The sequence below is a fragment of the Gastrolobium bilobum genome, unplaced genomic scaffold (assembly GCF_033153095.1).
Source record: "Gastrolobium bilobum isolate Gb01-03AN ecotype WA unplaced genomic scaffold, APGP_CSIRO_Gbil_v1 utg333, whole genome shotgun sequence".
In the NCBI taxonomy this organism is placed as follows: Eukaryota; Viridiplantae; Streptophyta; class Magnoliopsida; order Fabales; family Fabaceae; genus Gastrolobium; species Gastrolobium bilobum.
In genome coordinates this window covers 168,737-240,825 of record NW_026898265.1, presented here as the reverse complement: position 1 = coordinate 240,825, position 72,089 = coordinate 168,737, and the positions used below count along the sequence as shown (strand labels likewise).

Here is a 72,089-nt window from a genome sequence, read left to right as displayed (position 1 = left end):
AATAATAGGATCCATTCTCATTTCCTCATATATTACCATGTGCATCATAAGATGTCATTTACATAAAAGAAAAAGCAAACTCAACAGCTGTGATTTTACATAAAGCTTTATAAGATCTCATTTCAACTTGGTAGCAACATTAACTACACATCAAGTCCCTACTCAAAAGAAAATTTTAATAAACTAATGCTGATTTCATATTGAGAGCTAATAGGCAATTATGTTGCTGAACTTGGCTCCCAAAATTTCATATGGGTCTCATCTGTTCCTTTATGGTTGGTGAGTGACTCTTCAACATCCCATTGTTCATTTTCATAGTTAAATGATCTTGGAGAATTTTGTAAGCTATCATTGTGACCAGCAGGGTGTCTATGTAGCAGATGAACTGGAGATATGCCATATGTTGGAGTTGCTGTCCTACTAGAGAATGGTGTGGTGTTGTCCCATTATTCATAATGCTTGGCTTTGCTCACAAAAACTTCCACCTGCATATAAATGAAAAGAATTTATGAGAAATAATATAACTTGAAGGCTTAAAATCAGTGGTAATGTAACTAATTAGTTTTTGTATTATAGTAAAGATTGCAATTGTCTTATATATACCAAGGAAGGAATCTGCTAGAAAACATCCAAGCAAACACAAGAGATATGTTGTGCCTACGAAATCAGTCACAATATTGACTAAAGTTGAGCTTGGTAGGTCCATTATTCCCATTATATATGTCACTAGGTTAACTGCAATCCCCATGGTGCATAGCCTCTCTGCCATTTCAATCCCTGTAACAATTTTGAGAATTACCTTCTACTCTTACACACACACACACATATATATATATTGAACAAATACTCTTATATTTCTATCCTAACACTTTTTATCTGTCAGTGGTTTGTCTATAAATAACAATTTAGTGGTACAACAACACTTTAAATTTTTTCTTTCTAAATCACCATTTGGATGAACCATCCCATTTTTTTTACCCTGATATATGAGAATCAACAACTTGTAACAAAAATAAATAATAAATGAAATGCAAAGATCTTTATCCATGAAAGCATTACCATATGTTACTTCTCACATGAATGGATTGTGTCATTTTAGGTCGGTGACGTATATATTAATCGGTTGGATCTTTCTCCTAATGTATAATATATTGTTTTAAGTCTTCTAAGACCACGCTGAATAAACAAAAGGAGATATGCAGAGGTGGAGGATAAGGGTACCACATATGTTCCATATCAATTCTTGGATCGAAAATTTATGTATCATATTCAGTAAGAATAAATTTAAAAGAAAAATAGAAAATAAGAGTATGATTAAAAAGTCTTACAGTAAAAAATAAAATAAAAATCCCACACATGTCATTTTACTTGTTCATTACTTTATACCTAACAACTCATATAACTAATAAATTAGAATCATTACATATTAGTGGGATTAACAATTAAAATTGGGTGTAACATATATAAATGGAGGAGGAGAAGGATCTTTTGACTCCATTGCAATTAAAATTGGGATTAACAATTTAGTGCTGCCATTTTACCAAAAACTAACTACAAACTGATCACAAATGAAATACTAACCATTTCTTGAAGTTCTCGGAAGAAAAAGAACTCTAAACTTCAACTCATAACATAGGTTTGTGGTGAGAGCTTCCCAATTTATATAGACAAAGATGACTTAACAAATACCTATAATTCCTAAAAAGTGACCTACCACTACATGTAGTTGAGACAGATTGCTACTTTTTTCTTTTATAAAGGTAGGGATTAAAATTGATCGAATTTTTAGTGGAAGGTTTAGGACAGATTCAAACTTGGTTGATTTTTTGGTTATATCATAAATTACAAGCATACAAAAAATTACAGACATAAAACAATACTAATATATAATCATGCAACTAGTCGTCTGGTGCCAATATCCAAGAAGCATTTGGACCCTGAACCTCAAATCCCAAAAAAATAAAATGTATTACTCATCATCCACTTTATGATTCTAAAAATCAATCTGATTTTTATGTATCCAAGACTACAATTGGCACAAAACCTGAAGGAAGCCATCAGCCAATTAGCCTCGGTCAATTTTAGAATGCAATGCATGGGTATAGAAGTAAACTTTAGAAGTTTAGTGTGGAAGAAAACGAGCTATAATTATAGCCTCAAATCATACTTGCACCATACTAGTCCTGTCTAAATAAGTCTAATATCTCTAAGCAACCTCACCCCCACCCCCAAAACAAAAAAAGAAAATGAAAAAAAAAGAAAAGAAATGAAAAAATAAGAGACACCAATGACAATCTAAGGAGGGCACAGATATGATCCATTACTGAAATACCTGCCATCTATGCCAAGTATTACGATTGTATTCTTTTGATGGCCAAAGGCAATAACATATTGCAAACCTTCATTCAATCGAAATTGAGCCAAAGGCTGTGTATATTTCTGCTCGGTCTGCACCTCTCCGTACCTGAAATCATCATCACACTAATTCCCATTCAAACCTCCAAAATAGTTGAACTCAGCATAAGCCTCTTCAAAACAATACAATAAAACCCCTAACATTTCGAAACAATTAGCATCAGATGAATATCAACCAATTTTTTTAGCATTATATCAGAACTAACAAGCCTATTCTTATAAGATATTTAACACCATTGCAATCTTGCTTATTCTTTTATGGTACAAATGTAGGACATATTGATTTGAGTTTCAAAGGCTGTGAACCACTCTTTGAAATGCTTTCGGTATACCACATTTGAAAAAGATATTTACCCTTTTTATTTTTATTTTCAATGTACATAGAAATGAGAAGGGACAACTTGTAGATTGACTAGCATATACAGTGGAAGAAGACATGAGAAGAAAGAGGTGAAGAAGGAGCAACTTACTTATGAGTATGAAGAAGCCTAAGAAGAAAGAAGGTAGAGACAGACCCCAAGTTTGGATGAGCTTTTTCCCAAATCAGATTACATCTTATGATAAGAAAATTAATCAGTCCCAAATTAATATGAAACAATGGAATGATTGAACAATTAAGAGGACATGAATGTGAGATGAAGAGAGCGCACCAAATGATTTCACAAACAAGAATGAATTCGTGAAAAGGAGAGAGAGAACTCAGCGAAAGAATGAACGAATTCAGCGAAATAATGAGCCAATGGCATGGGCGACGCCGGACTTGTCAGGGCCGTGATTGCAGGGAGGGGAGTCGAGGTGGTGGTGGTGGGCGTGAGCAGCAGCACGACGCTGAAGCTCTTCGATGGCGTTGCAGAGGCACTCCCCTCGACGTCGGAGTTGTCTGTGGCTTGAGGAGAGGAGGATAAGTGAAGTGAAGGGTAAAATAGTCATTTTGTAATTAAAAAGTGATTTTATGTTTTAACATCCAAATGACATTTATACTTAAAAGTACTTCTCAAATATTACATCCAAACGTAAAATAATATTGGTTTTTAAAAAGAATTCTTTTAAAAAATATAATTCATAAAAAAAATTTATTTTCAAAAACCCATCCAAACAGACTTTAGTGATAGCCCCTTCTGCTTTGGGTTACACAGATTCGAATTTATCTCCCAATTGAATACTAACAACTCATTCAAAGAATTGATAACTACCAGACGACTTATTGGCAATCCAAAAAGAGAAAACCTTTTTTTGTTCAAATAAGTTATCATCGTTCAAAAGATTTCAATATGGGACACACACCATAGAGCAAGAAAATCTCGTGAAAAAAATAGAGCACTGAATTTCACGTGTTTTTTCACCAGAATAATGGTGGATGGGTTGTCTAGAAATTATTTTCCAGAATAGAATAGCCGCCCAAAAACAAAATTATGATTTTGGGTACATTTGGTGACGTGAGAATTTTTTTTTTAAATTTTTTTGGCCCAATCAACAAAAGCCTTTTTGACGTAGCGCCTTGAATAAGGCGATGACATGTAGACTTGGCAAGAGTAAGAAAATGTTACAGCTGTATTACAGCACGTAGTGACAGTGTTAGTTCATATGGCGTCTTTTTAAAATAAGTGCACTATCCACGTGATACCTTATATATTTCTTCGCGTTGTGGAGCAATATAAGTGGATCTTCACAGAAAATCGTTACTTCACTTGGCGTCTCCTTAAAATACGTGCACATGTGGAGATCATCTTCTATATATCTATTTTTTTTTTTTTTTTGTATAAAATCTTTTGTACATCTACAATAGATATATATGTCATTCAACAAGTGATATTTGAATAATTATTTTTCTTTTTCTTTCATACAAGCATGACAGTCATTTCTCATTTTTTATTGAATAAATATACTGAATGAATGGGACAAGAGTAGTACCATAAATATTTCTCCACACGTGATATCTTACAAGATTATTATTTTGCATTCCTTATCTATTTCTTTGCGTTGTGGAGCTGTATAATTGGATACTGGATTTGTGCTCGTTGTTGGGTAGGTATATTATTTGTACGAGAAAAATGTTTATCCTTTTAAATTACACAACGTATATTCTTTTACTCTCATAAAGGGTGAGACTCACATCTTTATTTTTTTTGTCAACTCTCTCTTTTTTTATCTATCTTTTTCTCTCTCTTAAAATGACACAACTTTATATCCTTTAAAATGACACATATTTTTTCCTATTTATATTTGGTTTTGTGCTCTTTGTTGGGTTTGGATATGACATCCGACCTAGAACCATAGGTATATTATTTAGATTTTTAAAGTGCTTTATATATATATATATATATATATATATATATATATATATATATGGGTTTAACTTTTCTTATGTTGTAGGATTGTAGGAGAGAAAAAAAGTAGAGAGAAGTTAAATGTGGGTCCCATATTTTATATTAAAAAAGAAAAGAAAAATTAATTGGCACGAAAAACGAATTTGAGTAGGAAAATGGGAGTATCTCATGTGGCATGAGAGTATTATTTCCCTATATATATATATATATATATATATATATATATATATATATATATATAGAAAAATAAATTTTATACTGTAGGAGAATTCCAATCTCATGTCATAAATACATCAAGTGTAGAATCCACCTATTTTAAAAAAATAAAAAAAAATGAGTGGCACATCTTTTTATAGTGTATGTGAAATGATTTGTTTTCTCATGCGACATGAAGAAAATAAATCCCTATATATATGTGTGTGTATATATATGGGCAGATCCTTTGACATCAATATCAAATTTTAAAATTTAACACCAAATCTTATTCGTTAATTTTTGCCAATCAATAGTTATCATTTATTGAGAATCAAACTTATTAATTAATTATTAATTTCTAATAATTGAGAAGAGTTGATTGACAAAAATCAACGGTTCGGATTTTGTGTCAAATTTTAAAGTTTGACACCGGTGTCAAAGCATCCTCCCCCCATACACACATATATAGAGGTAGGATCCTTTAATATCCGTGTGAAATTTAAAATTTGACACCTCATCTGAGAGCCGTTAGAGCAAAGAAGATCAACGACTCTAATTGGTAAGCATGTGACACCATTGATCTAATGGCTCTCAAATGAGGTGTCAAACTTTAAATTTGACACCGATATCAAAGGATCCTACCTCATATATATATATATATATATATATATATATATATATATATATATATATATATGGGCAAGATATTCTTACACTAGTGTAAGAGTTAGAAGTCTTACACACAATCTTGACCATTGATACACTTGTATCCAATGACTCACATTACTAAAAAATTAGAGCCCTTAGATTTAAGTGGGAACAACAGAGAAGATTTCCAGTATAACACCAGTGTAAAATGAACCTGATCCAGCCCTTAGATGTAAGTGGGATCAACGAAGAAGATTGCCAGTATAACACCGATGTAAAATGAACCAGATATATATATATATATATATATATATATATATATATATATATATATATATATATGAGGCAGGATCATTTGACACCGGTGTTAAAGGAAAAGTTTGACACCTCATCTGAGAGCCGTTAGATTAAAAAAAATCAATGGTGTCACATGCTTAAAAATCAGAATCTTTGATTTTTTTTAATCTAACGACTCTTAGATGAGGTGTCAAACTTTTTTTTTGACACCGGTGTCAAAGGATCATGTCTCTCTCTCTATATATATATATATATATATATATATATATATATATATATGAGGTAGGATCCTTTGACACCGGTGTCAAATTTGAAATTTGACACCTCATCTGATAGCCGTTAGATCAAAAAAGATCAATGACTCTGATTTGTAAGCATGTGACACCATTGATCTTTTTTGATCTAACGACTATCAGATAAGGTGTCAAATTTTAAATTTGACACCGGTGTCAAAGGATCCTACTATATATATATATATATATATATATATATATATATATATATATATATATATATATATATATAGGGCAAGTCCTTTTTACACTAGTGTAAGACTAACAAGTCTTACACCACATCTTAATCGTTGATGGACGAAAATCATCGGTTGTCATTTGTAGTGTATTAGTAATTAATTAATTCGTATGAATTCTTAAATTATAACTGTTAGATACATGGAAATCAACGGTTGAAATGTGATGTAAGACTTGTTATATATTATATATATATAAAATAATCCTATATATATATATATATATATATATATATATATATATATATATGTATATGTATATATAAATGTATATATATATACATATATATATATATACATATATATATACATATACATATACATATATATATATATATACATATACATATATATATATATATATACATATACGTATACATATATATATATATGAACTTATCGTTTCTTAGTTATTTGAGATAATTTTATCTCCGGTTACTAAATCATAACCGTACAAAGATGGATCAATGGTAATATAGGAAAAAAGAGAAAAAGAAAATCATAACTATTTAAAGTTAAATCAATTAATATAAAGAAATAAATAAACTGAATGACATAATTTATGGGTGGACATAAATAAATATATCTCAAGCAACTTAAGAAATATATATATATATATATATATATATATATATATATATATATATGGGTTGTATTTTCTTATACAACATAAGAAGAGTTTTTTTTCTTTCATATACAACCAAGTGGGCCTGTTAGTTTAAAAAAAAAATAAAACAAATATTGACAGGAAAATCGAGCTCTCATTTGTTCCTACAACATGAGACTTATTTATCTATATATATATATATATATGTATGGGAAGTATTTCTCTTCTGCTGCAGGAAAGAGAAGTTACCTGCAGCAGTCATATGCTTTTTAGGATACGGTTCTGTATCCTGAGATTTTACATTAAATAATACTTGCCATATATATGTGAAAGTATTAAATGTGGGGAATCATAACTGTTCAAAATTATGAACATTTTAGTCTAACTTTATCTTTGTTAGAGAGAAATACAAAATAATTAATTTTAGTCTAATGTCTTAAGATTCTGGGTTGAAGTGGAGTTTATCATGTTATTAAAGTTCAGTGAACATGAGGTCCCGAGTTCAATCCTCACCGCCCTATCTTTCAAGTGAAAATAAGAAAAGCACAATGTAGACAAAAAAAAAATGGGATGACTACTAAATTATAATCATACAAAGATTAATCAATGGTGATAAAGGAAGAGAGAAAAAATGAAAATTATAATCTTTTAAAGATGAATTAATTAATATAAAAAAATAAAATAAATAAAACGACATAAGTTTAAGCTGACTGAAGACAGTAACTTGAGATATATAAATATAGAGGTAGGATCCTTTGACACTGGTGTCAAATTTTAATTTTGACACCTCATCTGAGAGCCGTTAGATCAAAAAAGATCAATGATGTCACATGCTTGCAAATCAGAGTCGTTGATCTTTTTTTATCTAACGGCTCTCAGATAAGGTGTCAAAATTAAAATTTGACACTAATGTATATATATATGAGATAGGCATCATTACATTTTTTTTAAAAAATAATATGCGTGGAAAGCATGGCTACATTTTAAAATTACAGCACAGTACGTCTTTTGCAGACAATAATTTAAATAAATTATTAAGATGATGGGACCTGTCTTTTCTTTTGTTTCGACGCACACACTGGTCCCCAAAGAGAAAGGCTTTCCTCCTTTCTGAATATTATGGGAAATTTCTTCTATTAATTAATTGTTTTCGAAGTGCCGATTTTCCTGTCTGCGCTAAGGCGCCTCCACAGGTTAACATCCGATCCACAGGTGCACAGCAGAAAAGTACCGGGCATTTAAAAAAAAGGAATATTCTTACTATCAAAATTTTTTACTACCAACTCATTACCTATCTAATCACTATTGGATCAACATTTTTTTTATTTTTCAAATTTCTTTTAGCATTCTCTCTCTTTGATTCAATGGTGATTAAATAGGTAATAAGTTAGTAGTAAAAAATTTTGGTAGTAAGAATATCCTCCCTCTTTAAAAAATAAACCAACCACATTTATCGTGCATAAGAAAGAGGCATATCCGGGGCATCCTTTTATTTTATTTTATTTTATTTATATCTTATTATGTTTTTCTTACAAAAACAATGAATATTATTTACTCAAGATATCTTCCATTGTTTTTAAGAATTTTATTTTTAATAATTTATATAGGAAAAAATATTTTACATTTGAAATGATACAACTTTGTATTATTTTAAATGAAATGATATTATTTTAGGGAAAAATATTTCTCTGGAGATAAAATTATATTCAGCAAACTCAAAACGACGTCGTTTTGAGATTATAAGATTTAAATATTATAATGATAATGACTAATATAACCTTGCAATATATTAAATTTAAATAACTTGATTTCCGTCCCAAAACGACGTCGTTTTGAGCTTACTAAAAATAACTTATCTCCATTGATTAAAGAAATTCTTTACCCATTATTTTAATACATATTTGATAAATTTTTACTATTCTTCTGCTTCATAACATAGGAAAAGAAAGAAAGGGGAGGAAAGTGAATATAAAATATTATCAATTATGTACTAAAATGATACAAAATTATATTATTCAAAATGATAAATATTTTTTTTATTTATATATTCTCAAGAGAATATGATGTCAATATATTTTTTATTTAATTTGATTTGATTTGATTTTTCATTTTAGAAATTAATATTTGATAAGGACTTGATTTGACTTCAGTAATTTAATTTAATTTGATTTGTTTTCATATTTTAATTTTTCTAATAATTTATAATTGATTAGGATTTATCTAAGATTTTATTTATTTTAAATTATAAATACCACTTAGGTGCTTTATCAGATATTTTATTTTTTCTTTTTCTTTTTCGGTCTATCTTATCACTCTTTAACATTATTAGATCAGAATCTTAACTCTCTTTATAATTTTTCTCTCCTATTAATATTCTGATATAATGATGTTGAAAAATGATAGACAAAAATAAAACCCGTATGTTATTCATATTCAGACATTCTTCTGCATAATAATAAAGTATTGAAATCCTAGTAAAGGAATAATTTTGCTTTAGATAAATACTCTAGATTAACTGTTCTAGTTATAGAAATATTTTATCATAAAGGAGTACTCTAAGCTTATTATTCTACATTAATTTGATAAACTTATTTTATTTCTCAACCATAACATAAAAGATATAATACTCTTTTAAAGTAATGTTATAATACCACCAGGGTTAGCCTAGTGGTGTGGAGTGAGTGTATAGTGTAGGGTGTTATGCTATGATGCACCGATATTGACACGGGACACGAGACACGACACGACATGTCGACTCATTAATTTTAAAAAAGTCATATTTTGAAATAGTGAGACACGTTTTGATATTAAATAATATTTTTAATATATATAATATAATTTATATTTAATACATATAACAACCCATAATAAGTCATATAAAGAATCAAATATTCAAATTTCATAACATAAATGTAAACAAAAATAATTTTCCGTACCTTATTAATTTTTTATGTCATATTTCATAATAGAAAAAATTGATTTACCAATTATTTTTTATGTTTAGTTGATAAAATAAAATTTAGACAAAAAAAAAATGTCTGAAGCATGTTGGAACATTGACCGCATGTCGAAAAAAGTTGACTGTATGTTGAAAAAGTATGTCCGAATGTGTCAAAGCGTTGATTGTGTATCCCAAAATATTAATCGCATATCAAACGTGTGTCAGAACGTGTCAGGAGCATGTTGGTGTCCGCTACTGACACATATTTTTTTGAAACATTCATGTGTCAAACGTGCCAAACCTCGAAAAAGAAAAAAGAAAAGTAATGTTATAATAATTAAGGGTTTTATTTACTTCTGCAGTAATTGGAGAAGAAAAAACTTATTGCTGACTCTTGGAAAAACGTGTCAAACCTTTTGTTTTTTTTGTTTTGTTTTATAAATGGGGACCGGTAGGAATTTGTCTCGACAACCAGAAATCTCTCTTCTGCTATTGAGTGAGAAGATGATATCCCAATAATTAAACATTTGAAATTTTGAAATAAAAATATCGTTATTCTCAATCCGAAAGACAACATAAGGTCTGTACCCAAAAAAAAAGACAACATAAGGGTGTCAACATCAACCCAAAATTCACTTCATGGAAATTCAATCAAAAGGTTCACAACCCCATTTCCATGGCTAACGATTACAAATAAAGTGTTACACGGTGGCAGCAGCCGGCGCTAACAGTGGTTTACAATTAGGTGGTGTTTGGTTCCCTTCTTTTCAACAAATTCCTTGGAAAATCAAGTATCGTTCTTAGAAACACAATGTTTGTTTGAATAGATTTTCACCAAATTCCCATCTATGCAATTTGTATGGCTTTATCAACTTTTGTTGAGAAAGATAGATATCCGTACTGTTTAGAAACCAAATTTGAGGATGGTTTTTTTGGAAAACCGGGTAATGCACTATTGATTTCATAAAAGTTACCTAATTTTCCCAGTAAAGTTTTTCTCCACCAAACAACTTTTTTTTTACATTTTCATACCTATCTCACTTTATCTCACTTTCCAATCATTTCCCTATCTATTACATTTCCCTAAAATTCAAAAAATTTCTCCTCAACCAAACGCCCCCTTAAGCATCGTTCTATAGTTACATGAAAAGAGTACTTTGCTTTATAAATAAACTAGTGTATTACCGTGCGTTGCACAGAAAAAAAAATCAGTTTGTTTGTATAGTAAAAATTAACGCAACGCATAAAAGTATATTGCTGCATTTTACCTTATCATGTGGTCATTCAAAAATAGGATAGGTTATTCTAGCTACTATTTTTTCTGTCTATCTTTGCCTACCATTCTAAAATACTGTTAGATCAGAATCTTAACTAATCTTTATCTTTCTCTCTCCCCTTAAGATTCTGATCTAACGGTATTTTAAAGTGGTAGGCAAAGGTAGGCAGAAAAAATAGTAGGTAGAATAACATATCCCTTCAAAAATTACAAAGTTTGACTCGGCTTCTTTCAGTATTTTCCAGAGATAAACTTTCATTTAGAAAGATCAAATTTACAAAATAATAATACATAATTTTTTTTTTTTTGCAAAGATTTGTGTCGTTGGTATTTGGAATTTTTCAAATTCGTATTTACAAAAATTAAAATCAGAATTAGGAATTTAATTATAAAAGAAGAAGGCGAAATTTTAATTTAATTATAAAAAAATGTTGGCGGGCCGGTCCTTCGGACCGAGTCCAGTTTTCAACCTCCAATTGTTAGCATTATATACCAGCATGTAATACGTCTTTATATTTATCCACATAAAAAAATTCTAATAGTTGCTTCTAAGTTTTTATATTTTATCTCAGAGATGGACATTCATTTATTACAATCAAATTTATAAAATAATAATAAATAATTATTTTTTGCAAGAATTTGTGTCCTTAGTATTTTGAATTTTACAAATTTGTATTTACAAAAATTGAATTCAAATTTAGGAATTTAATTATAAAAGAAGTATGAAATTTTAATTTAATTATAAAAATAAGTTGGTGGGTCGGCCCTATGGGCCAAGCGCAGTTTGTCTCCTCTAACTATCAGCATGTAAAAGGTTTTTATATTTATCCATACAAAAAATGTTCTTATAGTTGCATTTAGATTTTTATATGTTATCTCAAAGATGGACTTTCATTTATTACAAAAGATTCACAAAATAATAATAAATAATTATTTTTTGTAACGATTTGTGTCTTTAGCATTTGAAATTTTACAAATTTATATTTATAAAAATTAAAATCAGATTTAAAAATTTAATTATAAAAGAAGAAGATGAAATTTTAATTTAATTATAAAAATATGTTGGTGGCCCGGCCCTCCGGGCTGAGGCTCAGTTTGCCACATCTAACTATCATCATATAATAGGTTTTTATATTTATCCACAAAAAAAGATTCTTATAGGAGCATTTAGGTTTTTATATTTTATCTCAAATATGAACTTTCATTTATTACAATCACAATTAAAAAATAATAATAAATACTTATTTTTTGTAAGGATTTGTGTCGGTAGTATTTGGAATTTTACAAATTTGTATTTACAAAAATGAAAATTAAATTTATGAATTTAATTATAAAAAAGAAAGATGAAATTTTAATTTAATTATAAAAAAATATTAGTGGGCTGGCCCTCCAGGCCAAGCCCAGTTTGTCACATCTAAGTATCAGCATGTAATAGGTTTTTGTATTTATCCACAAAAAAAGATTCTTATAGGCGCATTTAGGTTTTTATATTTTATCTCAAATATGAACTTTCATTTATTACAATCATAATTAAAAAATAATAATAAATACTTATTTTTTGTAAGAATTTGTGTCGGTAGTATTTGAGATTTTACAAATTTGTATTTACAAAAATTAAAATCAAATTTATGAATTTAATTATAAAAAAGAAGGATGAAATTTTAATTTAATTATAAAAAAATGTTAGTAGGCCGTCCCTCCAGGCCGAACCCAGTTTGCCACCTTTAACTATCAGCATGTAATATATTTTTATATTTATCCATAAAAAAGGCTCTTATAGTTGCATCTAGATTTTTATATTTTATCTCATAGATGACCTTTCATTTATTATAATTAGATTTATAAAATAATAAGAAATAATTATTTTTTTGAAAGAATTTGTGTCGTTAGTATTTAAAATTTTACAAATTTGTATTTACAAAAATTGAAATCAGATTTAGGAATTTAATTATAAAAGAAGAATAATGGAATTTTAATTTAATTATAAAAACTTGTTGGTAGGTGGGGCGGGCAGGCCTTCGAGCCAAGCCCAGTTTGCAACCTTTAACTATCAACATTTTATGTAAATAATAAATTTTTTGCAAGGATTTGTGTCCTTAGTATTTTGAATTTTACAAATTTATATTTACATTGATTGAAATCAGATTTAGGAATTTAACTATAAAAGAATAACAATGAAATTTTAATTTAATTATAAAAATAATTTGGTGGGCTGGCCCTCCGGGCCTGGCTCAGTAGTTCATCTCTAACTATCAGCATTTTATATCAGCATGTAACATATTTTTATATTTATTAACACAAAATTGTTTTTATAGTTGCATTTAGATTACTATATCTATATTTTCTTATAGTTGCCTTTAAAAAAATCTACTTGTACGAAATTCTTTTCTCTTTTTGTATTATGTTTTTGAATTGTTTTAAGAAAAAAAATTCTGGAATATTCACTTTGTTTTAAAGGAGGTTGGTTTCAAGGCTAATTATGATAAATTTAATTAGAAGATAAAAATTTTCATATACCTGTATTATATTTTGGAATTGAAGAGCCATCAATTTCTCTTATAGTTCATATTCTCAATATGAACATGTAAAACAAAGTTTTTCAATGCCTAATTACATTGAATTAGGCTAGGCACTCGTACAATAGTCACAAACAAAATTATTCTCTATCCGAAAGACAACATAAGGGTGTCAACATCAACCCAAAATTCACTTCATGGAAATTCAATCAAAAGGTTCACAGCCCCATTTCCATGGCTAACGATTACAAATAAAGTGTTACACGGTGGCAGCAGCCGGCGGCGACAGTGGTTTACAATTAAGGATCGCTCTATAGTTACATGAAAAGAGTACTTTGCTTTATAAATAAATGCAGGCGAGCGACGACGACAAACAATAAATTTATATAAGAAAAGATCATTTTATATTAGTATTTTTCACTTTCAATTTTAACAAGTAATTATATTTAGGGGCAGGTTATATTTACAAACTACATTATGTAGGACTGGTCCTACATTAATCACACAGTGTACGACTGGTCCTACATTAGTGTAATTGCAAAAAAAGTTTATAAACAGGTGTTGTCCCTTATATTTATATTAAATTATTCTATTCTATAAAATGTATGAATTGTTAAATGGAACGGGATCAATAATTAAAATTGAATCTAAGACTTGTTTTTAACTTCTGGATCACACCATTAATATAATTTAGAGTGCGCATCCCTCCTATAAAATATGAACATCACAACCACTCACTCACCATGTGAAGTAGACCCAGAAAGAGAATAATAGTGAAAACTCTACTTAACCGGAGAAAGCTTTTCCTGCTTTGATCTGAGAGGAAAAAAAAGTCAAATTCATCTGGAAAGATTAAAATGGAAAGGAGTGTTGGGAAATGGTTGAAGCTAAATATGATAATGGTGATCATATTGTGGTTCACCAAATTGAGCATGGGTTTGGCTCATAATGACATGAATGGATTTGGAGAGCAGCCACTGTCCAAGATTGCCATTCACAAGACCATTCTTGCGCTCCATAGTTCTGCCTCCATTACAGCAGCACCCTTTCTGTTGGGCAATAAGGTATCATACAACTTCTTCCCCATGTGTGGCTTTTTCAAAAGTTAGGAAGGAATATAGTCTTAAATTTTTTTATTTTTTATTTTTAAAGTTGCATCCAAATACATATATAAAGTGAATTTTTATTTAAAAAATAATAATTTCTTAAAACAATTTCATCAAAATAGACTCTTACAGTCTTACTCTTTGATTTTACTATCTAGTCTTAATTTATTATGCAGAAAGCATGTAATGAAAAAAAAAAAGATACCAAGGACTATAATACCTATTATTTTATTGTAATTTCCTTAGTTTTTAGTGTATATATGTCTCAATGTCTCTACTGTAGTTTACTTTCTCAGTAGTTGATCGCAATCGATCGCACTAATCAGATGCCTGCAAATTAGTGTTTATTATAGCACGAAAATATATATGATTGATCAAAAAATCGTTTGCAGTAGCAGGTAACTGTTTATGAATTAAATTTTAATCTACTGTCATTTCAAATTATGTATTATCATATTAGAAAGATTTTTGAAAATTAACACTATCACCTGTTTTTTTTTTTTATTTTTATTTTTTTTATCATATGTCAATAGAATAAGGATAAAACTAAAAAATAAAATGAAGATTCCAAGTAACTGACATACATCTTAAAAAAAACTCCTTCTAGGAAATTTTGTAAAATTATGTTTAACTAAATTTCTTCCTTTAAGAAAAAGAGAAACTAAAAATAAAATATGCAAAATAGGCACTAAATCTAAAAAATCACTTGAGATGAAAATATTAGTCTTATAAATAAATGTTCTAACAAAATAAAATTAATTTTATTGTATTTGGAATGATATATTTTAAGAGTTGATTTGGTTCAAAGTCTTTATTTGAAACTTCAAAAAATAAAAAATATTTGATTTGGAATTATATCTTTTTATTTTATTTGTATAAAAATAGAAAACCACAAAAATTTGTATGAATTTTATTTGATTTTAGTTTTAATTAATAAAATTAACATTTTTTAACTAACACTAAATTAATTTAGTTTATCATGATTTTGCAAATCAATCAAAATCTTATTTTTTTGTAATGAGTTCCAAACAAAAATTCTATTTCTAAATCAAATCAAACCAAATATTTCTGAAGTTTACTAATCTGACACATCGTACAGAGCAGCTTGGTCTATTTTGAAATTCTAAGTCATGTTGGTTTGTCACAATTAAACAACCACACATACCATGCTGTATGCTTTAGCCTTAAAAGTATTTAATTTATAGAATTCACAGTTGTGCTTTTACATATATGGTTGCAGGGCGAGGATACCGAATGGGTGACTGTAGAACTAGAGTCCCCAGAACCATCCAAAGATGACTGGGTGGGAGTTTTCTCTCCAGCAAATTTCAAGTAATGTGCATCTCTCTTTCTCAAGACGAATATAGACATTTAATACAAATCATATAAAATGAGAATGCATTCTCTTATGTTTCATTGAAACGACGTCATTTTGGGATTGGAAAATAAAAAAATTAGAATGATAAAGACTATTATAATCCTGAAATAAATTAAAATTACAAAAAATGTCATGATTTTCGCCCCAAAATGATGTCGCTTTGGTGAACATTAGATAAAGTTATCTAAAGTAATTTTATAAAAAATAAACCCTTCATTTTAATATGATTATGCCACGATAAAAAAAAAAATTAATCATTCATTGATAAATTAACGGTAAATAAGACATAATAGCATCCATTTACATAAAATATTGAACTCAGTAGACTCACTAGATCAGCCCATAATAAGGGGACACTCATCCCACCAACTTAAATTTTCACAGCTAATATAAATCTTGTTCATGGTGGTATGGAACACATTATATGGCCATGGCATTAAACTATGAACATCTCACTATTGTTGAAACAAACTAAATGGAATAATATTTTGTACATCACAGTTCATCAACATGTCCATCCAACGGCGGCGTTGGCTATGTAGAGGTTCCATATATATGCTCATCCCCAATAAAGGTGAATGCAACTCTATGGAGTTAACTTGTGAATGGATGAACAACATCACGAGCGAATTTCTCATAGTAATGATTTGAATGTTTGTAACAGTACAAGTATGCGAACCACTCCAGTGCAAACTATACAAAGACTGGAAAAGCTACTTTGAAGTTCCAGTTGATCAATCAACGTGCAGATTTCTCCTTTGCACTATTTTCTGGCGGATTATCAAATGTAAGTCATACCTTCTGAGTTTATGTTTGATATCTCCAACTTTTCTAACTAATCAACTATACCATGCCAATGTTCTATGTTTTTAGTATGAAATGGTATTTAATCTTATGGTAACAAGTATTCATCTGATTGAGCATTGCAGCCTAAACTTGTGGCAGTTTCCAATTTCATTTCATTTGCAAATCCTAAAGCACCTGTGTATCCGCGCCTTGCTCTAGGAAAGTCTTGGGATGAAGTAAGTTTATCTACTTTTGGATTTACTGACATGATACAGTTGGAATTCATGCTAAGGTTTTAACTTCTACTACCCATCCCCAAATTGTTGTGATGAAAATTGCTGCATGAATTGTCTAACTTAAACATGCAGAACTATGTGAAGAGAATTTTTATGTATTACAGATGACAGTTACATGGACAAGTGGATATGACATAAATGAAGCTGTACCGTTTGTTGAATGGGGTCTTAAGGGAGAAAGGCAGACACGATCTCCTGCAGGAACATTGACATTTAGTCGTAACAGCATGTGTGGTATGAGCTTTGGACTAAACCACACTGGCTTCTCTATTACATAGTCAACTATGAATTGGAAACTCAACTATGTCATGATAAAGTGCTTGACTAAACCAGAATAGAAACTCAACTATGAATTGCTACTCTGCAGGTGAACCCGCACGAACTGTTGGCTGGCGTGACCCTGGTTTTATACACACAAGTTTCCTTAAGGAACTGTGGCCAAATTTGAGGTATGTTTTTAGGGCCAGGCTCATTTTACACGGTCTAAGTTACAGTCTCAATATTGTCTGTTGATCCTACTTATATCTAAGAGCTCTAATTTTTTAGTAATGTGAGCCATTGGATACAAATGGATCAATGGTCAAGATTGAATGTAAGATTTCTAACTCTTACACCGGTATACTTACACCGGTGTAAGAATATCCTGACCATATTTTTATATATCTTTTTGTGTTTATGACATTAAGCTGAGTTGGTACAGTTTGTTCTAAAGTCTTACATGTTTTTTCCCCCGTATAAAACAAAAAATCAGGTACACTTACAGGTTGGGGCATATTCTGTCTAATGGTTCTTACGTGTGGAGTAAGAAGTATTCATTCAAGGCATCCCCATATCCTGGACAGAACTCATTGCAACGTGTTATCATATTTGGTGACATGGGGAAGGTACTATTCATTATTGAAATTTTTATAATGGTGGAAAGAATGATCAAACTCCCAATTAGAATGGAATAACTATGGACCATTACTTTTGAATTAAAACTATATTTTTAAGCATGAGTAATATAATGGAGAAAATATTTATTTTTATTCGCATGTCTTTTATAGGCTGAGCGTGATGGTTCAAACGAATATGCTGATTATCAACCTGGTTCACTTAACACCACCGACCAGCTCATCAAGGATTTAGATAATTTTGACATTGTTTTCCACATAGGAGATCTTCCTTATGCAAATGGATATATCTCACAGTGGGACCAATTCACAGCTCAAGTGCAACAAATTTCGTCAACTGTGCCATATATGATTGCAAGGTTAGTTTGTTTGCAATCATTTTTGCCATTGACATTTAGATCAAATCTGACATATTCTTGTTAGACTGAAGAATATCCCGTTTATTCATACTGCAGTGGAAATCATGAACGTGATTGGCCAAACACCGGATCCTTTTATGATACCCCGGATTCAGGTGGAGAATGTGGAGTTCTTGCAGAGACCATGTACTATTTTCCTGCTGAGAACAGAGCCAAATTCTGGTAAGTTACATCAATCTAAATGCAAACTATGATACGTTTGGATTTAGTAAATAAAATTATCTTCTCTAAATTAAATTTATCATGCTAATTTGTCCAAGATGGTGAATATTACCTTGACCAATTGTTAACTATTCATTCTTGTTATAATTTCATCATACATATGCAAAAAGTATCTTTTCATCCTTACAGTTCATGCTGCAGTTTCTAGTTTCGCCAGTAACAATTCGGATGCACTGTCTTTTCGTTTCAAACGAATAATGAAAATTGAAAACATGCAGGTATGCAACAGATTATGGAATGTTTCGTTTCTGCATAGCAGACAGTGAGCATGACTGGAGAGAAGGATCAGAACAATACAAATTCATTGAGCATTGCCTTGCAACAGTCGATAGAAAGCAACAACCATGGCTAATCTTTTCAGCACATCGTCCACTTGGGTACTCATCTAATAGTTGGTATGGCTTGGAGGGATCATTTGAAGAGCCCATGGGAAGGGAAAGTTTGCAGAGGCTTTGGCAGAAATACAAAGTAGACATTGCATTTTATGGTCACGTCCATAACTACGAAAGAATATGCCCCATTTATCAGGTATATATATTTATACACGATGGCTAGATAAGTAGATATACCTTGGTCTCATTTAAATTCATCCCAAGTTGCATTATAGAAGTTTTTTCATTGTAAATGGACCCACACCCGTTTCTAATTATCTAAATGCATGTGATACAGAATCAATGTGTGAATAAAGAGACAACTCATTACTCTGGCACAGTGAATGGAACAATTCATGTTGTTGTTGGTGGAGCGGGAAGTCACTTGTCAGATTTTGCCACTGTACCCCCAGTTTGGAGTCTTTATAGGGACCGCGACTTTGGGTTTGGAAAACTCACAGCATTCAATCACTCATATCTTCTGTTTGAGTACAAGAAAAGTAGTGATGGAAAGGTCTACGACTCCTTTACCATTTCAAGGGACTACAGAGATGTTTTGGCCTGTGTGCACGATGGTTGTGAGAAAACCACTTTAGCAACCTGAATTGTGTCCATTTGCAGACCCACCTCACCTGTTATGGTCTTGTAATAAAATAAAATATTGTCAAAATAAATATTGAAATAAGATTTAGGTCTTAAAATATTGTCAAAATAAAATATTGTTCTAGTATGAGATATAACATCATCATCTTGTTGGGAAATATCGATTCCCTCAAGCTTGGCTCAGAGGCCTTTCTTCGCGAAAGTTAGTCAGCAAGATCTTGATCTCGGATCTCGACCTGAACTTCACCAGATCGGGCAGCGCAGCGGAAAAAGAAAAAACGAAAAATCACGCAACGAACACAACTAGATTTTAATGTGTGAAAACCTTCTTCAATGAAGAAGTAAAAATCCACGGGACCTAGTCCAGATCAAAAATCCACTATGAAAATAATGGTTACAAAGAATCAAATGCACCAATGTGGTGGTTAACTCAACCTCTCCAACAATGGTGATGATCAAACTACCTTAGAGATGTTTCACTCAAACTCTCTCTAGAGATCTCTCAAATGCAAAGCATAAAGCTTTGCTCAAACAATCAAATAATTATCTCTCTAATTCTCTCTTGACCTAGCATCCGCCCACAACTAATGAATTTATAAAGGAGGTGGAATTTAGCGTTAGGGTTTTAGGAAACCCCTCAATGGGCTTGGGCTTAGCATTGAAGGAGGACGCCCAACAAATCTCCCCATCCGACTTCAATGTGTCGGCTTCAGCATCAACCCGGCTCCTTCACAGCAGTCTTCAAATTTCCTTACTGGAACCGGCTTCGTCATCATGTCGGACCAATTATGGTCAGTGTGCACTTTGACGAGTTCGAGCTCTCCATCTTCCACCACATCTCGAATCCAGTGATACCTCACATCAATGTGCTTAGTGCGAGAGTGATAGGTCGAATTCTTTGCAAGACGAATTGCGCTTTGATTGTCACAACCCAGCTCGTACTTGTCTTAATCATGGCCGAGTTCCATAAGGAACTTCTTCATCCACAACATCTCTTTGCTTGCCTCAGTAACGACAATGTACTCAGCCTCAGTTGTCGATAATGCAACACATTTCTGAAGTCTTGATTGCCAAGAGACAGCTCCTCTGGCAAATCTCATCATGTATCCCGTCATCGACTTTCTCGAGTCAGAATCTCCCCCTAAATCAGAATCTGAATAGCCTTGCAACTCGGCTTTGCCTTCTCCAAATCGGAGACATAAGTCGGTTGTACCTCGGAGGTACTTGAAGATCCACTTCACTGCTTCCCAGTGCTCTTTGTCGGGGTTTGACAGATACCAGCTTACCATTCCAACAGCATACGCCAAGTCGGGTCTAGTGCAAACCATTGCATACATCAAGCTTCCGACGGCGGATTGGTACGGGACCTTCATCATCTCATCTTTGTCTTCATCAGATCTCAGACATTTCTTCTGGTCAGCTTTATGTGTCCGGTTAGAGGGGTGCTCACTGTTTTGGCTTTGTCCATGCTGAATCTCTTCAGAATCTTCTCAATATACTTCTCTTTACTTAGCCACAGTAGCTTCTTTTGTCTATCTCGGATAATCTTGATTCCGAGGATCTGCTTTGCAGGGCCGAGGTCCTTCATTGCGAAGGACGAGCTCAACGCTTTCTTCAAGGTGGCTATCCTCGATTTGTCTTTCCCTACAATAAGCATGTCGTCAACATATAACAACAATATCAAAAAATATCCGGCCTCATACCTCTTCACAAATACGCAGTGGTCAGCTTCTGTCTTCTCAAACTTATGATCAGTCATGAATGATTCAAATTTCTTGTACCACTGCCGAGGTGCTTGCTTCAAGCCATAGAGGCTCTTCTTCAACTGACATACCAAGTCTTCTTGGTCTGGAGCTCGGAATCCTTTAGGTTGCTCCATATAAATTTCTTCTTCTAAGTCACAGTGAAGAAATGTCGTCTTCACGTCCATTTGTTCTACCTCGAGGTCCATTGAAGCCGCCATGGCTAACACAGTTCGGACTGAGGTCATTTTCACCACAGGAGAAAAGATCTCCTCAAAGTCTACTCTTTTCTTTTGATTGCAGCCTTTCACTACAATCCGGGCTTTGTATCTCGGCTTCTGCCCGTTCTCTTCGTTCTTAATCTTGTAGACCCATTTATTTTTCAAAGCTCGTCTTCTTTCAGGCAACTCGGTCAGCTCATAAGTCCGATTCTCGTGCAGAGACTTCATCTCGTCTTGCATTGTATTTTCCCATTCTACTTTCTTTGAGCTCGTCACAGCCTCATCATAACTCTGAGGCTCACCGTCTTCAACAATAATGATGTATTCATCAGATGGGTATTGTAACGCCCGACCGCTTCAAGAATCAATGGCTATCCCCACATATTAACACGAGACTTTTCAGTGTATTTTTTCCTCACTCGCACACTTCATGGGAAAACTTCCCAGGAGGTCACCCATCCCAGAATTGCTCCAAGTCAAGTACGCTTAATTATGGAGTTCTTCCGTCATGGGCTACCGAAAAGTAGATGCATCTTGTTAGTATAGGTAGTACCAATTAATTTTTATAAGCTATCCCAAACTGTGTAGTCTCATACCTGCACAGTCTTTGGAATCCCTCTATTTCGGGTGTCGATTCGATTCATTCATGCATTTAACCCCCCCACTGGAAGCCTGTCAAGAGCCGCTCCTTGTCCATGTTCTTTCGCACCGGCGATCACTCCCCGCCCTTGTCAGCGCTTGGGATGTTAATGCCCATCAGCTTTCGCCTGGTTCATCCTCAAACCACAATGTACTGGAAGAGAGGCCCTGCTCTGATACCACTTGTAACGCCCGGCCGCTTCAAGAATCAATGACTATCCCCACATACTAACACGAGACTTTTTAGTGTATTTTTTCCTCACTCGCACACTTCATGGGAAAACTTCCCAGGAGGTCACCCATCCCATAATTGCTCCAAGTCAAACACGCTTAACTATGGAGTTCTTCCGTTATGGGCTACCGAAAAGTAGATGCATCTTGTTAGTATAGGTAGTACCGATTAATTTTTATAAGCTATCCCAAACTGTGCAGTCTCATACCTGCACAGTCTTTAGAATCCCTCTATTTCGGGTGTCGATTCAATTCATTCATGCATTTAACCCCCCGCTGGAAGCCTGTCAAGAGCCGCTACTTGTCCATGCCCTTTCGCACCGGCGATCACTCCCCTCCCTTGTCAGCGCTTGGGATGTTATAGGTATCTTGTAGAGGGTCTTCTTTCTCGAGTTGGATATCTCGGTTGTTCTTCAGGATGAGACCCCGGTTCATCATTCTCATCCCGGATCTCATCATCAACTCGGACCTCATTGTCTTGGTCATCTTCAGCTTGTTGCTGGTCATCATTTTCTTCATTTTCTCCCCATGCTTCAACACGGACAGGAGGAATGGGTTTTTCACGTCTGACAGTAACCCAGACTTTGGGTTTCGAGATGTCATGAATGTTCTCATCTTTATGAAAGATCACATCTCGGCTTCTCACTATCTTCTTATTAATTGGATTCCAAAGTCAGAACTCGAACTCACATCTCAGCGAACCAAGATAGATGCATTATTTAGTCTTCGCATCGAGTTTAGCCCTTTCATCTTTAGGGATATGCAAGAAAGCTCGGCATCCAAACACCTTCAGTTGATTGTAGGCCACTTTTCGACCTGTCCAGACTTCTTCTGGAATTTCTCCTTCAAGTGGCCGTGATGGTGAGAGGTTGAAGGAGTACCTGGTCTTTAGACTTCAACAAATATACCCACACTTTGCGGGAATGATCATCAATAAATGAAACTAAGTACTGAGCTCCTCCAAGGGATCTTTCCGACATGGAGCAGACATCAGTATGGACAAGGTCAAGAATATACCTGCGTCTTCTAGGTTGATCCGGTCTCACAAAAGAAACCTGGTGCTGCTATCCAGCTAGGCAGTGCGTGAAACTCTCCAACGCTTGGCCTTTCAACCCGGTCAGTAATCCTTTCTTGTTTAGGATCTGAAGCCCTTTCACGCTCATGTGGCCGAGGCGCTTGTGCCATAGCTCCAAGCTAGGTTCATCTCGAACAGAATTGGCTTCTCTGCCATTGATCTTTCCTTGCATCACGTACAAGGAGCCTTCTTTCTTACCTCGGGCCACGACCAAGTTTCCCTTGACCAGTTTCCATCTAACACTACCGAAGTAGTTCACTAACCTGGCATCGTCAAGCTTGCCTACCGAGATTAGGTTCAAACGCATGTCAGGAACATGCCTTACATATTTCAACACAAGTCGGCATCCGACATCCGTGGTCAGAGTTACATCAGCGACACCAACAATCTTGCTGGTCACTTGATTTCCCATCTTCACAACTCCAAAATCACCACCTCGGTAAGAGGAGAAGAAACCTTTGTGTAGAGTAACGTGGAAGGAGGCACCAGAGTCAACAATCCAAGTGCAGTCATCATATGCAACATTCAAATAATTATCCTCACCTAGGAGGAATATCTCGGCATCCGAGTTGGCAGCCACAGCAGTGGTGCTCTTGTCTTCCCTCTTCTTGGGAACAATCTGATCTGGCTTCACAGAGCCGTTCTTCTCGTCATTCTCAAGGGTCCAGCAGTCCGACTTCTTATGACCTGTTTTTCCACAGTAAAACACTTCAACTCATATCTCGGCTTTGACCGACCTCTGGACTTTCCTCTTCTATCATGATCTCGACCCCGGCTCTTGCTTCTACCCCAGGAGTCAGATTTCCGTTTGTTCTCTGCAATGTTGGCCTCAGACGTGCTCGAAATACCTCGTTCTTTTCTCCTGGCTTCTTCGCCCAGGAGGCTGTCTGTCACGACATCCATCTTCAATTTTCCATCTGGAGTCGAATTATTCAAGGTCACCACCAGAGTATCCTAGCTTTCTGGCACCGAGCTCAACAGCAGCAATGCCTGCATCTCGTCATCAATTTTCATATCAGCCTTTGACAGCTGATTCACAATACCTTTATAGGTGTTGAGGTGTTCAATCATGCTCATGTCGTCCTTGTATTCTAACTTCACAAGTCGGCGAATAGGGTGTGCTTTGTTCCTAGGAGTCTTCTTCTGAATCATGGACTCCAGCTTCGTCCACAACTCATACACGTTTGTGAACTCGGACACGTGCTCAAAGAGTCTCTTGTCAATATATTTTCTGATCGTAGCTATCACCTAAGACTCTGAATCTCCCACTCCTTATCGGTTTTGCCTGCCGATCTCGCATCAAGGATAATGAGCTCATGTAGATCTTTGCAATAGAGATGATCTTCCATTATCGGTCTCCAATAGGTGAAATTGTCTGCGGTCAGCTTGAACATATCTCTATCATGAGTTATGCCACTGGTCTCCATCTCGCCTCCCTCAGAACCCGTCGAACTCGGGCTCTGATACCACTGTTGGGAAATATCGATTCCCTCAAGCTCGGCTCAGAGGCCTTTCTTTGCGGAAGTCAGTCAGCAAGATCCTGATCTCGGATCTCGGCAATACCTCGGCCTGAACTTCACCAGGTCGGGCAGCGCAACGGAAAAACAAAAATCGAAAAATCACAAAACAGGAGAGAGAGAGAGAGAGAGAGAGAGAGAGAGAGAGAGAGAGAGAGAGAGAGAAGGAGAACACAACCAGATTTTAACGTGGGAAAACCTTCTTTAATGAAGAAGTAAAAACCCACGGGACCTAGTTCAGATCAAAAATTCACTATGAAAATAATGGTTCTAATGAATCAAATACACCAATGTGGTGGTTAACTCAACTTCTCCAAAAATGGTGATAATCAAACTACCTTAGAGATGTTTCACTCAAACTCTCTCTAGAGATCTATCAAATGCAAAGCATAAAAGCTTTGCTCAAACAATCAAATAATTATCTCTCAAATTTTCTCTCTAATTCTCTCTTGACCTAGCCTCCATCCACAACTAATGAATATATAGAGGAGGTGGAATTTAGGGTTAGGGTTTTAGGAAACCCCTCAATGGCTTTGGGCTTAGCATTGAAGGAGGAAGCCCAACACATATATACTCCATTTTGTTGCATGCTCAGCAACTGGAGAACCCGTAGCTGCAGGTGTGAAGTCCAACAGCAATAAGAAGACACCAGCATGGTCAAGAGACTTCGCACAGATGTGACGTGTAGAAGGAGCTAGAAGTTAGTGCATAATGTAGTTAGTTACAAGTGGTGTAGTTATTTACGAGTAGCTTTCTGTGTAATGCAATATAATTTTATTGCATGTAAAAATAAGGGTGTAATAGTAAGTATCGATATGAATGAATAAGGTTTTTTTTTCTCTTTCTTGTTACGTGACCCATTTTTTCTCTGAGGTGAGGGTGCAACACTGGTGCTTTCATTGAACTCAAGAACAATAAGGGTGCAAGACCTAGTAGAAGAATTAACAGCAACGCGTGGTGAACTCCATAGCAATGAAGGTGCTTTCAGCACATTGATTAGATGACTGATGCAATCAAGGTTCTCCATCAGGGAGTAGCCATAATCCGAACCGGAATCCTCAATATGTGGATCTTTACCAAAAGCAGAATGCTGCACTTCGATCGTTTGAGTAAAATGGAAATTCCAACGTTTAATGGTCAAAACCCACACTTACGAATTTTCAAGTCTGAGATGTTTTTCTAGATCCAACATATACCGGAGAAACTCAAAGTGGAACTCGTTGGTTTGTGCACGGAAAGAGCACCCGCCTCATGGTTCTAGTGGATTCATCACAGTGGCATGGTGCAGAGGTGGGAGGATTTTGCTCAAGCTGTTCGTCAAAGATTCGGTGGTGCTACCTACACTGATCTTCGAAGGTCTTTGTCGAAGTTGTGTCAAACGAGGAGTTTGGAAGATTATGTTCGTGATTTTGAATTTCTGATGAATCAGGTTCCTAGAGTCTCAGATGATATGTTGGTGAGTTTTTTTTGTCGGGACTAAGTGTTGAATTAGGCTTTTTGACCTTAGTAGTCTTATTTTCATAAAGTTTCACCGGAATAATTTTATGGTCAAACTTATTACCTAAATAATGTATAACGACAGGAACCGTAGGGATCACTTCAAGACGTGATATTTTAGCAATCGCATCCTCTGCATATATTTCTGACTATTGGAACGTGATACCCAGACACCCGCGTCCCAATACGTGCACCATCCGATTGAAGGCAACGCGGTACTCTGTATGCCTCGTCCCATCCAATTGAAGGCAATGTGCTTGGCCATGCCTTAGTGACTTTATCGTTACATCCATTTATTAATTAAAGCATCTAGTAAACGTGTTCTTTATTTCTACCTCCTAAGATGAGTTACTGTGGGAAGTCGCTTACGGTTTGCCTTATGGAAGGAACCTTCCACAACCTTTTTTTTCCATTTATTATATATGTTTTGTCTTCAATGTAACATTTTCATGTACATTACAACGAGGCTAAAAAACTCTTTTAATAATTATTTTTTAAAAATTGAAACTTTGATTCTCTTATAAAATTACAGTTTGTTTAATTCTTACTAATATATTGACATTTCTCTTTATTATTACGTAATAATGAAAGTTGACTCAACTAAAAGAATTAAATTGCATTATCCATCATTTGATTATTAGTATTTTTTGTAAACTTTTGTTTATTATTATTATTATCCAATTTGTTAAATACTACGCCCGTCATGTTTATTATTATTATTTTTTAAATGATCCAATCTCTTTTTGTTTTTTGTTTTTTTTTAAAAAAAAAATTTGCTTAAGATAAGAAAAATACGAAACAAATTAATTTTGCTTCAAAGTTTTGTTAAATATTGCGCCCGTCATGTTTATTATTATTATTTTTTAAATGATCCAATCTCTTTTTGTTTTTTTTTTTAAAAAAAAAAACTTTGCTAAAGATAAGAAAAATATGAAAAAATTAATTTTGCTTCAAATTTTTCAAAAATTAATTTAATAAAATTTTACAAAAAATACTAATAATTAAATGATGGATAATGCAATTTAATTCTTTTAGTTGAGCCAACTTTCATTATTACGTAATAATAAAGAGAAATGTCAATATATTAGTAAGAATTAAACAAACTGTAATTTTATAAGAGAATCAAAGTTTAAAGTTTTAAAATATAATTATTAAAAGAGTTTTTTAGCCTCATTGAAATGTACGTGAAAATGTTACATTGAAGATAAAACATATATAATAAATGAAAAAAAAAAAGGTTGTGGAAGGTTCCTTCCATAAGGCAAACCCTAAGCGACTTCCTACAATAACTCAATCTTACGAGGTAGAAATAAAGAACACGTTTACTAGATGCTTTAATTAATAAATGGATGTAACAATAAAGTCACTAAGGCATTGCCAAGCAAATTGCCTTCAATTGGATGGGACGCGGCGAGTACCGCGTTGCCTTCAATCGGATGGGACGCACATTGGGACGCGGCTGACAGGGTACCACGTTCCAGTGGTCAGGAGAAAAAGCAAAGGACGCAGTTACTAAAGTGTCACGTCTTAAAGTGATCCATACAGTACCGCGTCGTTATGCATTATTTAGGTAATACGTTTGACTAGGAAATTATTCCGGTGAAACCTTATGAAAATGAGACTACTAAGGTCAAAAAGCCATTGAATTGAGAAGAGTGACCCAACTTTACAACCCAACCACATTACATCAAGCAATCCAATTGGCCTTTACCTACGATGCTCACCATCATGATTTACGTACCTCTTTCACCTCATATAATCGCAAAACCATAACCCATTCACATTACAACATTTCATCATCAAATCCTACACCTTAACTAGAGTTTATGTAATATCCCCATCTCGAGCCGGTTCAGTTAACACACATATGATATTAAACATGAACAACAGAAGACTTAAACTTACAAAACTACGAGCTAACTTTTCCTTTTTCTCTTATCGTTTTCACTTGATATATAGTATAGCATACTTCTTCTAGTTTACTTTTCATTTGACGTAGACAAAAATCGGACAGAGTAACGGCTGAAAACCGGACAAATGGGGATTTACGAATCCCAATCTCAAGGGGTCCTGATAAACAGTTTATACAATCTATGATTACAGAAATACCAAATATCCATCACAGATCACATACCCATCCATGGGCGTGTGCGTAACTTGGTTCCATGCCACTAAATCTAACAACATGCATAACCAACACATACATATATTTGAATACTACATTATCATATAAACATGCCTGAATACACAATTGTGCATGTATCAAAGCGAAAAACATGTATAAGACATATACAGACCATATACAAGTAACGGATTAGACATCATGATACTAAAATAATAAAATACTAAAGCAACATAAAGGTCCACCAAAATGTCAGTAGCATACAGCTACTCAAAATTCGGTCCGTCACAGCACCTCTAACCACGGGTCGTGTCCCTGCCCCGTGATGGCTCACCGGGAATTTGAACACCTGAAATGATGTCCCTAAACAGGGTGAGATAACAAATCTCAATAAGCTCCAGGTTTATAGATAATTCTCCATCCCTGGGCTCACTCCTGCATGAAAGTCAGATACAGAGTATACAAGACATTATATAACAGATATCTCAACTGAGCAAAACATATACACATATCTTATCAGAGGCGTACGCAGTCATTCCAAAGGGAAGACCCCAAGCGAAATTCAACGCACGTGCTCCCAAGGAGGACCCCGAGTGAAACCAAACATATATCATAGATATACACAGTCATTCCCAAGGGAGGACCCCAAGCGAACGTCTGTGTACATAGAATCAATGGCCAAATATCATTACAGAAATCACATCAGATAAAACATATCATATTATCATATAGCTCTATATGAATACATCTATACAAATCATCAAATACAATCATACAATCCAACCATAGTCCACTAACCATGGTGGATCACACAAGTAAGAAAAGGTTCCTTAAACATAGAGCTTACCTATTAGAGCTTTATCAATTTACTTACTTGTAGCACAAGTTACTTATCTAGCTCCAAAGGAATTCAACACAAAACTCAATAAATGATACAATGTCAAGTAATTACACAAGACATACATTTATTGTTTACTTTCATTTCTTTACACTGATGTCAATCATATGCTAGTTCACAAGTCAAGACCACAATCTCCTAAGCTCTCTTATTATACCATTTAAGGATAATTACTTGCACCACAAGCAATCACATTGTTTCATACTTACATAGGGTCTTCGAATGACCCAACCAAGCTTTTAAAATACCACTTACAATTTTTAACAATTCCCAGCCTCACAAACTCCCACAAGGCCGAATCCAAGACCAAGGGAAAAGTTAGGGATTTACATCAATTTACTCTACACAATCAATGGCTCCTAGAACCTATACTTGGCCCCTAAGTTACTTATATATTCCTATAACAATTTAAGCCTAGCTTTTGCCCATTTTCCTTAACAAGGCCGAATTCAAATGGGAAGGTTTTCATTGAGTTCTTTTCTTTGAACTTTCAACTAAACCACGCATTTCACACTCCCACATACATATAACCTTCACAAATTATGCAATTTAATTTTTGCACTACAAACCCCAAAAAGCCCATTATGGCTGAAATCTAGGTAGTGGTCTAGGAGAAATTTTTTTTCAACATTACAACTCATCATCATGCTTATCTCACATTATAACTTCATAAACAACACTAATTCATCATCATTTTCAAATTTTAAACTTAATAATTTCCCACCAAAAAGTGCTCATAATAATCAAAACTTAAATCATGAAATTCAAACCATTGGAATGATGATTTCTTACCTCAAATTACTTATACAAGGCCTGGAAAACAAAACTTAAGCTTGGCTCCACCAAAAAACACCATTCACCCACCCAAAAATGGAGAAGAAGAGAACTCTGCATACAAGCCCTTTCAGCCTAAACAAAGTGGCGGGATGGATTCACAATGATCTCTACTTAAACTTTCATGTATGACACTTAGTGTTTTGGTGGCTAGATGAGTGAGAAAGAGAGGAGAAAGAAAGCTTGGACCAAGCTTCCATGGAGGAAATGGCGCGTCTAGGAGAGAGAGAGAGAGAGAGAGAGAGGGAAGAAGATCTGAAGTGAATAGTGACCTGTGGAAGAAACTTAAGTTTTAATGACATGTGGTCTTTTATCGGTTGTTTCCTCTCACTAAATTTCACTTAATTTGACTCGGCACTAACTTAAAGCTACAAACATACTTTTATTTTTCTGAACTCATTTACATTAATTTTTATTCTCAAAGGAATATTATCTTCAATTCACAGTATGGTTTCTCCACCATTTTTGATGAAATGCATTGTGAATTACTAACTGTGCACTGTTTACACACGAAACTGTAAAACTTATAAACTTAACATTGTTGGTCTAAACATGACTTGTTTGGCATATATTGGACTTTTTTATTCTTATTTCATCAATTATTTAGTTCTGGACTCTACCGGTTGCTTAAACAGCGATAAAAAATACCCGACAAAAACACTATTCATGAGATTTACACGAAAAGTGCCAGACTATACAATTTTTTCGTTCTGAACTAATATTTAGCATCGGAATTTCCAAATTAGGTCTCTAACCTCATTTTACTTATTTCAAACCTCTACCGGTTATTACACAACAATGCAGAACACCCGACAGAAGGAACTGTTCATGACCTAGTCATGATTACAGTCAAATACTCGAAATCACATTCTGAATCTAATTATGACATTTAAATCCTTAAATTAATTCTCTAATTAAGATTTACCATATAGGATTGTTATAGTCTCCAGCAATAGAAACCTCTTTATTTGCATTACCACCCCTAATTCCAGCCTCACCTGATGAATCGAAAAAGGAAAAAGAGTTACGCTTGTGTTATTCATGTGATGAAAAGTGGCATGTTGGCCATAAATGTAAATTGAAGATGTTGTTGTTGTTTGCTAAGGCTGATGACCAACAAGGAGACATGGAGGAGGAGATAGTATGACAGTTAGACAAGCGTAATCACAAGGGGTCATCGATGGTAGCATACTTCCAACCACCGTAATCACAAGGGGTATGTCAGGCTCGTGACGTTAAACAAGCGCTAATTGGGAGGCAACCCAATAGTTGTTTTTCTGTTTTTAATTCCTTTATTTTATTTGCTTAGGTTAGTTTAATTTTTAAAAAGTCAAGTAAGTGGTGAATTAGTGACCATATGAAAAAAAATAAATTAAATCTGGGAATTGGCGCTGTCAGTGCCAATTTGGCGCTAGTAGCGCCACAAGACCAAAAGAGACAGTGAGTTCCACGCTCACAGCGTGGTAACCACGCCATCAGCGTGGAAACCTCACGAAGTACTCGCGCCAATAGCGTGAATTCCACGCTACGAGCGCCATCAAACAAAATGAGGCAGTGAGTTCCACGCTCACAGCGTTAAACCCACGCTGTGAGTGCCAGTTCACTTCACCATGATACTTACTTTGACATTTCATTTTGCTGTTTTGAGTATTTTGTGGATTATTAGTTGGATTATTTCTCTTTATACAGTACGCTTTGATGATTATTATTTTTTACTGTTTAACAAGTGTGAGTGGGTTCCACCTGGCAGAATTAGCTTCTTCGACCAGTATAGTTGTTGCTGAGGACAACAACGTTCTAAATCTGGGAATTGTCGCATACTGTATGTGAGGCTTGCTAAATACTGCGGAACTACACCACAGAAAGGACGTCTAAACATAAATTTTTCTGAAAAAGGGGAGATATTTTAACCTTCAACTTTATTTTATTTTTTTATTTGCTGTTTTTAGTTAGATTCAATTTTTAAAGAAAAAGAGAAATTTTTTAGAAAATTCCTAAACAAGCAATCCCAGAGTGTTCTAAGCTTACGCAGTAAGTAATTAGATTGAGTTAGATGAAGCATGATATCTATGAGCAATTAATTGTTTTAATCTGAGAATGATGACTGCTCGTTTTTATAACTGTTTTGGTGAAATTTTTGATAATGCTTGATGTGAAACTTTGAATTGCGATTCTAGTTGAATTATAACTGTGAGGATTTGAGCCTAAACAGATTTTTTTTTTTGAGAGGCCTCACTGTAGTAGTTTCTAGAACTTGAACTGTTTCTCTGGCCTGCATGTATTACTGAGATGATAAAGGCATTTCCATTCTTGTTAACTTAGAGCCAAACAGCCTACCCGTAAGAATTTCCATGGTTAAGCCCTTTTGAGCCTTAAACCAGTTCATTCAAACCTGATGAAAATTACTTAATCTTGTTCCTCTTGACACACCTAGAGAGATTGAATGCTGATCAAAGAAGAAAGTCTAGGTGCATCTCAAAGGAAAGATAAGTAGTGAAAAAGGAAACAAAAGACTGGTTTGCAAAATATGGCAAAAATTCAGAAAAAGGAAAAGAAGAAAATTTGCAGTTCAAAAGAGCAAAGAAAGAAAACATCTGCAAACAAGAAAAGAAAAAGGTAGAGAAGAAAGGGAAAGAATCTCAATTCGATAAAATGAGGCAGAATGAAGAAGAGAATGAAGTATTGTTAAAATCAGTGTTTCAATCTCTCCAATCAGCTTCTAACCAAAATATTCTCACCCCCAAACCAGGCCAAGTTACAACTTATCAAAGACCTTTTGATCAGTCTGTGCATGTCAAATGGATTCCTTAATCTTAGGAATTGAGAATAAGTTCAAGCCTATGGAATTACTACTACACTGATGGATAAGTGTGAAACCCTCAAACACTGAGCGTGATGAGAGTACATTTAAACTGTGAGAAATGTTCAAGTTAGGATTTCAATTCTTGATATAACTGAAAAGCATTGTTGGAAGTTTTTAACAGAAAGTTATACATGCATAGCAGTATGAATTCTTAAGATTGTTGTGTTCCATGTTTTCACAGAATTACTCTTTGTTGATGACTTTAATCTATTACATTGCTGAGGACAACAAAGTTCAAATCTGGGAATTGTTTGATATGCATTCAGCATATAAGGAAATCTAAGCCAAAAGGAGAAAGAATGTTGATTAAATCTTAAGCAAAAAGGGAAATAATCACTGTTAATCTGTCAAAATCTTAATCAGAGATTGCATACTGATTTTATGTTGATTTCGTAGGAAAAACAGACAAACTGGAGCTAAAAAGAAAAATGCTAAACTGAAGGCCCACACTCACAGCGTGGGTATGACGCTCAAAGCATGAAAGGAGCTTTTCAGCCAGAGGCATCCACGCTACTAGCGTAGGATTCACGCTAGTAGCGCCAGAGATCAAAAACAGGCAGAAGCTACTATGCTACTAGCGTGGCATTGACGCTAGTAGCGCCAGACTCTCAATCAGTCCACGCTTGCAGCGTGGAAACCACGCTAGTTGCGTGGAGCTCCAGGATTCTGAAGAAAATTCTCACGCTCATAGCGTGGGAACCACGCTAGTGGCGTGGGAGGTGCGTCAATCAGCATCAAATTTGTTTTAAATCAGAGACAGATCACACTGAGATTACGACAAGGATTCAATCAAGATTCTACACCAGGTCAAAGACTCTATAAATAGAGACTCAGACCTCAAGAGAAAGAGAACTTTTGCACAGAGAGGAAGACGGAGGCAGAACGCAGAGCAAGCTTCTTCTCCAATTTTTTGGTTTTCTTATTTTATTTTATGAATTCTTTTCAATTCTTAGAATTGTCAGACATGAATATGTCTGGCTAGTCTTTTATTATTGTGGTAAGGGTCACAACCCTTGATGTGAACCCCTTGTAGTTTGATTAAATTTATATTTAATTATTTCAATTGATTTATTTTATCCAGTTCTTCATCTATAATTCTTTTAGAATTGATCACTCTATTAGGATTGCGAGGGTTAGGGTTTTCAATAGGAATATTGGGATTCTAGTTCTTGACAAGGGTAAAATAACAGTTCATGTATGCATTAGGGATAGGCTACATGAACTGCAAACGTGAAAAATTCACTGGGTTAAAGGATTGACTTGAAAAAGGATTTCTAAGGGATTAAGATTATAATAGGGTTAATAAAGTTAAGATCACTAAGGGATTAAGACTTAACTAATTAAGTATTAGATGGTGAATTGTTTGATCAATTGGGTAATTAAATATAAACATTAATCAATATTACAAGTTGGATATTGGAAAGGTGTTGGAGTCTTTTACTGCAATATCTTTTTATATATTTTTCTCAATCTCAACCTTTTACTTTAAGTTTTCAAACTTCTTTTTGAATTGTTCACGAAATATTGAATAGTTCACAATTGTCACAACACAATTATTTCAAAAATCTCTTTTTGTTAATCCAATAAGAAAAGAATAGTTAAATTAAATTTGGTGCCTCAATCCTCGTGGGACGATATTCTTACTCACTTTTTATTACTTGCTACGATCGGTGCACTTGCCGATTTTACGCAACAGTGCCCATGAAAAAATGATAAAGACGATTTAATCTCCAATAAATGTTGATTTTTTTTGTTTTTTTTTTCAAAAATATAATACATAATAAAGACAATGGAGTGTCCGTGGAAAAACAATAAAGATGAATTAATGTTCAATAAATGCTGATTTGTTTTTTGTTTTCTTTTTGGAAAATATAATACACAATAAAGACGATGGAGTGTCTATGAGAAAACGATAAAGACGAATTAATGTTCAATAAATGCTTATTTGTTTTTTGTTTTCTTTTTGGAAAATGTAATACACAATAAAGACGAAAGAGTGTCCATGGAAAAATGATAAAGAAGAATTAATGTCCAATAAATGCTGATTTGTTTTTTGTTTTCTTTTTGGAAAATATAATATACAATAAAGACGATGGAGTGTCCATGGAAAAACGATAAAGACAATTTAATGTCCAATAAATGCTGATTTGTTTTTTATTTTCTTTTTGGAAAATATAATACATAATAAAGACGAAGACCATGGGAAAATGATAAAGACGAATTAATTTTCAATAAATGCTTATTTGTTTTTTGTTTTCTTTTTGGAAAATATAATACACAATAAAGACGATGGAGTGTCCATGGGAAAACGATAAAGACGATTTAATGTCCAATAAATGCTGATTTGTTTTTTTTTTGGAAAATATAATATACAATAAAGACGAAAGAGTGTCCAAATGGAGTATTCATGGGAAAATGATAAAGACGATGTAATGTCCAATAAATGCTGATTTATTTTTTGTTTTCTTTTTGGAAAATATAATATACAATAAAGACGAAAGAGTGTCCAAATGGAGTATTTATGGGAAAATGATAAAGACAATGTAATGTCCAATAAATGCTGATTTGTTTTTTGTTTTCTTTTTGGAAAATATAATACACAATAAATACGATGGAGTGTCAAATGGAGTATCCATGAGAAAATGATAAAGACGATTTAATGTCCAATAAATGTTGATGTTTTTTATTGGTCCTCTCAATCCATGTGCCAAATTGTTACTAGCGCCACATAAAATACTGCACAATACAGTGAATTAGGCCCTGCAACATAATCTCGATACACAATGCAGCGAGATTATGTGGCCTTAAACTTGCTGACATGGTGCCACACAATCTCATTGCACAGTGCAGCTATTTTGTTGACATGACATTTTGGCAAAAAAAATTCCTAACGTGGCAATCCGCTAAATTTTTGCCAAAAAGGTCGTTGTCCCGTCTAAAAAGTTTTCCTTCAATGTCTCTCAGGTTCGATTACATGGCCATTTGAATTCTAAAAATAAGTTGCAAGCATGTTTTTTGTTAGCTGATACTATGTTTGACGCTCCCATTCCCTCTGAGTTGTTATTATTGAAACCATCACTGGCTTCAGGTATTTGTGATATTCTTGTGCAATATTATTTCGTGTTTGCAGTGCTAAGGGGGTTACCTCCATCCAGGATATAGACCATTCCATTCACTTACTGGATAGCTCTAAACCAATAAATGTGAAGCTATATCGTTACCCACATTTACAGAAGGTAGAAATTGAGAAACAGGTGAAAGATTTACTTGCTGTAGGTTATATTCAACCAAGTTGAAGTCTCTATTCTTCTCCCAATGGATCTTGGCACATGTGCAACGGTTATAGAGCACTAAACGCTATTACAGTGAGGGACCGCTTTCCAATCCCAATAATTGGTGAACTTTTAGATGAACTATGTTATGCAGTAGTCTTCACCAAGCTTGACTTATGGGCGAGATATCATCAAATAAGGGTCCATGAAGCTGATATCTTCAAAACAACGTTCAGAACACACGATGGTCATTATGAATTCATCGTGATGCCCTTCAATCTTACAAATGCTCCCTCAACCTTTCAACTAGCTATGAATGACATTTTTAGACCCCATTTATGTATCTTTTGTAAGTTAAAAATATGTGTTGCTTGATGTTCAAGCAACTTGCTCATGAGGGTGAAAAACAAAAAAATTATTCTTTGGTAATCCTTGCGGAACCTATAACTCCTTACGGTCCTCAAAGATATGCCTAGAATTTACCCGTTAAAACACATAGGGTTTAAAGAATACCTTTGATCACTTGAAGACATCAAAGTATATGATGTCCTCTAACGTTGATCCACACGGTTGCCTCTTGATCATTTGTGAGAATTATTTCTACTTGAATACTCCTTCTCCTTGGATGCTTGCTAGGTAATGGCAAGGTGGAGGCTTCAAGTGTTTAGGTTTATTTTTCTTAAGACTACGATAATGTCTTGAGGTTAGGTGGGGGGCACAATTAGTCACTGACATAAATAAACTTGGACCAAATTAAACTTCTTTAACAGACTTAATTTATCTAATGACCACATAAGATACTAGCAATGTTTTGCGGCCAAAACTAATCGAGTTGATCAAGTGATCTACCTTTCTAATTTGGATATCATGCCGACATCATCCCTCACATCGTCCTTCATATTTAGTTGAGAACAAGGATAGAGTATCATCTCTCTTGATTGACTAAATGAAGCTTTTCACAGAACTACAAATCTTCTTCTATTAGCTCTAAGATGAATCATGACTCCTCATGATTGCTTACTATACATAGATTCCCGAGTCAACTAGAAGTCATCCAAGTCCTACAGATTATTGTGAACGACTAATCCCTTGTAGGGGACTGTGAGTCTTTTCGGCATGTCCATCTATACTCATGTATTCAGGTTATACCCAAGAGTACATTGTTCTCCTTATTTTCAGGCGGATAGAGTTCTACAGTCAAAGTATAACCATAAGACCTGGTGTTCGATGACATCTTCAAGTCTAGGATGATCCGCACTACCAAACGATGAGAGACATTATAAATCCAATGATACTCTCTACAATGAATCCTTGTGGAGTCTCTTGGCGGATCAATTCAGGGCCATATGTTGTCTAACAGATCCATCCACGAAATCAGCTAAGGCATCACCATGCTTGCATTCTATGAGGTCCCTACCTTGTATCTCCATACAAGTAGATGATGTTATACTAGTCTTATTGAGATCACCAATGCCCTACCTATCTTGGTGATTCAAGACTAGGAACAAAGTTCAGGCAATATACACGTAGTGTCCTCGAGTCCTCATGATCATGATCCCTATCATGGGTCCTCGAGTGAACACATGTTCTATTCATAGGACCTTTATCTTTAAACGCATATTAACCATAAATACAGGCGAGACATAAATATGACAAAAATAAAGTATGCTCAAATATATAAATTATGAAATACCAAATAATACAAGATGTTCATTTGATAAAACAGATTATCTCTAAGACACCTACATATTAACAATCTCCAACTTGGCCTAGAGCTAATCAGGTCGACGTGTCAAACCTAAAGACTCATAATGACTATCATGTTTTTGCTGCGGAACGCCAGTCGTTTAGTCCCTGTTAGTATGAATATGTTCTAAATATTAGTACAAATGCAATAATTGTTGACTTGTGTGAGGGAATGACTTTAAGTACAGAAAAGTAAAGAAAAGAGAGATAGAGAGAACAGAGTGGGAGAGCTGTCTATTTTTTTTTAACTTTTTGATTCCACTAACATTTGTTTTTTGCTTTTTTGCAAGGTACGACACTAAAAAGCACTCAAAAGGGCATCCAACGTGCAACAAAGCAGAGCAGAACAGAGAATGTTGTTGGACATGTCTGAGTGTCCGAGAATCATCCTTGGAAAATGATAATATGGGGGACAACTCAGCCTATTCTTAACCACTTCAACCATTTCTCTTCATAAGATTAGAAAGGAGGAGACGTCCTCAATCCAACGGTGCAAGGAACGACTCATGTTAATAACAAGAATGCCATCACAACACTTGTCTTATAAATAGAAGATCAAACAAAGGAAAATGGATCGATCAATTAATTTTTTGCAGGAGCAAGCTTTTCTGAAACACACCTTACTCTTTCTTTTCTCCATTAAGTCTCCACACGAGCAAATCTTATTCACAATATCCATTTTTATTTTACCACTGTGGTATTGAGTATTTGTTTTTACTTAGTTATTTTGAGTTTGTAATTTCTCTTCAGTCTTCTACATTCCTTTCATTCTGTATCCCGGATCTATGAAATTTTAGTTTGTTGAAACTTTGTTTGTATTTTTAGCCATGTCTGTGAACATGAGCTAATTTCTCTTTGGCATGGATAATATGTGGAATTATAAATGCTCTGTAATTGAATCTTAGTTACTGAATCTAATGGATTTATGTTGTTGATTTTAATATCTTGTATCATTGGAAATTGAATATGACTGGGAAAAAAAATTTCATAAGGAAGGGATTTTAGACTGCTGAACAATAGGAGAAAGGTGAAGGGTGTGGAAACACTTTCACTGGTTGCCGTAAGAATAAGTAACCACCTCGTCTGTTTAAGGTTCTGATATAAGTAATTGTTGGTAACAAAGTCGCCATAGGAATATGGGATTTTGTATACCATTTTAGCCCAAGAGCTTAAGGAATCAACGTTGGAAATGAAAAAGACCTGAACAAGTCTATTGGACAAGGTCCTGAGCCTAGATTACAGCTAGTTTATAGTGGATCAGTGCATCCATCCCTTTTCTTTTAATAGTCGTTCTGCTTATCATATCACCTGTGTTATTTCTTGAACTAGCTCATTTTATTTTCTGTTTACCTTTACTTTATTTTCATGGCTTGTCTTGTTGCACAATTATTTGTTGAAATGGTGGGAAAGTTACATTGTTTCCCTTGTTCACTGGTGTCTGATCGAGATGCTATTTTCTTGAGAAAATTTTGGCAGAATCTTTTCAAATACAGTGGCACCTAATTACGTATGAGTATCACATATCATGCTCAATCGGATGGGCAGACGAAAGTCACGAATCGCTATTTGGAACAGTACTTGCATGCATACTGTCATGACCAAAATAATCGATGATCTAGTGTATTGGCGTGTACAGAACTTCATTACAACACCTCGGTCCATTCACAAATCGAAATAACACCATTTCACGTGCTATATGGCAGGTTGTTGAATCATAGGTCAAGAAGACTATGATATTGAAGTTTTGATGATAACAAAACACCTACAAAGGCTCAACATAGCTCAACATGGATGCTCTCAATGGAAGGCATGACAATAAGTCCTAAATGGTACTAGAAGACCAAAGCAAAGTGCAAAATTGATAAGGCTACTCAAATGTGCAAAGTCAAGATAGAAGTCAAAGCTTTTCAAGTTAGAAGAAGGACTACAAGACTCTAAAGACTTGAAGATCAATGAAGAGAGTTGAAGACATAGTTCTTATTATTTGTAATGTCTGTTTAAAGTCATAGAACTTATAGGAATGAGTTTATTGAGCTTTAACTTGAAAGTTGCATAAATAGATCATAAACTCATGCATTAGTGACACTTACACTTTTAATCATGCATACAAGATCACACGTGCACACACATCAAAAGTTGTTATAAGTGTGGAATATGATCATACATATGCTAGATGTCATTAAAAAGTATTTAGAAGTCATTAAAATAATTAAAATTCGAAAAGATAGCTGAAATCTAAGCTTTTGATATGAAGTAATAGATTAGATAAATGAAGTAATCGATTACCTGGGTTCTTTGAAGAAGAAATTGATTACTTGATGAACAATAATCGATTACCTAAAGTCTCTGAAGAAATAATCGATTAACCATGAAAAGTAATCAATTACTCCTTGTCTTAAGTGACTTAAAGCTTAAGTAATTCAAATTTTTAGATGTCCAACGACTAATAACTTGATAGGACACCTATATAAATATATTCTAAGAGTTTCTAAACAAGGATCAACATTGGAAATCACCACACACATAGAATTCAGATTGAACCCTCATTTGGTCTACTTTTGCATATCCTTGAGGAAAAACTCAACCACTCTCTCGTTTCTTAATCTTTTTTTGATCTTTTTGAGAATTCTAAATGTTGAAAGACTGTTCTACATCTGTTTGAATGAATTTGATTGCTGTAATTGTTTGTGACACAAGTGGAGTGATCCTAAGGGTCTTAGGTTGAGTTTGATCAAGGTGTGATCATATACTTGTGAAATTCTTCTTGTAAATCAATTTTTCTAGCACCGGTTGAAAGCTAGAACATAGTGAAATAGATCGACCTCAGTCTGGATGTAGCTTTTAAGTGGTTAGATCATGAACCAAGATATATACGGTGTGATTCTTTCTTACCTTATCTCTTTGATTTGAATGCTTATAACTTGTTTTCTGAATTATACATGTTCTATTGAATTTGTTTAAGGCATGGGAATCATTAGTTTTCTGTTTGATTACGTTCTTGAATGTTTTCTTGAATAAGGTATTGAACAACATTGATTTTCTTCACATTTTCCTTCTAATTTTGATTCTGCTGTTAAACCTCAGAATTACATGTTATGTAATATGTTTTAATTCTGTTTTTGTGTTGGAAAAATATTTATACTCTGTGAATTGTTTTTGGTTGAAATTTGATTAAAAGGGTTTTGTTTTACATTGTTTCTTGAAGAAGAAGTAAAACACAATTCACCTCCCATCTTGTGTAATTGTTTAGCCATCTTTTCTTTTCAATTGGCCTCAAAGCTTAGGTTCTCTTACTGTAGGTTTAATCACCTAGAGATAAAGATCCATAATATAACTAGTTTTAACAATGATTTATCTCAAGAGGGTAATTCAACAAATAGGTCACCGTATTTCAATGGAACCGGTTATGCTTATTGGAAGTCTAGAATGCAAATCTTCTTGGAATATGTAGATTTAAGAGTTTGGAAAATAGTTGAAGAAGGTTATGATTTTTCTACTGCTTTGGATGACAATGGTCAAAGGGTTTCCAAAAAAGTTAAGGATTTTAATGACCTAGAACTAAAAGAAGCTCAATGGAATGTCAAAGCTAAGAATTTGATTACAAATGCTCTAGGAGAGATGAATATTTTAGGATCTTATCTTGTAAGACCGTTAAGGAAATAATGGTGTAACAATGAGTATCAATATGAATGAATAAAGTTACATGATCCATTCTTTCTCTTAGGGTGCAACACATTGCCACTGTTATTATATACTTCAATCACACTCCTTCTAAGGCTATAGAACTCATAAAAAAGCAACAAAAATCAAAAACTAGATTAAATCTCCTAACAAAATCACTAACTTTAAGCTCCCCTAAAGGCACCTTACTATTAGAATCAACTTTCAATACTTCATCAAAGTTGTATCTTCTTTTATAGGTTTTCCCAAACAATATAAACTCGATTGAATCTTGTAACAACATCTTTAGCTGTGAGCTCACCTTAAGGCCCTTTACAGTTAGAATCAACTTTCAATACTTCATCAAAGTTGTATCCTTTTTATAGGCTTTCCAAAATAATTAGTAATAACTAGAAACTGGATTAAATCTTGTAACAACATTAGTAACTTTGAGCTCCCTTAAGGCCATTTACCATTAGAATCAACTTTCAATACTTCCTTAAAGTTGTATCTCTTTTTATAGGCTTTTCAAAACACTAAAGAATGTCAAATTTCATTGTTTGTAGCTCATGATATGATCAAAAGGTTGACATTAGGCCAAATCCTATGACAACACCACTATACTAACTTCAACTCAATTTAAGCTACTTTAACACTAAAATTAGATTTTGACTTCTTCAACAAAGTTGTAAATCTGCTTCTTAGATTTTCAAAACACCAAAGAATGATCCAATCTGATGTTCATAGCTCTAGTTATGAGTAGAAATCCAACATTGGAACAAATCCAATGATATCAGTAGAAGATATTCTACTAAGCTTTCCATCACATCAAAGAACATCTAAATCCATGATGTTTAACTAAATTACCAAAACTAGACCAAATTTCGCAATAACATCCTATGCTAACTTGAAGTTGTGATCTAAGTCCTTTAATTTCAAAATTAGATTTTATTCTTTTCATCAAAATTTTAGGTCAACATCTAAACTTTTCATAATACTATAGAATGTCCATATCTAAGGTTTATAGCTCAAAATATAATAACAAACTTGTTCTTATCCGGCCGGATGGACTTGCCCAGCTAGCACAAGTAGCTGCCCGACAAGACCACCACTGCTTGGCATGTGGAGCACATGACTCTCTTATACACATGTCCTTTCACACTCCCCACACACGCATGACTTTGTACACGTCAGGGGTCTTGTAGCCTCACACCTAAAGGCGTTCGCAGGGCTGAAAACAATTATGACATCACACTTTGCGCACTTGGAATGAATCTCCCGCCTCCTATTTAAGGGGACCTTAGCTCCCTCAATATTCATCTTCTTTGTTTGCTCTCCATTATTATTACTCCGTTGAACTCTCACCTCAACCATAGTTGTTACCCTTAAACCCATCCCCCTTTAGCACCCTCAACACGACTGAGGCTAATTCGGTGACATCTCATAGCTTTGGTCTATAACATTGCGTGTTTCATCTATGTCATAACAATATACTTCATAGTCTTGTGAAACAGATCTGTACCTAACTTAAACAATGTGTTGTCGTGACGAAAATGACGAGTGTGTGAAACGAAGGAAGAAGAATATGTTACCCCTTATCGTTTTCCTTATTTTTGAACGAGTCAACCAACAAACCTTTCTATCATCAATTTATTATAATTTTATCTGTTTGTTATTTTTATTGTGGTGTGTGCGCGCGCGCTTCTAAGATTCTTGATAAGGTTGAAGGAGGTTAAAAGTTCGATTGACGTGTATATTACGTTGTATTGTACACTCATGAGATTACCCAATCATCTTTGTTTTTCTTTCGAAAAGGCCAAATCACTACTCTACTCTTCCGTCCTATAAATTTATACTATTTAGAGTACGCTTCCCTCGTATAGATATGAATATCACAAGACTCTCTCACAGTTTTCGAAGTTGACACGGAAAGAGAATAATAGTCAGAAGTCTACTTAACCTGTGAAAGCTTTTTCTGCTTTGTAGGAGATAACTTTTTTTTTTTCGCATCATCTTTCATTCGGAAAGATTAAATGGAAGGGAGTGTTGGGAATATGTTGAAGCTAAATATGATAATAGTGATATTGTGGTTTTCCAAATTGAGCATGGGTTTGGTTCATAATGATATGAATGGATTTGGAGAGCAGCCACTGTCCAAGATTGCCATTCACAAGACCATTCTTGCGCTCCGTAGCTCGGCCTCTATTACAGCAGCCCCGTATGTCTTGGGCAATAAGGTAATTAACACAGGGGATGTTTGGTTGAGAAGAAATTTTTTGAATATTAGTAAAATGTAATTACTAAGGAAATAGTTGGAAAGTGAGTTTGGTAGGAAAATGTAAAAAAAGTTGTTTGGTTGACCGAAATATTACCAGGAAAATTTATTTAAATTTGCAAAATCTATGTTCGGGAGAAACTTCGCACCTGTTTTTTCACTTTCCCAGATATCTCAAAATACCACATCTCAAGTGGTATTCTGTAACAGTGAATTCCATCTAAAAATCAACACAAAAATCATTTCCCCATTTATCCTAATTGCCTAGTTTTTTTTTTTTTTTTTTTTTTGATAACAAGTATTTTTTTTTTAAACATGAACCAAACGTGGTATTTTTCAATATCCACTTACACTTTCCTATCAATCTCAAAATAAATCTTCTACCAACTAATTCCCTGTATGTGTTTTTTTTCCTGATTCATTTCGACTAGTTGGGTGGAGTCGGGTAGGACCACAAACATATGTTGCTTTAATTTTAAATGTTCAACTCATTTCATATATTATTATATAATTTTTATCAGTTAATTACAGCTACTCTCCCTTTATGCAGCAAGCATTTTGAAGGAAAAGGAGACCAGTACTCTAATCCCTATTATTATTGGTTATTATTTGGGATTAATATTTCTTACACATATAAAAGCATGTGTGGTCCATGTGAAAGGAAGGAAGAAAAAAAAAACAAAAACATAAGCTCCACGTATTTTTATGTTTGTGTAGGAGATAAAATTATCTTATTATTTTTTGGGTTTAAAATGTTCATCTTTAAAATAATAGGGACTTTGAAAGAAAATGTTTAACATTTGTAACTAACATTGCATTAATTCAATATCTGTAATGTGTTACAAATATAAAGTCAAATCTTATTTTTTTAACGAGTTCCAAACCTAAAAGTTTATTTATAAATCAAATATTTCTTATTTTTACAAATCCTAGACACATCATATAGATCAGTTTGGTCTATTTTGAAATTCTAACCCCTTTGGCCAATTTACTGTCTTGGTAGTGAGTCATTTTGGTTTATCACAAGTAAACAACCACATGCCATGCAGTATGCTTTAGCCTTACAGTATTTAATATATAGAATTAACAGTTGTGCTTTTACATATATGGTTGCAGGGCGAGGATACCGAATGGGTGACTGTAGAACTAAAGTCCCCAGAACCATCTATAGATGATTGGGTGGGAGTTTTTTCTCCAGCAAATTTCAAGTAATGTGCAACTCTCTTTCTCATGGGGAATATAGATTTAGTACTAATTATATAAAATGAGAATAGATCCTCTCATTCTCATTTTAACGTGTAAAAAAATTTCAGTCATTTATTGGAGAGAATAATAATCAATAAGACATGAGAGGATAGTTTACCAAAAATTATAAAACTCATTATACTCACTAGATCACCCCATAATAAGGGACACTCATCCCACCAACTTAAATTTTCACAGCCAATGTATATCTTGTTCATGGTGGAATGGTATACAATTTTTGGCCATGGCATTAAATATGAACATCTCACTATTGTTGACACAAACTAAAGGAAATACTCTTTTTCTACAATTGTGTCCTTATGAATTCATCGTTATGCCCTTCGGTCTTACAAATGCTCCCTCAACCTTTCAATCAATTATGAATGACATTTTTAGACCCAATTTATACAGCTTTATCATCGTTTTCTTTGATGACATTCTCATTCATAGCAGGTCAATCGAGGATCTCATGCAGCACTTGTCAGTGGCGTTGAATGTCTTGCAGAAAAATGAATTTTATGTGAAGGTTAGTAAATGTTCTTTTGCAGCCTCAGAGATTGCTTATCTGGGTCATATAAAGTCCGATTGTGGTGTTAAAGCTGATCCAGCCAAAACTCAGCCATGGTGGAGTGGCCCACACCAGCATTAATCAAACAACTTCGAATGTTCCTAGGTCTCACTGGCTATTATCGGAGGTTTGTGCATGGATATGCTTCCATAGCATCACCTCTAACTGATTTACTAGTTGCTAACAATTGGTCTTGGTCCTCAGAAGCAGAATTGGCGTTTGTTACCTTGAAAACAGCCATGGCTTCAACCCCTATTCTTGCACTACCTGATTTCTATCTTCCATTTGCTATTGAAACTAACTGACACATCCAACCTATGTGCATTACCTGGTCTGTGCATGGCAGCAACATCAACCTATTGTAAGGGTTCCTTCTTAGTTGGTAATTCATGGAGTCTGTAATTGCAATTTCTTAGTTGGTCATTCTGAGTAGTGCTAAGAGTTCCTTCTTTATTGTAAGGGTTGTGCCCAGTTAGTATTGTAGAGAACGCTGCTTTCATTTCCTTATTCATATTGTAAGGGAATTGTCCCAACCCTTTATTAATGCAATAGTTGATAATCGTGTTTTTTCAGTGATTCAGTGATCTTAAAATACTATTCAGTGATCAACACAGGATCCTTTTATGAGACCATGGATTCAGGTGGAGAATGTGGAGTTCCTGCAGAGACCATGTACTATTTTCCTGCTGAGAACAGAGCCAAATTCTGGTATGTTACATTAATCTACATGCAAACGATGATACGTTTGCCTTTAGTAAATCAAATTATCTTCCCTATATTAAATTTATCATGCCACTTTGTCCAAGATGGTCAATATTACCTTGACCGATTGTTACCTATCCATTATTTTTATAACTTCATCATGCATATGCAAAAAGACATCTATTCATCCTTACAGTTATGGTGCAGTTTCTAGTTTCGCCAGCAACAATTGGGATGCACTGTTTTTTTTTTTAAAAAAAAAAAAATTCCAAATGAATGATGAGAATTGAAAACATGCAGGTATGCAACAGATTATGGAATGTTTCGTTTCTGCATAGAAGACAGTGAGCATGACTGGAGAGAAGGATCAGAACAATACAAATTCATTGAGCATTGTCTTGCAACAGTTGATAGAAAGCAACAACCATGGTTAATCTTTTCAGCTCATCGTCCACTTGGATACTCCTCTAATAGTTGGTATAGCTATTCCACTTGAGCATGACTTTGGGTTTTCCAAACTGACAGCGTTCAATCACTCATATCTCCTCTTTGAGTACAAGAAAAGTAGTGACGGAAAAGTACATGACTCGTTTACCATTTCAAGGGACTACAGAGATGTCTTGGCCTGTGTCCACGATGGTTGCGAGAAAACTACTCTAGCATCTTGAATTATGGATCCATATTATGTAGTAGACTTGATATGGTCTTGAAATGAAATAATATATGGTCAAAATAAATAAGATTTAGGACGCACGGATATAAATACAAAACACTCGAGACACTGAAACGTTAGTGACCATATGAGTAAGGCAAATTTTGAAAAATTATAAGACATGATATGACTATACTATAAAAGAGACATAATATTAATGAAAATACAAATTTTTAATAAAAATAAAAAACATCAATATTCCATAAGTCAGCTTTATCATTGTGAAAATAATAAAATATTATTATATATTTAATTATTGTAGCATTTCGAAGTCTGATAGAGGAAGTCTGGCCGACAACTTAATATATATGATCTGAATTCAAGCTTCAATTTATAATATACTGTACAATTCATATGCTACACCGTAACTACATAACTCAAACAAATACAACATATCAATATCAGCTGTCAGAATCAAATAAACATACAATTTGGTTTGCAAATCGCAACTTGGGTATGACTACTATTACAATTCACAACTCATTGTCTCAGCACGTGAGGTAGCTAGCAATTTTGTGAATCGTCAATATAAATTATGGAAGCCTTCACAGAAATAAGCATCATAGTGAACCAAAAATTAAGGTGAAAACTTTTAACATTGCACTGGGGGATAAAAGGCTGACATTTGCAATCCATAGTGCATTCCCTATCAACCATCCATCTCAATATCACAAGATTTGCTTTCTTGATCATCTGGTGAACTGACAGATCCCAACAGATCATCAATTCTGAGGGGAGAGTGTCGAACACTATATTGGAACATAACCTATAAGAGAAAATTTGCAGCATGATTAAAATCAAAACCTTGAAAACAATGAATCGTAAAAACAGTAATTGTGAACAATGTATGATGTTCTCGAAAGTTTTCTTCAGAAAAACGGTAAATCAGACTAAAAGCAGAACAAACATGCAAAATAAGCAAACCAATGTAATTCATTTGATAAAATTCTCCTACTATCTCCAGCATTCTATCTCATCTCTGAGCATTTACTTGGTCAGTCTCACATGGATATCAGCAAAATGTACAAGAAAGCAACAAGGAAAATCAATTTTAATAATTCTTCTCAGGAAACTGTCATTTTCTGTAAAGCGAAGCAGTTTCCATAACCCATAATGTGAATTAAAGAAATCATGACAAAGTCGTGTCAGCAGGTTGAAGAAATGATTGCCTTTTGAAATATCAGTGTTAATGGAAAAATTACAAGGCACTTACGAAATATAATAATGATAATGATGAAATGAGAAGAGAGGGTAAAACCAAATATAAACCTCTGAACAATTCACCACTCATAAAGCACCTAAACTAAGATACAAGTTAATCCTTTTCTATAAAGACAAGTCCCCAGCAATCCTAATGGTATAAAGATAAGAAACTTAACTGAAACCTTAATTGTAAAATTTCTCAAATTACCAAAACCTCAAATCCTTGCACCAATAGTCATCACTAATCACTAATTATATAATATTAAGTAGAATTTACACTGATAATCAAATGGTACATCTAATCTGAATAAAATTATATTGGACTAAACTTCAATTTGGTCCTCCAAAGATTTTCACATCAAATAAGTCTTCCAAAGATTAAAAGTGTCATCAGAAATCAAAATAGTCCTTTCATCAAGCTAAGCTACCTACATTAAATTAAGGACCATTTTGTTGGGACTTTAATCTTTGAAAGACGTACTTAATGTCAAGATATTTCGATTGATGTTAAGTGAATCTTACCAAATTGGTAGTTCAGTAAAAATTATATTCCCTAAAAATTTTTTCTAATAACATTATTACATTTTCCATATTGATTTGCTATCCATCGAGAGCAAAATGTTAATCTTCAAATGAAACAATAAGTTGCAGATATTTTAGAGGTTTACTAGAATATTCCCTTACAACCTTAGAGAAACTATCAGCAGAGGCACGAGCTCGATTGACCTTGCCAAGATAATTGAGATTAGCTCTCTCAAGCTTGCCGTCCACCAAAACCAATCCTCCCTCTCCAATTGCAAAACGTAGAAGACATCCAGGCTCTAACCCTGACTGCAATATTGAAGAAAGTCACATAAGAATTACTTGGTAAAAGATAAAAAAGAAAAATGAGTTTGATGCCTAAGACGCAAGCTTGTTTATTGCTACTGTTAGAAAAATATGATAAAAAACCTATTAGTGTGACCTTCATCTAACAGCTTAAGTTGTTGGATTGAATTGGTTGCTTTATAGTATAACATTGCATGACTGAAAGTCTATCATACTACCCTTCCAGAATTATTATTTCTCGGCCAACCATTTCTATCAGTTCAGTGCTGTAAAAATACATCAATTTCCTAGCAACCATGTAAGATAATACATAGTGGAAGAAAGTTTCAATTGGATAGGCCTCATAACTAGATTAAGCAGCAGCTGACAATTTACACTTATATAAAAACATCTTTCAAACAAACCTGTTGGGTAAAGCTTCCATCTAAACAGCCAAATACCACAGGGGGATCATCAGAGGTAGTCAGTTTTCCATCTTCTTGAAGCTCCAAAACCACCTGGTTTAGAAAGCCAGAAAAACTGATTAATCAACATCACTATATGTAGATTATCTCAAGTAAATATATGAATCAATTTGTAGATTTAGGACCTCTTTAAAGTTGTAATCAGGTATATATATGTGTGTGTGTGTGTGTATCCATTGAAGCGTGGGTTTGAGTTGAGTCAAGTGTATACAGTCTTACACTCTTCCTGTTGTGCCAACTGTAAGAGCTCAGTCATAAGTTTTACAGTCAGTTTCAAAATAATTACCTTTTACAATCAGTTCCCAAATAAAATTGTAGTGTTTCCTGAACTGATATTTCTGACCCTTATATAATTTTCAAAACTGTGCCTTGCCAAAATCTCAAGAGATGCAGATCAAGAAAATGCAAGTTTCACTGATTGTAACATCCCAAGGGCTGGCAAGGGCAAGGAGTGATCGCCGGTGCAAAAGAGAAAAGGCGCGGACAATGAGCGGCTCATGCTAAATCTTGCAGCTGGGGGGATACATGAATGAATCGAATCAACACCTAAAAGAGAGGGATTCCAAAGACCGTGCAGGTATAAGACTGTATAGTTGGGGATAGCTTATAAGAATTAATTAGTACTACCTATACTAACAAGATGCATCTACTTTTCGGTAACCTGGAACGGAAGAACTCCATAGTTAAGCATGCTTAACTTGGAGCAATTCTATGATGGGTGACTTCACGGGAAGTTTTCCCATGCAGAGTGTGAGTGAAAACAAAGCACGTTGAAAAGTCTCGTGTTAGTTTGTAGGGATAGTCATTGATCTTGCAAGCGGCCGGAGCGTTACAAGTGGGGTATCAGAGCAGGGCCTCGCTCCTAGTACGGTATGGTTCGAGGACGAACTAGGCGGAAGCTGGTGGGCATATAACATCCCAAGGGTTGGCAAGGGCAAGGAGTGATCGCCGATGCAAAAGAGAAAAGGCAGGAACAATGAGCGGCTCATGCCAAATCTTGCTGCTGGGGGGGGTACATGAATAAATCGAATTAACACTGTACAGATATGGGACTGTACAGTTAGGGATAGCTTGTAAGAATTAATTGGTACTACCTATACTACTTTACCGTAGCCCGGAACGGAAGAACTCCATAGTTAAGCGTACTTAACTTGGAGAAATTCTAGAATAGATGACTTCCTGGGAAGTTTTCCCAGGAAGTGTGTGAGTGAGGACAAAGCACGCTGAAAAGTCTCGTGTTAGTTTGTGGAAACAGTCATTGATCTTGCAAGCGGTTGGGCGTTACGCTGATACAAACACAAAACTACATCCAAATTTCGAAAAGACAAACAATCATATCATCCTTTTTTCCATCTTATATTTAACCATACTATATGCAACATTACATGTGCACCACAGAAACACTTCTCCATCTATACCTTTGGAAACTTAGTACAAGATGTCAAACAAATATTATAATAATAATGAATGTAGGGTTCGTTTTTTCTGTAGTCAATGTAGATAAGAGCCCAAAACAACGTCGTTTTGAGACGGAAATCCAGGTATTTTAGTAATTATAATTTATTTCAGGGTTATAATAGTCTTTCTCATTATAATTTTTTAATCTTTTGCTCTAAAACGACATCGTTTTAGGAGTGAATGTAGATAACTTATCTACATTCACTGTAGAAACATTAAGGCCGTGAATGTAATATGTTATTTATTTACAACTTCAAAAAATATTATTGAGTTTCATCTAACCATGATGGTACAACCATTATACCTTTATTATGGAGCATCAGGGCAATTTATTCAACAAGGCATAATAGCCTATGTTTGACATTCACATGTCCATAATGTTATGGTAACTTCCATTCTAAAACGAAGGGAAGAGGGGGAGGGGAGGGAAATGTCAACTTTAAACAATTGGAACTTAGAAGATTGCTAGAGGCTGCTACGACATAGGTGGGTGATTTTCTCCGATTTCTGTAATAACAAGATCTAGTTCACCAAACAAGATTCCATAAAAAATTGTGTAAAGGAACACTTGTTCAGACACAGTATCTCTACAAACACTTAAGACTGTATCAGAGCAAGAATATTTTTGCATTGATATTGCCTAACAGAGTAGTGTACTTTTGCTTCAAAATCATAATTGCCCGATTTTCTTAGAGAATATATAGTCGCAATGAATATGAAGCAAGTAAAATTGATCCATAAAGTGCCTAAAAAGGGTACCAACAGTCCATACATACACTGTTCAAACATAAAGGTTAAAAATCCGAAAAAGCAAATGAACGAAATATATTATATACAGTAAAGAAGAGGCACAGAAAGCCAAACAATGAAAAAGATGCAAAGGAAGCAAGGGAAAACACCTGCTGTTGGTTTGGAACCTGTCCTTTGCTATCCGTGTCCATAACATATTGACTACAGTTCTCATCCTTCCAAACTAATGCTAGCGGCGTAATTCCTGTCTGGTAGTGTGCATGCCTAATAACGAAATCAAATCAAAACGAATTACCCAAAATAAGAGCCTACCAAATAGAAATAGCAAGCAAACTTAACGACTGTTGGAACTAGCTATTGGCTACAACACCAACCAAAACTGAGTTTTATTTCAAGACAAAACTTGCAATGAAAGAAATAGTTATTACTTGCTATAAAAGAGAAGACCGTCCTTGACATAAGGCACTGGTGCCGTATAAGCAGCATGGAGACCGCTCCGGTCACAACCGTACACCGGAACCAAACTGAACCTATACTTGTGATAATACGAGGGAGGGTCACAAGCACCGGTCTCGGCAAGCTTGGAATTCAACCAAAAGAACCTGAACTCAGCGGTGCAATCGTAGAGCGAGTAACCCCGCCAGCAAACCATGTCAATAACGTAGTAAGTTTGATCCACCTGCTAACCCCGAAACCACACAAAAGTCACCAAACAAAACACCAACGTTAAAAAAAAAAAAAAAGAACAGGACACACGACATTTTATTTACCAAGGAAACTAATAACCTCGTGAAAGATGCAATCCAATATAGAGTAAAGCTGAGAAGAACCGGATGAGACGTCCTTCTTCCTTGCCCCGTTAGGCAACGCCGAAGGAAAACGATGCAGTATCGACCCGTTCCTTAAACGACTTATCGTTGTTCCGTTACAAGAAACGACAAAACACCGTTTCCCAGAAGGCCTTGCAAACACAAACCTGAAAAAATAAAACAGATAGAGAAATTGGATAATTCAGTGGATGTGTCATGTCTGTTCGAGTTGTGAAGCAGAGGTTCGAGGAAATTAAGGTAAAGGAACAAGGACGGGACCAGTCATGTGTGAGCCTGTCGGGGATATCGATCATCCATTCAGGGAGCATGAGCTGTTTGGCGAACCATTTGCGAGCTTCTGCGCCTTTCAGTTTCGAGGCCTCAAGGACGTCGAGGTCCCTATGCGAAGGCTCCGGGTTCTCCTCGGGTTCGGGTTCGGGTTCGGGGATAGGGAAATCGGGCGTTTGGGATGGGAGAGAGAATGCGGTGGAGGCCAAGAAGCGAGCGTGGTGCTGAGCGTCGCGCCGATTCTGTGCCTGCCGGAGCAGAGATTGTTCCCTGCGCCTCTCTTGATCGGAGATAACCGGTCGTTTAAACGGACGGCGGAGATCGTGCGGTGGCATGGCTTTCTCGGCACAGTGACAATTCTCGCTCGCTCTGAGGTTGTTCCTTAACATAGTTCAGCGCGTCTTTACTTTAGTATCGTTTTGAATGTTTTTTCGTGGGCCTCATTTACAGGCCCAATTAAATTGTCGGCCCAATTAAAACGTTGTCACTTTTACAACTCGCGGTAGCTGCTATGCTACTAGCGGCAAAGGAAATCATCACTGAAGTGAAGAAGGGTGTGGGGGGTTTATGGAGGAAAGTTTATGGGGTCATTTGCCGGTGCTGTTAAGGGCGAATTCCAAAGAATCAATTGAATACGTTCTTGAAGCTCTTTGGAGAACACGAAAAACCGGTCTTCACTCTTCTGAACGACGCATCATCCAAGACATGCTACAACTCCAAAACGACTCTGACCTCGACCCAGTACTCTACCCTCTTATCTCTCTCTCTTTCACAGTTTTTACTTTGTTGATTTCTTCTGGTACTCATCATCATTGTAACTCTTATCTGCAGCTTCTGGTTTGTCTCCGAATGTTAATCAGGAAGTGTGTTTATGAGGATACATGCAAGGATGATATTCCAAAACTGTTTCCCAGTGAAGTTCTGCCTGAATTGCAAAAGCTGTTGACACTTCTGTTGCACAAGTTTCAGCCAGTGTGGCAGGAAGATGTGTTGAAAGATCAGGTCAGCTATTTTACTGTGTGTTTTGTTTGTGAGCTTGATTGGATACTTTTGTTTTACATTATATTTAAATTTATATTATTTTCAGAATATTGTGCCTCGATTAAAGTCAATGACATGGAATATGGCTAATATGGATAAAGAATCAAATGACCCTTCGGCTGTTATTAATTTGAAGGTACTTTCCTTCAATTACCTTTTCATTCTGCAATTGCATTTTTTAAAACAAGTTACAAGTAACAGGTGTGCATGTCAATTGGGTCTCTTTGATTGTGTTCTGGTTTTTTGTTTTCTTTTTAAAACTGTTTTGTAGAATAGTTATGGAAATAAGTGTTTTCTATATTATTTTTTGTTTTGAAAGTTAAAAGTCCAAACACAAAACAAAAATAACTTAGACATGTTCTCTAAATTTGATTTTAAAAAAATTTACAATTTTTTAAACTTTTTTACAAAACAAGCTTATACGATATCCGCGATTCCTATTAATTTTTAATCCAATACACAAATTTATTGGTTCTATTATGTTAGCTATATGTTGTGTATCATCTCTTCCAGGTTATATCGCGAATCTTTTAGATAGACCTCTTAAAGAATTAGAAGGTCTAGTATATTGCGATGTGTGATTTGATCAAAATACACCTCCATGAGCTTTGGCAATGTTATTGATCAATTCCATAATGAGTATTGTTTTACCCACCCGAGTTCCACCGAAAAGTCCTATTTTTGCTCCACGACAATAAGGAGCTAAAAGATCATCAAACGGGTTTTTTTGTTTTTTTTCTTCTGTATACCAAAAAACTGTTTTTAGAAACAGTATTCAAACTAGTGTGCTGACTTTATTATTATGTGTATATGTGTTGTATGTGAAATGATTAAGGGAAAACTGTTTCTCCAAAACAATGTCATTTTCGGATTGGGAAAAAGTAAAAGGCTTTTTGAGAATTTTCCTTTTCTCTTGTAACATGGGATTTTCTAAAACACAATGTATTTTTTCCCTCAAATCCCAAAACAGTATCTTCTCTTACAAGAGAAACAACAAACCCAATTATTAAATGTGGTTTTATGTGGTACTATAGTTTTAACTACGGCACCCTTTTTCAGCTTCAAAATGATGCTCGATTTCGTTCAGGAGAGCTGGATGTGAAGTTCCAGTTGGCTACAGATTCTCTAGAGATGATGCTGAAAGCCATGCACTGTATTAGAGACCAGTTTTCAACGATGGTAAATATTGTGCTGAAGTTTGTTCTTGTATTGGCTGTCTGATTTTCTAATGAACTTGTTATATGTTGTCAGGACGAGGCACCAAACGGCCATTAGTACCTGGAAACCAATGCAGTTTCTTACAAGATGCCTCACAAAGAATGGTATGACATGCTTGACTAAATTTTTGCTTGTTGCGTTTAGTTTTATCTGGTATGAATCTTAGTGAACAAAGTTGGTTAAATTTGACTGCCAAAGTAACCTGTGTTTTAGATTTTGTCCTGAGCAATGTCTTTGACTTCCTCATGAATTTACTTAAGTCAAATTGTCTTTGCATGTTTATCTTATAAATGGTCTTCCTGATAGACAATGCGAGGATATTGATTTTGCTTGGTGGTTTGAATTGGACAATTGAGCTAATTATGGTTCAACTAAGTGGTCTTCCATCAACAAAGCTTTATCCCACTAGATGGAGAAGGCGACAAATTAATCTGAAGTTACAATTTCATATTTGAAGTTTTCTTTCCATGGGGCGTAGGTGGGTGAGGGACTGGGTGGTTTTTATTTATATGGGGACAGGGAAGAGGAGGGACTATACTGGATCATGTTAATTAAGAAAATAGAGGAGCAAATAAAATGGATGCCAGTTGTGTTGATGGTGTTTGCTTACAAAAGAGAGACAGATCGGTGCTTTACTAACTTTCAAATTTAGAAGACTTTTTTTCCTAAAAGTTGTGTGTTTTATTTTTGTTAGACTTGAAAGGAGATGAGAAAATCATCATGTAAAATTAACCACAAAGATCTTTGTTATTCCTTATTCAATTCATTTTGTAAACTGAATATTGAAATAATCTGAATTGAATTGCAGCACAAGTTTCTATATTTGAGTTACTCTAAACTCTTCTTTGTTTCTTTTACTTCTTTTTGAGAGGGGATTGCCCCGCCCGGGTGTCAACTGAAAACATATGTAAGATTTCTATGTAATTTAGGTTCTCAATTCTCTAATATGTCGCTCATATAATATGTTATAGATAGACCATAGCGCAATGTAATTTCAACCAAATATTGTTGGTCTAGTTTATATTTGTCTAATACATAAAGCTGATGCTGATTTCAGTTTGATCTGAGTTTGGAAATTTGCTTTGTTTTTCTGGTACAACAGGAGGACACAGATGACAGACCTGGGGAGGGGAAATCGACCTTTGTTTTTCTTTCAAAACGTATATGTATCACTGAATAATTTCATTAGTTTTAAGGATTTTACATTTTTTTTATTTTTTTTTGCAGAAGATAAAAAGAAGGGGGGGAAAAAGAAAAGAGAAAAGGAAGAGGAAGTGAAAAAAAAGATTCTTACTGTTGATGTTGGGTTTGGAGTCTGAGAAACTGGGTTTGTTGCTGCTCAGTTGTCTTTGCTCTTGTTTTTTCATCTCTTATGCCAAAACATTCTATGTGCGTTTTAAAAAAAGAGGGCAATTATTAAATTATCTTTATCACTCTTACAATAAATACATTAAAGCAATTATATAAAATCAAACATAAAATAATTATAAGTATATAAGACAATAAATTAAGAAATATGGATTTAGATTTACAAAAGGAGTAAAATCTAAGAAAATAAAAAATTAATGGATTGAATCATCACATATCTATAACATATTATGTAAATACTTGTATTTTATAAAATTGTAAATGATAATTTTTGTCATCAAAAATTTTCATATCATACTTTTCTATATATAGTGTAATAAATATAAGGTAAACTATTTCTTCAGTCAATGGAGATAAGTTATTTTCGGTGAGCTCAAAATGACATTGTTTTGAAATGGAAATCAAGGTGTTTTTGTAATTCTAATATATTACAGTGTTATATTAGTCTTTATCGCTATAATTTTTTTATCTTATAACCTCAAAACGACGTCGTTTTGAGGTCATTCACTTTATCTCCGGTGACTGGAGAAATATTTTTCTCATAAATATATATCATTTGTAGGGTGTAAATAGGCTATGCTAGTTTTTGGTTTAAAAAAGTCAGGCCTGCGCAAAAAAAAAAAAAAAAAAAAAAAAAAACTTAGGCTTGGCCTGACCTGTTAGCTTATGTAGACTCAAATTATAAGTTTATCCTAACCTATATTTAAAAAATAATAGTCTTGACCTAGGTCTGTTAGTTTGTTTAAGCCTATTAAACATTCAATAATTAAAAAAAGAGTAAATATCATTTTTGGTCCTCAAGACAAAACATGAGATCCAAATTAATCCCTTAAAAAAATTACACTTGTGGTCCCTAGTAAATTCAAACGTAGCGCACGTTAGTCCTTCCGTCACTGATGATTGAACGGCGTCAGTAACGTTACTCACGTGTAATGTTACTAATCTGAGTCACATGCCATGTAGGATGGGTAAAACGACGACATGGCCTATATAATAACCCTAACCTAATTAAATGCTGAATTGTATTGTGGTATTTGATTAATCAGATTAATTAAGTGAGAGGCTTAATGCAAAGGTTAGATTAAATATTAATTATTCACATTGTAGATAAAATAAGTAAGAAGGCTTAGTTCAATCAATGTGAGCCTAAGTGAGTGTTTTGGGGTAAAAATGGGTGTAGACAAAATTACTCGGAATGTAAAAGTAAAGTTAGAAATATGATGGTAAAAATATTTTAGACCAATAGGTAAAGTTTGAAAGAGAATGAAAGTAACTAAATAGACAAGTTTATATCCAGTGAGGTGATATAACTTATTTAAACTCATTTTCTTCCTTATTTTCTCTTATTTCCTCGACACTATCTTTCTCCTGCGTCTTCTTCCCTTCAACAGAAAGAAAGAATCCATTGTTGAAAAGCTTGATTTCCAACTTCTCTATTTCTCAGCCAAATCACCTGGTTCTTGAATCAAAGTTGCTTAGAATATCCATACAAACATAACCCTTATTTCAAATATCCTTGAAAGTGTGTGTAGAGAGAAAAATGGAAGGGAAAGTGGTGACCATTGTTGATTGGGTGTCTTGGAGTGGTCCATTACTTGAAGTAAGGCTTGGAATCTCTTCCTTGAGTGATTCTAGGTGACTTGGTGTTAAGAAATCCTAATTTCCTTTGTGTTTTGTGGAAGATTCATTTCTAGGTTTTTCTATGAAAATGGGTCTTTAAATGAGGTAGTTGGAGCTTGATTGAGGCTTAGGCCAAGTTGGCGCTGTTGGCGTCACCAAACAGTGGGCTGGCGCTGACGGTGCCATAAGATGGTGGGAAACCCATTTTCTGGCGCTATCAGCTCTGGCTCTGTAAAATTCAACACTCTTTCTTTCAAAAATTCATAACTTGAGCTACGGTACTCCAAATTGAGCACGGTTTAAACCCACGCGTAGCTAACAAAAAGAGGAGCTATATAATTCCTGGAGTAATTAAAAAGTGAAGATGTTTAGTGTTGAATATGAATAAAAATGAGTTTTAAGTCTTGTTGAATTAATTAGACTACTTGGCGCTTTGTGGAAGTGATGTATGGGATGGTTAAATAAACCTTAGGTGTTTTGCATATTGTTCAAGTTATGATTACAACTTTTGAAATTGTTTTAATTACATAACTGATTTTAAATAGAAACATTTATTAACGCAAAAGGAAAAAGTTTATCCGTTTTTTAATTCAATTGTTGTAATTGTAAATGCACTTAATGTCATACGTAATGTTAACAAACCGGTTCTAGAACGAGGTGTTACAATCTACATTGTCACCCTCGTAACTCCAGAGCAACCCACATAGGATGAGTAAAATGACGTTGTGGCTTACGTTGTCACCCTACTAACACCATAGCAACCCACATTGGATGAGTACAACCTACATTGCGCACGACGTTGTTTTACTCATCCTATGTGGGTTGCTCTGGAGTTAGTTGGGTGGCAACATAAGCCACGACGTCGTTTTACCCATCCTACATGGCATGTGACTCAGATTAGTAACGTTACACGTGAGCAACGTTACTGACGACGTTCAATCATCACTGACAGAAGGACTAACATGGGCTCCGTTTGAATTTACTAGGGACCACGGGTGTAATTTTTTTTTTAAGATATTAATTTGGGTCTCGTATTTTTTCTTGGGGTTTATTTAGAATAAATAATATGATATAGACTGACCTGTAGGTTTATAGGCCGATATGTACAAAAAAGCCAATGATCTACTTTGTAAATAGTTTTTTTTTTAAGTCAAGGCTTGTTTTATTTGACTATTTATAATAGGTCAGACCTGTCCTAATATAGGTAAAGCTGTAGGCTGGCCTAGTTTATTTACACCATAATCATTTGTATTAAGAATTGGTTTATTTAACCTTGAAAACAAAATGGGTCTTCGTAATTTTGGGTTAGCAAAAAAAATAAAAAATAAAATATCAATAAATGAGTTCGAAGAAATTAAGAAAAGTTATATAAAAGAAATTGTTATATGGAATAAATAATGAAAGTTACTTGAGAGATAAATTTAAAAATTAAAGATAAGGAGTTAAGAGACATATTATTTGAACTAACAAATTATTTTTGAACTTACACAACAAAAGCAGTTTTCATAATTTAGTGAAAGTGAATTTAAAATTTTTAAGAATATTGATAAATGCACTAATCATATGCATTATGCATTCCTCTTTTGAGATAGATTCTTGGCTGAATAAATGATGGATAGGCTAACTTAAAACCCCAAATTCCATCTTGAAAAAAAAAAACTAAATTCTACAAATTTACAATAAATAAACCATTTTGTTGACTCTGAATTGGAACCCTAATTACCAAATTGGGTTCATGGGTAGCCAAATTGTGCCTAAAGGCCCATCAACCCCTATGTTTTTTTCTTTTTCTTTTTTTTTGATACATGACCCCTATGTTCTTTTATTCTACATCTCTAACATGAAATTGTGTACACCACAAATTTTCGACATAAATAAAAAAAAAATTATCAAAAATAGTTTTTACAAGTCTGAAATCATTCTATTATATTCCCTATTTTATGTTTTCAAAAAATAAATTATGCTGCACTTTATAAAATCATTTTGTTGATGTATTTTAAAAAGTAAAGCTCATAATTGCTAATTGTTGATGAAAATTAATTATTTATGGTTTTTAAATACAAGCACTGATATAGTATATTATTAAAATGCGAAAACTCACTCCATTGGTTTTGTTTTATCATGTCTTTACTTTCGTTTTATTTTTAAAAATATACCCATCACTTTAGAATATGCAAATCCTTTCTTATGTGCCATTAGCAATATTAACTGTGTTACAATTCAATTGTGTAATAGTTTTTACAATAATAAAAATAAGTAATGAATTTGTGCAGTACGAAGTGTTACAACTTACAAGAATAAAAATTCATTTGCCCAAAGAAAGCTAGGACGAAGGGGAGATGATCCATTTCTCAAGTCAACATGTGGTATAAATTATAAGATTATTGTGATATTAAGATAATAAATCACGAAAGAACTACGAACAAGAATAATGCAATACCAATGAGCTTATAATTTTATTAGGGATGAAATATTAACAGTCCAGTTTAACCCATAATTGAATAACAATCCAACCCATCCCTATTTATTTAAAGAGAGGGGTTATATTTACAACCTAAATAGTTTACAAACTCTTATAATCATATTTTAACTGTTGATTTCCACCAATCAATGGTTGTTATTTATTATGAATTAATAATTAATTAATAAATTTGATTTGCGAAGATCTTAACCGTTGATTAAGATATGGTTGTAAGAAGTTGTAAACGAAAATAAGTTGTAAACAAAAATAAGTTGTAAATATAATTTTCCCCTTATTTTAAATTATAACATGATTAATATTAGGAAAATATAACTCTCATGTAATATAAGAGAGTTTTTCTCTCATACACACCCATAGAAAAATGTATCATTCTTTTTCTTTCTTTTTTTATTTTAAAAAATAGTGGGCCCCACCTGAACTTGTTTCTATAGGAGATAGAATTTATCTTATGTTATATGAGAAAAGTTGAGCACTTAATATGTAATCAGTTTGCCTAAACTTTGATATATGATTGTCCTTTTAGTTGTTTAATAAAGTGCTTAATTTGTCTTTATTCTTGTTGACTTATCGAGAGAGAGCTGCAAGATACTTAGGGTTTGGGCTATAGAGATATAGGTAAACTCGGAATATTATTAAGCATTGTGGTTTAACTAATTTAATTGGTTAATTGTGGGTAGAGAGATCATTCACACCACATGTTTATGATGATTGTCCCCAAAATCCTCAATCTTTCTGTTTTGTAGGAAATTATAACATGAGTGACCATTATTCAAACACCTACAACCCAGATTGGTGGAATCATCCAAATTTTTCCTATTTTGAAGGGCAACAGCGAGGGTCAGCGCATGCTACAGCACTGCAAGATCACAGACCACCATTCCAGCATCAGCAACAGCAACAACATTACCAGCAGCCTGAACAACAAGCTGACAACTCTGATACGCTGGAGAGTATGCTGAAGGACTTTATGGCAAGAAGTGATGCTCTTATCCAAGACCAAACTGCATCAATCAAGAACTTGGAGACTCAAATGGGTCAGTTGGTGGAAGCTGTGAGAGATATATCATATGAAACACTGCCCAACAATATTAAAGATCCAAGAAGCATTGGATATGAGCAAATCAAAGCTGTAGCATTAAAGAATGAGAAGGCAGTAGATAGACCAGAGGCCATAGAGAACTACCACAAGCTGAAGGAGGAAGCTGAAATTCAGAAAGAATGAGACAAGGTTGCTGTGGAAGATGAATTAAAAGAACAACATGTTGCACTTGAAGTTCCTACTACAGAACAAAATGCTACAGCAAAGCAACAACACTGTCAGCAAGTCAACAGGACAATTAGACCTTCATCTCCCTTCCCTCAAAGACTTATGAAGCAACAAGATGATGTGCAAGAGAATAGCACCTTATGTGATATTGAGGCTAATGCGAATTTGATGCCCATGAATATACTTGAAAAGATGGGAATAAAGAGCATAAGGTCTACAAAGATGACTTTGCAAGTGCCTAGTCATGTCATGAAAATATCAGTTGATGTTGTTGAAAATGTGATGATAGGAAACTCTGCACACCCAATAGATTTTGTTGTCCTTGACATGAAGAAAGACCCAATTATTTCTCAATATCTTGAAGAGTCATGCCTTGATACCCCAAAGGTTGTGGAAGATACGTGGAAGAGTGAGCTGATTCTTGAAATAGATGGAGACCAAGATAAAGACAATCTCAAGGTCAAGATGAAGGATGAGGCTACATGCGAGAAAAGTTTGACCAAGGATTCAAAGTTGTTCTTCCTCCTTTGTTTCAAGCCACTTTGATCATTAATCAAAGTCACGCCAAAGACTATAAAACAAGCGCTTTTGGGAGGCAGCCCAAATCAATTAGGGAATTTCTATACTTTTCTTTAGTTTATTGCATTTAAATTTCTGAATTTCAACTTTTAGATTAGGTTAAATTAGAAAACAGATTCTACACTCATTATTTTTGTTGATGCAAGTGTAATTTATGGGCAATTAACACTACAAAAAAACAGGCATTTAGCGGCGGTTCATTTTTGGTATACGCGACGGTTACAACCGTCGCTAAATGCGTTTTTGCAATTAAGGACGGTTGTAACCGTCGCGTATACCAAAAATGAACCGCCTCTAAATGCTTGTTTTTTTGTAGTGTAAGGTTCCACTGCTACAACATTGCTACAACACTGCTACATCATAGCTGTGGCAAAAGGAATAAGGTGCAACGAGGAAGAAAGTCAAGTTTAATTCTTGAATGAAATCCAGAAAGCACTCAGCAAAAAGTTGAGTTTGGAGTCCCCCAAAGCACTTTCGCAAGAACCCTGTTCAAGAAATTGAGTTTGGAGTCCCAACAACAAAGGGACTCCACCATTCTGAAAATTCAATGATAAACCAGGTTGTCTTGTTCCTTTCTTGTCTATATCTTTTTATACCTACTGAAAAATATTAGTAAGGAATCTGTATGCTACATAGGTTTAATTTTTTTGTTTTGATTAGGTTTTAGTTTGTTTCTATTGCAAATAAAAGAAGTTAGGCAAAACATAAAAGAAAAATAAGGGACTCAAGAAGCAAACTCAGTACTGATGCTGAGTTAAGAATGATAAAGGACTTAGCATAGCATTGATAAAGTATTGTTGTATCTCTGTCTATTCTGTTATGATCTGTATTGTTACAGGATTGCTACAGCATTTGTGTAAGAGTGAAAGTCGTTGATCTTAGGCCAAAGTCAAAATGGATACCAAAGTAGGACTTGAAGGCAGAAACCAATTGAGGTAAAAGGCTGATGGATGGATTATCTAAGCACAAGGGATCACTTGGAGGCAAGAAAAACCAATGAGTGAATTGTGGAAGAGGGCTTAGGATTCAGAAATTTGACGGGTTTGAATCCTACCACATGAGACAGATATGAAGGCTATAAGGGTGCAAGAAGCCAAGCAACAAAGTGCCAATGCACAAAGAATTATTCCTCAGGAAAATAGAATCAAAAGAAAAGTCAAAAGAAAAAGAAAAGAAGGGAAAACCCCAAAAAATAGAATAAGTGCAAAAACACCAGACAAAAGAGGAAGGCAAAGCTAAAAAAGCAAGGTGGACACTTGTTCCTACAAGTCTTGTACACATGGGTCTAGATTCAATTCTGACAGAGCATGAGTCAAGCAACTAGGCCTTATGATTTTTAGTTTGAAGCTCCAAGGTGGATCAAACCGAGAAGCAAGTTCTTAGCACATACACACTGATCTATCCAAAAGCTATAAAGCCTTGAGAAGATGAAGCCAACAAGGAATACTGAAGTTGAAGTAAGGATGATGGCCGAAGATCAACAATCACATGAAACTGTGCTGTAGCAATGCTGCTGTAATATGGAAAATCTCAACAATAGTCTTTGATACAGGAGTTACTGAGTTGATGAATGTTAAGCCTGAGGAGTGTTTTGTTGCTCGAGGACGAGCAACGTTTTGAGTTTGGAGTGTGATAACTCTCCAAAAGAGAGTTATTTTGGGCTTAATTGTGATGTTTTGGTTCTATGATTACATATAATTCTCTTGATTTTATATGATTAATGCATGAATTCTATGATTTCATGATTTAATTGAGACTTATGTTAATTACGTATATTTGGATACAATTTGAGCATTGGAAACATTTAAATTCATTTGTTATTTTATTGCAGGACAATGCTATAGCATCGGAAAGCAGTGTTGTAGCAGTGCAGCTGAGGTCAGCAGTGCATATTGTTGACATCATCACCAGCAAGCCATGGATCCAAGCCCAATTTGATGGAAGAAGCTTCTGAACGTGTACGAAAAGATCTGATCTGGATATACGCTCAAAATCGTCAAGAAATCACAAGCTAATCTTCATCAAATCAAAGATTACAAATCTGATTCAAATCTGAATTGCAAATCTGGAAAAAATCTAATGAGATATGCAACAGCATACTCTGTTAGCATGACAGCAAAACAGAGTTGTATCTCCAATCAGAGCTGCAGCAAATAAGGAAAGAATCTCCAATCATATCTGCAGCAAATAAGGAAAGAATCTTCAATGTTGCAGCAAAACAGAGTTGTATCTCCAATCATATCTACAGCAAATAAGGAAAGAATCTCCAATCATATCTGCAGCAAATAAGGAAAGAATCTTCAATCATTGCTGCAGCAAAACAGAGCAGATTTGAACATGATTTGTAATGGATTTGAAGAGCTAATTGGAGCCCAATTCATCAAAGTCTATAAAAAGAAGAAGCCTACACACATCAAACAGGTTGGAGAGCCTCTCTTTGAGGCTGATCACCCTCTCTTTTAGATAGAGAAAGTGGGAAAACACTTGGAAGGGATTTGAGGATTCGTTAAGAGAAATCCAGTGGATCAAAGGAAGGAGCTTGGGTTCAATTGAGAGATCATTGAACCCAGTAACTTGCTGCATTATTTCGGCGGCTGAGGCAAGGTTGATGGTGGTGGAGCTCATGGTTGCTGTGAGAGCAGTGCTACAGCAATGTCCCTGCTTTCTTTACTTTAGCTTTATGAAATCATTTTCTTTCTTTGTTGTTTCTTTCCACCTAATTATGGGCTAAATTGTTATGATTGGGTGATACAGTACCCTTATTGTGATGTAATCAGTTTGCCTAAACTTTGCTATATAATTGTCCTTTTAGTTGTTTAATAAAGTGCTTAATTTGTCTTTATTCTTGTTGACTTATCGAGAGAGAGCTGCAAGATACTTAGGGTTTGGGCTATAAGGATATAGGTAAACTCATAATATTATTAAGCATTGTGGTTTAACTAATTTAATTGGTTAATTCTGGGTAGAGAGATCATTCACACCACAAAATCATATGGAACTTGAACTTAATGATTTATAACTATATTGGCCAAAGAGATGTGGGACTTAGTATACATGTATTGTTGGTGAGAGCCATTCCATACATTAGTGTTCTGATTACTGGTTGGATAATTGCTATAGCATTATTACTGCATTATGGTGAAATTGCAATATTGGGAAAATTGATCCCAATCTACTTTGATACTTGACTTGTCTGTTCTTGAGTGTACTCTTAGCTTATTTTTACTTTGCTTTTAGTAATTAGTCAGTAGTTAGTATTATTTTTGTCCTTAGTTCTCAATTCACAAAACTTTCGTAAACATTGTTACTTTTATTGCTTCTCATTGATCTAATTTTATAGTTTTCTTCGTGGGAACGATATCTGGACTCACACATCCACTTTATTACTTGTTGACACGTGCACTTGCGTAATGTGTGATTGATAAAAGGGGTATACAATTGCACAACAAGTAAGTTGCATCAACCTTGAGCATGAGTTTTCTTAGTTAAAAATGGAGCCTTGATGCATGTAACAAACTAAAGTTAATAACTTGAGGTTGGGTAAGGTTAAACACGCCTAAAAATGCATGTTTAAGCTTCTGGAATCGCTAAAAGAGCAACCTTTGGGAAGGATATCTCGCAAAATACTGAACTGCATTCTGTCGCGAAATATCCAGATATGATATCCGGATATGGGGTCTGTAGATATCTGAATATGGATATCCAGATATGCATATCCGGATCCGGAACATATATCCAGATATTATGGGTTTTCGTGAACAGTAACGGTGTTGTTCATACAGAATGATATCTTGGGTTTGTGGACCCATGATTAGTTGATATGGACTTCTGTAATAACTAATCTAAGTCAGAATCTAAGTGCTTAAGGGCTTATGGCTTTGTGAGAAGCCTAAAGACATGAAACGTGAAGGAAAAGGCGTTGTCTTTATGTCATGTGCTTGTTGTGTTTGAATATTGATTTGATTATTGGTCCAAACAGATTGTGATTTGTGCTGTGTGTGGACCTAGAGCTTGGTTGGACTCTTGGCTTGGATAGTTAGTTTGCAAGGTAAGCTTTCGTGTCCTCGGTTTAGCCATTGTTGGTTCCACCATACCCCATGGGGGAATGATTTATATGCATGATGTTGTTTTCATGTATTGATTGTTGAAATGCTATTGAGCTATTATATGCGAGTGCGTTTATGATATGCATGTGGTGTTTCACCTATACGGTAAGCCTGAGTATGTGGGGACATACAAGACGGTGAGACTGTGGGTGAGGTGCAAACGGTGTTCCTTGTACTAATTGTGGGTTGTAGACGTACGTCCTGCATTTCTCTGGCCAATAGAATAGTTATAACACACATGGCATGATTATATGCTGCACTGCATTGATTTTGGAACTTATACTGTTAAACTATTTTTAGAACTTATATTGCACATGTAAGTGAGCTTGGGGTTTAGAAATCCTTGAGGACCCCTTGTCTTACTGAGATTTCTATTTAGAGATCTCACCCCACGTTTGGGGAACATTTCAAGTTCAGGTAATGCGGGGGTTGAGACCTCTAGCGGCAGGAGGCCGGAGCTTAGTTGATTGATGTTTATCTGCTTATGCAGACTATGCTTGGATGGTGGTTATGTCTGTTGCTATTATGTCATTAGCCTCATTTTATGGATTATTATGATGTTATTGTCGATACTCTGTTGGGCTTGTTGCCTTATTTGGTGAGCATGGGGATTGTTCATGCCACATTGACTTGACTTTATGCTTTTAGATTTGAGTTGTATTAATTGTATTAGGATTATGTCCGGCCTACGTGTTGTAGTTCCGTGACTTAGATACTCACTTATTTACATCATGAGGTATTTCAGTTAGTTGTCTTTTGCAATTACATACAGGCGATGCTTTTGAAATAGAATTTTAATAATCAACTTGGTTAATGATAATGACGTCATAATTGAAAAAAAGAAGAAGATATTCCGCATTTTAAGTAAGCGTGGCTTAATACGATGACATGTTAACAAACTGGGTATACACTGGGTGTTACAGCCGCCGCCTCCATTACCACCACCATCGCCGCAGCCACTACCGTCACAACCACCACCACTATAATCACCACGTCACTGCTGCCACCACTACTGTACCACTGCCGCCGCCACCACCACAACCATACCATATGAAAAGGAAAGTGATGATCCAAATTTTTTTTATATTTAATATGAATTATTTTTTTATATTATTTGTTGTGTTATCAAATACAATTCTCATTCTCGGAATAAAAATAGAATATGTTATCAAACACATTTTTTTTCTCAGAAACTGTTCCAAGGCACAGAAATAGAAAAGAATTGTTTCTTTTCAAAAACAGTGTTAGGAAATAGAATGGTTGTCATGCACACCCTATATGTCTTGTTAGACCCGATAACAATATTTAACCATAACATTTCATAAAATAATTTTAGGAAAAATATTTTTTATTTTAGTGCAGAATATTTTTTCTATCATATTTATATAAAAATGAGTGAGATCTATTGTAAAAAGAAGAAAGAGAAAATATTATTACGACTCACTCATTTTACGCGTATAGTAATTTAATTATTTTACAATAAAAATAGAAACATTAAACCCATAATTTAATGGCCATAACATATTAATATTCCTCCCTAATCACGTTAAATCGATCGTTTTCCCTAATATCAATACCATGAGTCTTAGGGTGTGCATGACAACCTTCCCGGAATGAGTCTTTTTTTTAATTTCAATTCCGGGGAACATAAATGGATAGAAAACTTGTTTGATAAAACCAGTTTATTTTTGTATTCCCAGAATGAACCAGATTAATTTTTGTGCTAGGTAAAAGAAAAGAAAAATAAAAAAATTTCTGCTTTTTTGTTCTTGGACACAAAATGAGAAACACTTATTTCTCTCAATCACTCTCCACCGCTATCATTATTATCATCATCATCATCATCCCGACATGACCACTGCCACCATTGTCGCAACCGAAAAGAGAAGAAACCTTTCTTGATTATTAGTTACTCGGTCTCACTGTCTCACACTGTCTTGAACTTGTCAATGTACCACCAATGTCTTCGTCACCACCACCACCACCATCACCAACCACCACCACGACGCCACCACTTCCACCACTGTCACCAACCACCACTACCATCGCCGCAACCACTTCCATAACCACCTCCGCTATGCCATTACCATGCCATCGCCACCATCACCAACCACCACCACCATCGTCGTAGTCACTGTCGTCACCACCACCACCACCGTCACAGTCGTCGCCATTGCCATCGCCCATTACCACCATCACTATATCAGCACCATTACCACTACTATCGCCACAGCCATTGTCGTCACCACCGTCACCATGCCACCACCACTGTCGCGGCCACCACCGCTGTCGCCACCACACCATATGAAAAGGAAAGTGATGATTAAAAAAAAATTATGCTTAAAGGAATTATTTTTTATTATATTATTTGTTGTGTTATCAAATACAATTCTCATTCTCAGAATAAAAATAGAACATATTATCAAACATATTTTTTTCTTAGAAACTGTTCCAAGGTACAAAAATAGAAAAGAATTGTTTCTTTTCAGAAACAGTGCTAGGGAATAGAATGGTTGTCTTGCACACCCTTAGTGAATCAAACAGAGTTTGGATATATTCACTAGTTTATATATTGCTTGATTAATCCAATTTAAACACTGTCAGACCCATTATAGGGGGTGACTCTCCCAAAATTATTTTCTCAATTTTCAGGACTCGATCTTGAGGCATCTGGTCAAGGGAACAAACTTCTTACCACTTGAATCAATGATTGTTGGTTATTTCCACATTCTATGCTTAAGGGTACTGTATCACCCAATCATAATAATTTAGCCCATAATTAGGTGGAAAGAAACAACAAAGAAAGAAAAGGATTTCATAAAGCTAAAGTAAAGAAAGCAGGGACGTTGCTGTAGCACTGCTCTCGCAGCAACCATGAGCTCCACCACCATCAACCTTGCCTCAGCCGCCGAAATAATGCAGCAAGTTACTGGGTTCAATGATCTCTCAATTGAACCCAAGCTCCTTCCTTTGATCCGCTGGATTTCTCTCAACGAATCCTCGAATTTCTTCCAAGTGTTTTCCCACTTTCTCTCTCTAAAAGAGAGGGTGACCAGCCTCAAAGATAGGCTCCCCAACATGTTTGATGTGTGTAGGCTTCTTCTTTTTATAGACTTTGATGAATTGGGCTCCAATTAGCTCTTCAAATCCATTACAAATCATGTTCAAATCTGCTCTGTTTTGCTGCAGCAATGATTGAAGATTCTTTCCTTATTTGCTGCAGATATGATTGGAGACTCTTTCCTTATTTGGTGTAGATATGATTGGAGATACAACTCTGTTTTGCTGCAATATTGAAGATTCTTTTCTTATTTGCTGCAGATATGATTGGAGATTCTTTCCTTATTTACTGCAGCTCTGATTGGAGATACAACTCTGTTTTGTTGTTATGCTGACAGAGTATGCTATTGCACATCTCATTAGATTCTTTCCAGATTTGCAATTCAGATTTGAATCGGATTTGTAATCTTTGATTTGATGAAGATTAGCTTCTGATTTCTTGACGATTTTGAGCGTATATCCAGATCAGATCTTTACGTACATGTTCAGAAGCTTCTTCCATCAAATTGGGCTTGGATCCATGGCTTGCTGGTGATGATGTCAACAATATGCACTGCTGACCTCAGCTGCACTGCTACAGCACTGTTTTTCGATGCTATAGCATTGTCTTGCAGTAAAATAACAAATACATTTAAATGTTTCCAATGCTCAAATTGTATCCAAATATACGTAATTAACATAATTCTCAATTAAATCATGAAATCATAGAATTCGTGCATTAATCATATAAAATCAAGAGAATTATATGTAATCATAGCACCAAAACATCACAATTAAGCCCAAAATAACTCTCTTTTGGAGAGTTATCATTACCCAAGCTTAAAACAGAGCAAGAAGGTGCTCTTAGAGCTCTCTCTTCAGCTCCAAAGGTTCAGACTTTGAAGGTGCACGAAAATGACACACCACAATGGTTCTTTCTCACCAAAAATGGCTTCTTGAAGCTCAAAACACCATGACAAGGTAGCTCTCAACCCAAACACCAAGATCAGCCTTTAGACTTCCCCAAGACAAAGGCCACAACTCAAAAACAAGATCACAACTCACCCCCAGTGGTAAGTCTCACTCACACCAAGTGTTTAGGAGAAGATTTCATGAAGGAAAAAGGCCTCAAGGCTCACACAAAGGAGAAGAGAAAGCAATGAAATAGTGTATAGCTGGTCAGCCACCAAGGAGTCACGTAGAACCAATGTATGGCCTAGGATTTAGTGCCAAATGTTGTATTTATAGCCAATTTAAACTTAAATGCATTGTATTAGCGCTAACTGCTACGCTTAACATTTTAATCCCAAACTTAGAATTTTGAACCTACTTATTTTTCTAAGATTTGTCATATTTTTATTTTATTTTTTGCAGCACCTTTCTGGTACGCGCTTTTTCATAGCCAGAATTAGTTCTGGCACCAGTTCTCGTTATTTCGACTTGAAACTTGTTTCACTAGTCCTATATATTATTCTAGGAATATTCATACACTTATTATAATTTTACGAGATACTTCATCGGTACACATTTATACCATGAGGCAGAACCGGTATCTGCACTTTTCGTCAGAAAAGCGACTTTCAGCATTCTTAATTACTTTCTATAATTATTCAAGCCTTCTCATAATTATTAGGGTCAATTATAGAATTATTTCATAATTCTCATATTTATTTAATTAATTTCCTAAATTAACGGTGCGGGTTCTTACGGCGGCAGTGGTAGTGGTAGGATGGTGGTGGTGGAGGTGACGGTAGTGACTGCGACAATGGTGGTGGGGATGGTGGTTGGTGGCGTCGATAATGGTAGCGGTGGCATGATGGTGGTGGTGGCAGTGGTTGCAACGGTGGCATTGGTGGCGATGGTAGTTGATGAGGTGGTGTAATGGTGGTAGTAGTGGTTGGCGGCGGTAACGGTAGTGGCTGCGA

At 34.7% G+C, this 72,089-nt stretch overlaps 4 protein-coding genes across 7 annotated transcripts; 3 read left to right on the top strand and 1 right to left on the bottom strand.

Moving 5' to 3' along the window:
- The first annotated feature begins 14,608 nt into the window (after positions 1-14,608).
- LOC133314344 (probable inactive purple acid phosphatase 27) lies at positions 14,609-19,827 on the top strand. Its single transcript, XM_061515812.1, has 12 exons — positions 14,609-14,815; positions 16,098-16,189; positions 16,737-16,809; positions 16,900-17,022; positions 17,165-17,257; positions 17,422-17,551; positions 17,685-17,766; positions 18,069-18,201; positions 18,364-18,569; positions 18,666-18,791; positions 19,070-19,379; positions 19,521-19,827. The coding sequence occupies exons 1-12, from the start codon at positions 14,609-14,611 to the stop codon at positions 19,824-19,826; spliced, it is 1,881 nt and encodes a 626-aa protein (XP_061371796.1). The 3' UTR covers position 19,827.
- Positions 19,828-44,044: 24,217 nt separating this feature from the next.
- Positions 44,045-46,768, top strand: LOC133314358 (probable inactive purple acid phosphatase 24). Of its 3 annotated transcripts, XM_061515836.1 has the most exons (4): positions 44,045-44,379; positions 45,534-45,625; positions 46,116-46,357; positions 46,435-46,768. In XM_061515836.1, exons 1-3 carry the CDS (start codon positions 44,176-44,178, stop codon positions 46,309-46,311), a joined length of 492 nt encoding a protein of 163 aa, XP_061371820.1. In that variant the 5' UTR covers positions 44,045-44,175; the 3' UTR covers positions 46,312-46,357; positions 46,435-46,768. The 3 variants fall into 3 exon arrangements, with proteins under 3 accessions (XP_061371820.1, XP_061371822.1, XP_061371819.1); XM_061515838.1 differs by having other exon boundaries at positions 45,534-45,596; positions 46,116-46,768; XM_061515835.1 differs by having other exon boundaries at positions 46,116-46,768.
- Positions 46,769-47,973: 1,205 nt separating this feature from the next.
- LOC133314347 (uncharacterized) lies at positions 47,974-53,991 on the bottom strand. The gene is made up of 7 exons (XM_061515818.1): positions 53,436-53,991; positions 53,134-53,323; positions 52,776-53,026; positions 52,497-52,611; positions 50,080-50,172; positions 49,535-49,678; positions 47,974-48,410 (listed from the first exon to the last, which is right to left on the bottom strand). The coding sequence occupies exons 1-7, from the start codon at positions 53,831-53,833 to the stop codon at positions 48,294-48,296; spliced, it is 1,308 nt and encodes a 435-aa protein (XP_061371802.1). The 5' UTR covers positions 53,834-53,991; the 3' UTR covers positions 47,974-48,293.
- LOC133314348 (uncharacterized) lies at positions 53,895-57,118 on the top strand. 2 transcript variants are annotated; one of them, XM_061515820.1, is made up of 6 exons: positions 53,895-54,185; positions 54,276-54,446; positions 54,532-54,621; positions 55,545-55,664; positions 55,737-55,807; positions 56,931-57,118. In XM_061515820.1, exons 1-5 carry the CDS (start codon positions 54,012-54,014, stop codon positions 55,758-55,760), a joined length of 579 nt encoding a protein of 192 aa, XP_061371804.1. In that variant the 5' UTR covers positions 53,895-54,011; the 3' UTR covers positions 55,761-55,807; positions 56,931-57,118. The 2 variants fall into 2 exon arrangements, with proteins under 2 accessions (XP_061371804.1, XP_061371803.1); XM_061515819.1 differs by having other exon boundaries at positions 56,806-57,118.
- The last annotated feature ends 14,971 nt before the right edge of the window (positions 57,119-72,089 follow it).

Excerpts from the sequence above, each read along its gene's own strand:
- LOC133314344 (XM_061515812.1), top strand. The coding sequence starts at position 14,609 with ATGGAAAGGAGTGTTGGGAAATGGTTGAAGCTAAATATGATAATGGTG. Across the intron at positions 17,023-17,164 it reads TTTCTGGCGGATTATCAAAT|CCTAAACTTGTGGCAGTTTC; the intron begins GTAAGTCATACC and ends TGAGCATTGCAG. Across the intron at positions 18,792-19,069 it reads GAGAACAGAGCCAAATTCTG|GTATGCAACAGATTATGGAA; the intron begins GTAAGTTACATC and ends GAAAACATGCAG.
- LOC133314358 (XM_061515836.1), top strand. The coding sequence starts at position 44,176 with ATGGAAGGGAGTGTTGGGAATATGTTGAAGCTAAATATGATAATAGTG. Across the intron at positions 44,380-45,533 it reads CGTATGTCTTGGGCAATAAG|GGCGAGGATACCGAATGGGT; the intron begins GTAATTAACACA and ends ATATGGTTGCAG. Across the intron at positions 45,626-46,115 it reads TTTTCTCCAGCAAATTTCAA|GTCAATCGAGGATCTCATGC; the intron begins GTAATGTGCAAC and ends CATTCATAGCAG.
- LOC133314348 (XM_061515820.1), top strand. The coding sequence starts at position 54,012 with ATGGAGGAAAGTTTATGGGGTCATTTGCCGGTGCTGTTAAGGGCGAAT. Across the intron at positions 54,447-54,531 it reads AAGATGTGTTGAAAGATCAG|AATATTGTGCCTCGATTAAA; the intron begins GTCAGCTATTTT and ends TATTATTTTCAG. Across the intron at positions 55,665-55,736 it reads GAGACCAGTTTTCAACGATG|GACGAGGCACCAAACGGCCA; the intron begins GTAAATATTGTG and ends ATATGTTGTCAG.
- LOC133314347 (XM_061515818.1), bottom strand. The coding sequence starts at position 53,833 with ATGTTAAGGAACAACCTCAGAGCGAGCGAGAATTGTCACTGTGCCGAG. Across the intron at positions 53,324-53,435 it reads GACAGGCTCACACATGACTG|GTTTGTGTTTGCAAGGCCTT; the intron begins GTCCCGTCCTTG and ends TTATTTTTTCAG. Across the intron at positions 50,173-52,496 it reads AGGTTCCAAACCAACAGCAG|GTGGTTTTGGAGCTTCAAGA; the intron begins GTGTTTTCCCTT and ends TTTCTAAACCAG.